Here is a 60948-nt window from a genome sequence, read left to right as displayed (position 1 = left end):
AAAAAAATTGTCAAAAGTGTGAGGTGGGTCTATTTCTTTGCATGCAAGTGTATATCAAATCCATCGATTACAGCCACACAGTTGAAGAAGAAGCATGCAGATCTGCTAAGTGATGTATCCATCCGCACCATACAACATCAACTACAGAAAGACCTTCACTTACCAGCTCGTCGTGCTTCCAAGAAACTGCTTGTAACCTAAATTTCTGCAGAAAATATCGACACTGGACAGAAGAGTGGTGAAAGGTAATGTTTACACTTGTTAGATCAGTATCAAAAATTGTGAAAAGACCGAAAAATGTGTCGCGGTATGATCCAAGGTACACTGTTAAAACTGTTAAACATCCGGCTAGTGTGATGGTATGCGGTGCATTCAGTGGTACTTATGGTAGAGGGGACTATATTTTCTCCCCAAGAACGTAACCATGACAGGGGGCCAATACATAAAAGTATTGGAAGAGCACATGAAGACATTCTGGCCAATTCATGAATGTCGGTACTTTATGCATGATGGTGCGCCAGCTCACAGGAAGAAATCGGTTACAAAGTGATTGAGTGACAATAACATACCAGTTCTTGAATGGCCTGGTAACTCACCTGACAAACCCAATTGAGAATGCATGGAATCAATTAAAGAGGTTCAAGAAAAACAACCATCGCAGAGTTAAAAGATCTGCTGAAGAAGTTGTGGGTGACAATGGACAAAACTTATTTTGAAAATTTGGCAGATTCAATGCTCAGATTACAAGAAGTTGAAGATGATTTTTGATAGTACAAAATTGTGAAATTTTGAAAGCTATAAAACAAAGAAGAATCAGGCTTTCCTGGTTTTAGTTGCTTTTTTTACTTATCAAAATTGTTCAACAAGAAGTTATGTAAAGATTTCCATTGCGGTCATTGTAGTTTCAATACTGACCTGCAACTAGAATTTAAATTCCTGCATCTTGACATAAACTCAAAAGACAAGTCTTGCATCGTGTGGCTGATACGCTTAATTTCAGCATAGGACTAATATCCAAGGTTGATCAGAAAGAACTAGAAACACTGTAGCACAGAAATTACAATAATTACAGTACAGTCCTGTTTAACCGAATCACTAAAAAAAAAAAGCAGTTACTCTTGCGCGACCGTGTTTTATGTGGTTTTTAGTTATTAATGACGAAAAATTAAGCCCTGCTCAGATATACAACGCAGATGAAACTGGGCTAAACTACAAAATGTTGCCTACAAAAACATTGTAAGCTTTTTGTTTATGCCTACATGCTGAAATACATATGTATTGTATCTCAAAATACTATACGTAATAAAATGTACATACTGTATATCAAAAACCCTTATTCCGGATTAACCGAATTTTGGTTCAACCGAAGAGAAAGGGTTGGTGGAATGGCTTTCCTGCCTCTTTCTCCCCCCCCCCTTCGTTTCCTCTCACCTCTTTTCCTTTCTGTAGTTTCTCTTTCCTTCCATCTCTCTCTATCTCACCACTCTTCTTTCTCCGGAAGGGCAAACTCCCCATTTTTCCTCAAGTTCGGACCCACTACCGACTATACCACCACTTTCTCTCCCCTTTTCTTCTCCCTTCCTCATTGGTTCCATCAAATTCGGTTAAACGGGAGTGTAGTGTAACACCTTTTGACAACGGGATATCATACTTTATTTATTGTTGACGATGTATCATTTGTGACCCATACTTTAATAAATAATAATACATTAATAATTTTATAATTAGGCCTAAACGATTTTTCCAGAGGAGGTAAACTGACCACCTTCTGATGTCCCCATTTTTGGGTCAGAATATTATGGTCACCCTATGAAAATACATTTAATTTTTAATCACATGTGCGAACAAGAAGTCTGCTTTCATATCATCCACTCTTACTGACAAATGAACTGATAAATTTCATGGATAAAGATCAGTTATTTGTGGAAAATTTGTGTTTTGAGTCCTGGCGTGGATATTACATTGCCAATGTAGATTTCATCTAGTCATTCATAGTTGCAATTAAAGAACTTAAAAAGAATGAATGAATTAAAATTAATGTGTGTATCAGCACACATGGCCCTTTTGTACCCTTCACACTATAGGGCGAGAGAGATTCTTATCTAAAATCCTTAGCTGAAACTTAAAAAGTTAGAAAAACACACGTACTCGTGTACACTTGTATTTTGAACACCAAACTAAAGACATCACAGTCATGAGAGAACATGTATGCTCATATCAGGTTAATTGAAATGAATGAAAACCAGATGTTATTTCAAAACTATTATTATTTCCGCCTTTTGAGACATTATACATCAGCAACAGCTACAAATGTAACAGCAAATTGACCACCCCTATGTTCATTCTTTTTCCTTTAGTTTTAGGGAATGGAATTATTCTTGTACTGGGACAGTACTAAGTTGTGCTTTTTGTTTCAATTCTCAAACCCCATGTTGTGAAAAATAGAATACATGAACATGATGGACAATTTGTCTACAATTTTATTTGCCATTTGCAGTCACAAAAATATATATTGCCCATCCTTAATATTAATTTTGGGTAAAATTCTTCTGGAGCATCAATTGACATGAGAGACTTGTTCAAATGGGCGAAAGGAAAAAAAAAATCATTGAATTATTGTTTTAAGTCCACTTTATGCAGATAGGCTAATCATGACTAGGCCTACAGTTTAAAGTGGGATCCGAACCAATGTGCCTCCACCAGGTACTGAACCTGGGACATGCCCAAGCAGAAACTTCAAGCTAGAACCTTCTCAATAGTGTAGTAGCTAACATTGTTTCAAATCTATTCCCAATCAGCCTTTCTGATCATAAAATTTTGACCAAACCTCCCAAAGTGGGTCACAGTGTGAATCAACAAGTTGGAAACACTACTATTGGCAGTCATAACTACACAAGCTTGAATTCAACGTTGCACAACATTAAAGGTGGACAACATATTTTTTTGTGGCTGTACGACCCGTCAATCACTTTCTCATCATTGAGCAAAGACAATTATGTTGATGCTGTATTATTATTTCATGTGTAAGTGCAAATATCGTTAACTTTGCAAGTTTAAACTTATACGATGTCCATATACTTCCATTTTCTACGATGTAAACAAAACCCTAGGTAACTTGGAGATCCAAATAATGACAACATAATAAATGTTCCAGTTACATTGGAAGGTGAAACTTGCTACGAGATTAAACTGAAGTGGATGGCCAACAGTGGAAATGGTGAAATTTATCACTAGACTCACTAAACCTAAAAGATATGGGCTAAAATTACAAAGCATGTCTTTTATTAATTACTTTTGGAGTAATGTGTTTCACAATATTGTTTTAATTCTGCTGGTAAGATATTGTAACATTCCTAAGTGGGGGGGGGGGCAAACTATAGTCCTTTGTGTTACTGGCAGAAAAAAAAATTCCAAGCTGAATTTATCCCCAACATGGGGAAGGTCCACAAACATTTTCACCAAGTGCAATTATATCCAGGGAGATCTTACAGCACGACTATTGTAGACTGGTATAATTTGCAAGAAAATATATCTGACCTGAGAAAATGTGTACATATTAATGCAGTGAAACACATGACATTTTGTAATCTTCACTGGCCAATCTGCAATTATATAATTATTGCAACATTTAAAAAATACTACAACTGAATACAATATATTATCTCCAAAGTGACAGTGCAAACAGCTGTATTTATATACATTCTAAAAACTTAACAAGAGATCCTAATAACAAATAAGTACAGTGTCTTTAAGCAAGGCATCATGGGAATAAGGTATTTTCTGGTACAACATCAACTTCAATCCTGTTAACCTGGAAAGGAAATAAGAAATTGTATCGTTACTTGATTGAAGATTCAGTGTTCAAGTGCTGATCAGGGTATGGCTCAGCTCTTTCACTTATTTCACCTAATCATTTATTGCAATTAACATAAAGGGACAGAAAAGCAGGATGAATTCGTATCAGCCAATACCAATGGTAACAGAAAATATCAGTTGGGATTTTATTAACCATTACCAACCAATATTTCTCAGTCATTTTGGTCTCTTGCAGGGCAAGGTCTGCAAAAATTCCATGCGACAACTTTCATGGAGCTTATTTACGCAAAATTTAAACTCTTTATTTAATTTGCACCAATGTTGTGCAAGAAAACTGTATTTTGTGATTTCATAAGAAATTTTTTAATATTCTGATGTCATTCTTGAATATTTTGAAGCAAACCTCTGGTAAAATTAATTTATGCTTGTACAGTGTTACCATTTCGTCCTCCGTAGTCGTGCGGGTTAAGGCGTTCACTCGTCTTGAGATCGTTCGCTGCGGGACGGCGTAGGTTCGAATCCGGCTCTGGTCGGAATTTATTCGGCCTATGTATAGGGCCGGTGGCAACCCACCATCGTGAGGAAATTGGGAAGCTCCGAGTGAGTGAGCGTAACCCGATCGAGAAGACCTGCAACGGCTGGGAGCTCGTCGGGCTGATCCCCCGACACTCCAATACTGGTCTAAGATCTCCACGCTACAACAGGTGACGGAGGAACAGTGTGGGAGGGAGACCAGCAGTCGGTAGGTAAGCCAAGGCCCTCACGGGCTGTAGAGCTATGGGTTATTATTATTACAGTGTTACCATTAGGACCATGATAAAAATTAAGTACAAGGGTAATTCGGAAAGTAATCGCCATTGGGGCATGCTGCTAGTAGTAGTGGGCAGAGTGCAACCGTTGTTACGTCACACAATCTGTGATTCAATAAGCTTCCAGCTGTGCTAGTGAGAGCATCGTAGTGCCGTGCATGTGCTGGTTATAACATCACAAAATGTGTGCTTCCATCGAAAATCTCGACAAATGGAAGATACGCGGAGTAATAAGATTTCTTTGGGTAAAAATTCCGACAATCACTTCTGAAGTTTACTGTAACACTTTGCAGAAATTGAGAAGAGCCATACTGAAGAATCGTCGTGGTCTGCTGACATCTGGGGTTGTGTTCGTGCATGACAATGCTCGCCCTCACACTGCTTGGCGAACACAAGACTTTTTGCGCCAATTCAAATGGGACATTTTTGATCATCCCCCATACATCCTGGACTTGGCTCCTGATTTTCATGTGTTCACTCGCATGAAGAAGGGGCTTGGGCTTGGGGCACAGCACTTCAAAATGCTGTGACAGGTTGGTTGAATTCCCAGGCGGCTGAGTTTTATTCAGAAGGGATTGGTAAGTTAGTGAAACGCTATGACAAGTGCTTGAATTTACTATGTTGAAAAATAGAGGACAGCTGTACCTTTCAGATGTAAAGTAAAAATTTGTTGTATCTATGCAGGTTTTATATTTATACCCAAACGGCGATTACTTTCCGAATGAGCCTCGTATAATTCCTGGTTTTCAAGGCAAACTTTCCAAAAATTCAAAAGTATAAGCACATGCTTTCTCTATTTCAACTTAACGTATCACCACCCACACACATATATTAACAATATAAAGGGTCTGTGTGATGCCAACATTTTAAAAAATGTTTAATTCAATTCAATTAAACGGTGTATATATTTAAAATATTTAATTTACATTTGCCACATATACTCAGACTAACAATACATCTACAAACAAGTCACAAATGTTACGGGATATACTAATCCACGAAAAATTACAGCTTTCTTTTCCTTCCTTGATAAAAATTAAAGCTAAATTTTGATGAAAAAACTTACCAATGGGTTTTGGATTAATAAAGTTGCAAATTTTTCATATATACAGAGAAAAATTCATGCATAATTACCGGAGCCAATAATTTACCCGGAATTTCAAGGAATTTCTGGTGAGTAGCCACCCTGTTATAATAATATTTGAAGGGTGTGTAAGGGGTGACCTTCTGGTAAGGCACTCAAAAGTCAACCTCACTTCCACTAATTACCCGGTAACTGTTTCTTCTAGGCCAATGAGGGTCTGGTGTCTGGATCTACAGCCAGTAGAATCCTCTGTGTCATTATATGTGGTGAATGCCACTTAGCAGCCTCAGCTTTTAAGGCTCGGCTGGACCTTTGGCTGCCACCAGGGCACATTTTTAAAAATTTTCCTCCCCTTCCAAAAAAACTGCTGCGATATTCCAAAATCTGGAAAATTACATCAGCTTAGAATTCCTTCTAGAGCACCGACGTGAATTTTGTGTGGTTTGCTTTCGCTGTTATCTACAGGGTTTATCAGAAGTCCCTTACCACCCCTTGTAAAATCTGCAGTGATGTATTTTCATGGAATTTGAAATGGGCGATACAAAATAGGCCTAGGGGGACACCTTTTGGAGTATGTCACGGGGACGGCCGCCATCTTGAATTCAACTTTTTTATGAGTATGTCACGGGGATGGCCGCCATCTTGAATTCAACATTTTTATTTAAAATGACAGGTTGGTCATGTGATACATGACCATAGGCTAGAATTTCGTCAGGATGTCAAATCTGAAATCAGATTTTATGTAACTTTATTTGGTGAAATGTTATTGGCAACATGAAAGTGATGTTTACCTTTTACAGAATGTGCTCCACATGTTGTCTGTGCTGGGCAATGTACGTGTGCAGATGCTTCTCCCAATGTCTGTGGACACCGAGCAAGGTATCTGGTGAAATTTGCTCAAAGGCCGTCATGATACGTTGTTCCAGATGAAGATCACAAATGTTCACACCATACACCATAGCATTAACGTGTCCCCAAAGGTGAAGTCCATTGGAGTTAGGTCTGGTGATCGGGCAGGCCATTCAACTGGCCCACGTTGACCAATCCATGCCCCAGGAAATTGTTCATCCAGGTACTGATGCACCTGGATGCCATAATGGGCAACTTGTTGAAAAAACCAGGGAAATGTACCATCTTCTGACATCAGAGCTGGCAGTATTTGTTCCTGTAGCATCTCCAGGTATCGTTCCACATTTAATTACCTTGAATGAAAAAAGGACCGATTTTGGAGGGATCTGTTCATGCGGGGTTGTCATGCGACCAATAGCGCATGTTTTGCCTATTCACCTCCCCATTTACGTAGAAGTTCGCTTCATCGGAATGGAGTATCTGCATAGCGACATTTGGATTTAGCTGTAATTGCGCGATAGCTCACCCGCAAAACTGCACGTGGTGATCTGGATCGTCCTCGGAGAGGTGTTGCTGCATTTGCCCTTTATACGGAAGGCACTTGTGCCTCTGTAGCACCCTGTACACTGAGCTGTGACTCACAGCACATTGCATTGCTATACGACCTGTGCTTCGCTGTGGTGGCATCGAGAAGGAGGCCAGCACTGCCGTAGCTGTTGCTTCATCCGTGACGTTCCACGGTCGTCCACTACGTGATCTGTCCAAGACCGTGCCCGTCTCCTTGAATTTGGTTAATAACTGTGCTACTGCAACATGTGACACAGGGTGACCTTCTGGAGGACGTTCAGCTACCAATAACTTTTCACCAAATAAAGTTACATTAAATCTGATTTCAGATTTGACATCCTGATGAAATTCTAGCCTATGGCCATGTATCACATGACCCACCTATCATTTTAAATAAAAAAGTTGAATTCAAGATGGCGGCCGTCCCTATGACATACTCCAAAAGGTGTCCCCCTAGGCCTATTTTGTATCGCCCATATCAAATTCCATGAATATACATCACTGCGGATTTTACAAGGTGTGGTAAGGGACTTCTGATACACCCTGTAGATATTATCAATACTTTCGCAGTAACGTATTAAAATGTGCTCTGGCAGTGGCTAAAGGTACGGCCGAGCCTTAACCAGGCAAGGAGATTTTAGTCCTCGGAGACAGATGTTGATTTTAGTTACAGTAAGGGATGAGGGCAAATGACCAAAGTGCGAAACGTACAGGGTGGTGCAAAAGTCAGTTACCTATACACAAATTCAAGTATACATACAAAATACAAGTAGATCGTAATACTATTATCAATGTGCTTTTTGGGTAAACACTTTTGCACCACCCTGTATCTAAATCAACATTTCAACAACTTCCAATTGTTAGAATTTTCAACCATTCATGGAACCAGTAAGAGTTTGGTATTGGGTCACTCCTAATTTTAAGCAATATAAATGGATTTGGCATAGGAAAAACTGAATTTCATGCTATTTACATACAACATACTAATGAATATACCTTTGTTTAGCTGACGAATATGAGCCAAGCAATGTGACATAACTTCTTCTTCTATGGATGAGCTAGTGTCAATTTCAACAAGAGATGGATTCTCCATCCTTCTGTAGGTTTCAAGAATCCTGAAACGTAAATAAACACTTAACTCATCACTAATATAGAATTCCCCCCAGTATTTGAAACTTAGATGCTATTTCACTTCTAGTGCATTAAATGTGATCATCCAAGTCAAAAATACATTATGCCTCAATTAAAAAAGATACCAATGTAAATGAGACAAACAAGTTTCAAGAGCTGTTTCAAATTCTCCTCTTGATGTTCATAAAAGTGGCCAATACAATGTAATTTCATTTTTAAAAAACTGTGAATGTTTGTCAAATATTTTAATTGCTACTTAATTGGATTCATTTAGTGTTTGGAAAGTATAATTTTTTGTTGTATTATGAAAAGTGCAATACGAGTAAGAACTTGCAAAAACTTTTTCAAAGTTACACGTTTGAACCATTTTACCATACTGTACTACATATTTCGAAACTTAAATTTAAAAAAAAAATCAAGTCTCTGTAGATAGTATTTACATACTTGAAATAGTTTTGTGTATATCACGACAACAGTGAATGTAATTCACATGGACATTCACGAGACTACTCTAATTTTAAACACTCTAAATATTTGCGAATATTTTATTTTTCTTTCTTTCATTACCAGGCCAGCACAAGTAATTTAACTATTATGAAAATAAAAAATAAAAATAATTGCAATGTCAATTTAGGTGTTTCACATTATGCATGTATACTCTGATCAGATTACAGCTGATACTGTATCTGTACGACAACACTTAGAATTATGGTAAAATTCACCAACACAGGGTTCAGTCAAGTGACCAAAGGGCGTTCAGTAAATATATGTGCACAATGTGTTTTTAATGTCGTGCTGGATTCTAAAAACCTATAACTTTTAAAGTAATAGGTTTAGTACAACAAAATATTATAGGACGTAAACGAGTTACTAAAGATATATCCGCGAAACTTACTTGTAAATGTTCTATTAATTTCGGTGGCCTCTGCCACCATCCACTTGGGAAACTCAATGCTTCACTGCTAGGTTGACTTCCAGTTGTTGTTTCCTCGACTACCGCTGGGGCGCTGGTGTAGCCATTTCGTCTGCTGTGTGTGATGGGTTTGAGCTGTTGTAATAGCGGGAGCAAAACATGATGAGCCTGACCGCTGTCGATATTCAGCTCGTGCGGAAAGTGCATGCGTCTCTTTGATTTTGGTGTCGATTACGGTGTGTGATGCGTGCCTAACTGAAACTTTTTGGATCCTGTGTTTATTGAACTGGAGGTGCCTTGCTAGCCTGGTAGTGTGTTGGGATTTTTTGGCATCCACTAAATGCTATTGTATATGCTTATTGACAGATCTAATGGATCTGCCAATGTAGTGGGGCATCATATACACCTGGGTTGTCTAGTGGGGAAAGGAATTATCTCTTCTGTTTGCTTAGGGCACCGGCTATTTTGTTTGTTGGTTTGAGTGTGAGTTTTATGTCACATTGTTTCAGGCGGTTGGATGTAGTCTGGTGGTAAGAGAAGGCAATCCATTTAGATTCATCATTGGTGGCTGGGTGGAGTACGTTAGGTTGTCGTACTTGCATTTTTGCTTTGCTGTACCATGTAGAGAGTTGATGTACTGTGTATCCATTTTGAAGTCCTATGTCCGTCACTATGGTAACTTCTTCCTTCAAATCTTTTTCACTTGAACAGTGCGAGAAAGCTCTTCTGTAGAAGTTAAGACATACATTGGCTTTATGCTGGGGTGGGTGGTTGGAAAGGGAGTGGATATACTGATTCCCTGCCCCTGGTTTTCTATAGACGGTGGTGATGCATTTGTTGTTCCTCCTTTTGATGATTAGATCTAGGAAGTTAAGGATGCCTTGGTTCTCCCGTTCTATTGTAAATTTCAACCTGGGGTGAATGTTGCTAAGTTTTTCCATGAGTAGATCCATTTCCTCTTCCCTTTCGTAAACGACCAAGGTGTCATCTGCATATCTGCCATATCGTATGTATCGGAGTTCTGGTGAGTGAAGAATATCTTTTTCAGCTAGAAAATTTTTTGCCTATTTTTATTCCTTTGTAGTAAAATATAGGCTTCGATGTTTAAAGTTCATTTCACTGTGTTTCTAGTCTGAAAACGCATTTTTATAGTGCCAATGGTAAGCACCTATTTTGCATAACAATGCCTATTCTGCAATATTTGCTTACTTCACCTTTTTTGCATGCCTTTGGCTTTCTCTACATTGAAGCCTTTCGTTTTCCTTGAACTGACTGAAATCTGGAATTCGTCAATTTGATGGTCCCAATGGCTATTTTAGTGCCTTTTCTTTTTTTATATAGGGCCTTTTAAGTGCCTATTTGAGAAGCTATTAGTGCCTATAAATCTGCACCCTACATATCATGTATTTTGAACTTCAGGTCATCAAGATCTGTCGGTTTCTGTGCATACACCCGAGTCTTGACGTTGTTTGGAACCTTCTCTGCACCAAAACACAAGATTATTAACTCGGCAAGCCATAACATGCACCAAGCTATTTCGTGCATTGGCATCATGTGATTGCGTGATCACCTGCACACATGTCATTCAGCAGTGTGTGCAGAACAAAATTTTTATTTTTGATCTTTGTAAAAAGAACACCAAAAACACAAACAATATTTTGTTGTAATACACCTATTACTTTTAAGTTATAGCTTTTTAGAATCCCGCAGGACTGTATATAAATGTTATGGGTAGGGGCATGCATATTTAGTTTTGGATGAAAACAAGAAATGTGATGTAATGTTAATTTTTAATGTTTCTGAAAGGTGTGAGGTGCATTTTATGCTTATGCTTATTCCTACTCGTACACAATGGACCTGAAGTTCTACTCACTGCATGTTGTACCCTCACAGAGGCATGTACTACTACGAAACCGCAAACCTCTCACCTGGACGTTCAGTACACTGACGTTACATGTGACGGGTGGCATGGTCTGACAATGGTAGCGAACCAGTAACAATTTAGAAACCTTGTCACGAATAAACAGCTGTTCCGCTGGCATTCTTTGTACAGGATCTTATGTACTCTGTCCAGTGTTTGTGTTTTGCTATTTACGTACGTAATTCCTCACTTTGGAACACCAACTTCAGGGGTCAGAATTGTTTTGGTCGCTATTTTGAAACCGGTCAATGGATTACAAAATCATGTTCGCATCCTTTTCACGTTTTCTGTGACCTTTACAATGAGGTATTACTTGACCCCCCTTGCCATTTGAAATTTTCAAGTTCTTCCCTAACTTTACACCCCCTTTTTGGGGTCATGCAGTTTCATCCTCTTTAGTCCCACAGTCATCATGTGGCATATCGTTGGAAAGCTTGTGTCCTGCACTTTCCAAAACTGTTATTTATGGTGCTGCACTTATCTTAATTGTTAAGCTCGATATACTCGATTTGGCTCATCTTCCTCTTTTTGCAAAACCATTTTCTACACGGAAAACGGTAGGTGGTACAGACAAATGTTTCATATGACAATCGTATTTTTTTCCCGCCATTCCGAATCTGCATTCCAAACATACCCTTCCCATTTGAAAATCGCACGAACGGGGCATGTGCCCCCCACTAAAACCACAAAGGGTGGCTTTCGGGCTGTTGCAAATACTTTCTACGGATTCTTTGGGCCCAACTCAGTGGCACATTTTTTTGTTTCAGCTTGATACGATCTCCCATTCTCGAGAAAAAGGTAGTGTCTGGATTGCTCTGAAAGACCCTGAATATTTTCCAGTACATTATCTAGCACCACAAAAATAAATGCTTGGTATTCAATAACTGTACTCACAGGTTTCTAAAATTTGCTGCATCTTTTAACTGTTTCTCCTCTGAGGTTTCTCCAAGATTCCTTATCTTTTGTCTGTGAAGCCTCGTGGTTTCATCCACAACGAGAAACAACACAAGATCTGGCTTCAAGAGATCACTTGGCCACTCGTATATGGAGTCTGCACGCTGGGGCAGAAAGTCAATGCCTTTCCCGTCGCTGTGGATTTCTGTGGCGATGGCATAAGCTGTTGTACTGTGCCAGAACCTGAAAATATTAGATACAAGTGTAACTGCATGAAATTGCCGCAGCAAAACAAATTCCAAGAGTACTTTAACTCGGGAGAACGTGCATGGTGGGGAATTGACCGCAATTTTTTTTTCTTTGCTTGCCTTTTTTGGCATACGTGTTGGTTTGGTTCTTTGTCCCCACCTTATCTATGCTGGACATGTAGGGGACGTGCTGAACGGTCAACAGTTTTAACAATGGCCTTCTACCATTTAAAAGGCACAATTAAGTTTCATCTGCGGTGGTTTCTCGTCTTATAGATTTAACAATAAACATTTATTGGATTTTGCTGTATTTTATGAACCCTGAAGAAGATCAAATTCATAGACTTCTTGAAAGCGTCAAGAAGGAGGAGAATGTGATAGAGAGCTTGGAAGGCAATTTGAAAGGGTAAGATGACACCTTTTTGGCTATGAATAATGTGAATCAGAAAAAGAAAGAAAATGCATCCACTGTTCACTCTACGTCTGCCGTGAGCACATATGTCTTTAATGTATATGCAAATGGAAATCTTGATGGCGACGAAGTGGATGTCGAGTAAAGAGATGAAATAATGAAATAGATAAATTAAAAAAAAAAAAAAAACTGTAGTATAGGCGTAGTAAAAATACTGCAATTGTAAAAACCTTATAGTATCATAATTTTGTTCTCTCTATAACCTTTGCATCAAAACTATGTAAAATTATGTTTGTTTCATAATTACATTTTATTCTTACAATTATAAAAATGAACAAGAACAAGAATAATTACTTATTAAACTTTTGTAAAATCATGTTTTTTGCCTATTATATTCTTACAAAACAAAACATTTTCTTTAAAAAGTGCATTAAACTTTTGGAAACTCTTATTTATTGTATTAAAAATAAAAAAAATATATACAAAAGAAAGAATATTGTATTAATTAATAAATTACAAGTTTTAAGATCATGTTTCAAAATCTGTAGTCTTAGTTGGATTCTTGGTTTTCTTAGCACACATTTGAAAAAAAAAGAGCTGGCTCCCAAATTATTTTTAGTTTTGTCTTCCGAGACTATTAGTATTATTATTTCAGTAAAAATTACCTATCCATGATGACCGTCTTCTGTTGCAAGAGTTCCTCCACCTCCTTGGCAGCTATGTAGTTCCCGAGTGCATAATACGCCCTCCTCAAATGGACCGACGTTTCATCAAAGTTCTTTCTCAGGGGCAGCAGGCAGTCGGGTGGAGTTGTACGTCTCTCGGCATTTAGAACTTCTGCCAGTTTCTTTGAAACCAGAGTTTTCCCTACAATAAGACCAGAATGTAAATATTCAGAGTACAGGGGGCATTACATAGAGTGTGTACGCCCAACAACAAAAGAAACAGTAGACGAATTGTCCATCACAGTTTGATTTCCAGAACGTGATGATAAGGAATTGAAACAAGAACGTGAATAAGTAAAGGCCAACACCTCCTTCGAAACAACCTAATTCCATTCCTTTAACCAACAAAGAGGGGTGTATTTAAAAAATAATGAAAATAGCGATGGACAATTTGCCTACTATTATCTTTGCCGTTGGCTGTACAATCACAATCATTATATTTTGTCAGAGCTGAAAGACTGGATTTTCAAGTTTAAATAAATAAGTTTTAAAAATCTCTAAAGTTTCCAGACCATTCTGTTGTTGCATCAACATGCCAATAACCAAGTTTCTTCAAAACTTTTCAAAAAAAGTAAATAAAAAAAAACATTTTCCCATCAAAAAACTGGTTCTAGAGAAAAATGGGATTTATTTTCATTCCCCAAATCCAGACATTTGGTTCTCTCTGAATCAGATTCACTACAAAAACAAATGCATTTTGTGTTCATTCCTGAATGAGTATTCTTACCTGAAGCATCCAACCCTTCCAATACAATGAGTGGGTGGGCTCTACTCTGTGCACTGTGCCTAGGTGCACTGTCTAGTCCATAATTCTTGGCAACCGCAAACAGCTGCTGAATTTCAGGTTTGCTACCAAACTGGAATCAACAAATTATGATTTTTATGTAATAACACAAAACAATTACATATACAGTGGAACCCCGATTTTATTTTCCCGCATTAATCAAGGGCTGTTTGGTAAGTTTATGGCCTGACAGGGAAAGTATTGGAATGGCTGAAAATCTTTTAGTATGTTGTGAGTCAATGTTTCAGACCATGCTGTGCAAAATTTCAAACAGATACTGCTAGTAATACTGTTGTGTTACACGATTGAAGTGCCCATGGCAGCGCATTACGAGAGCTGACATCAAGTACCTCTTTTTGAAGAACGTGGGAGCCAAGGAAATATACGGCGAATTGACATAAACAATGTCCAATGACTGTCCTTCATACAACACAGTGAAATCGTGGGTGGTGGATTTCAGGAGGGAAAGAACAAGAACAGAAGATGAGGAAAGGCCAGGAAGACCCAGAACAGAAGTGTTTGAGGAAACTGTTGATAGTGTCCACGGCCTGATCCTTGCAGACAGGAGGATTGGTCTGCAATGTATAACAGACACCCTAAGCATGAGTTTAGAGTGGGTGCATTACATTGTGCATGAAGATGAAGAATTGGTGATGAAAAAACTTTCTGCCAGGTGGGTGCCCAAACTCTTGACAGCTGATCACATGTGGAAAAGAAGGGACAGTGTTGAACCGTTTTTTCACGTAGTGCAGCCAGTGTTATTGAACGAATAGTGACATTGGATGAAACTCCATTGCATGTGTATAATCCTGAGACAAAATTTACAATCCATGCAGCAGTGCCATAGTGGATCACCATGGCCCAAAACACGTCGCTGACAGAAATCTACAGGGTGTGATATAATACTCAGCGAATATCTGGAAAACGGCATCATCTTGAATGCTGAACGTTATGTGGTCCTGTTGAATAAATTGCATTCAGCTTTGAAGGAAAAGAGGTGGAGGAAACTGTCAAAAGGCATCCTCTTCCTCCAAGACAATGCTCCTTGTCACAAGGCAGGCATCACAATGCAGAAACTTCATGATTTAAAGCATGAGCTCTTTCAATCTAGATGCTCCCAACAAAGTAAAACATGAATAAACTTTTCCCGATTTTACATTTTACTCTATTTTAAGTTTGTCTGCTTGGTCTCCTGAAAAACGTAAAATCGATGTTCCACTGTAATTGTAAAACCATTGGTAAATTTTGAGGTGAGGCATGATCTCTAAAAAATTTATATAAACTGTAAATGAACTGTTTACAGTTGTGATGTGTTTGTGTGTGTCTTGTGTAGTAGTTCCTCCATTCATATTGGGGGTTAGGCGTAGAGCTGACAACTCTGCACTGTAAAAAGCCATGTCAAGAATCAGCAATATAAGGCCATGGATGTTCCCAAGGTAAAATATTCCGGAGGTAAAATAGTCCCCCGTTCGGATCTCCGGGTGGGGACTACTTTGGGAGGTCCCTGGACTAAGGATAAGATCTACGTTAGGAATAAGGATATTAAATTAGGCACCTGGAATGTTCTGAGCCTTTACCGGGCTGGGGCATTTCAGTGTACAGTTAATGAGATAGTTAAGTATAAATTAGATGTAGTAGCTGTCCAGGAAGTTAGGTGGCCAGGAGAAGGGAATTGTAAAACTAAAAATTATACTTTTTTCTATGGTGGTACTGAAAATCATAATTTTGGAACAGGCTTTTTCATAAATAATAGAATTATCTCGGCTCTTAAAACAGTAGAATTTATTAATGATAGGATATCATATGCAGTTTTACAGGCTACGTGGTGTAAAATTATTTTAATAAACATACATGCACCAACGGAAGATAAAGATGATAATACTAAAGATGATTTTTATACAGAGTTAGAACAGGTCTTTGATAAATTTTCTCAGTATGATATGAAAATTCTGTTAGGTGACTGTAATGCACAGATTGGCAAAGAAGAGACATTTAAACCCACGATTGGTAAAGAAAGTCTTCATGAATTAAGTAATGATAATGGTATAAGATTGATTACTTTTGCAACCTCAAAGAATTTAATTGTGAAAAGTACCACTTTTAAACATAAAGATATCCATAAATATACCTGGTCTTCTCCAGATGGTAAAACTCGTAATCAGATAGATCATATTCTCATTGATAAGAGAAGGCATACTAGTATAATTGACGTTCGTACACATAGAGGTGCTGACTGTGCCAGTGACCATTATTTAGTAATTGCTAAATTAAGAGAAAGACTCTCAGTGATAAATCATAAGCAACAAAATCTAAAAGTTATAAAATTTGATACAGGAAAGTTTACTGATGAAAGAATTAATAAAGATTACCAAATTAAACTGTCAAATAGATTTGATATTTTGCAGGATTTAAATGATGATGAAAATATAAATGAAACAGACGTAAATAAGAATTGGGAGCACATACGTAATGCAATAGAATCAGCAGCTAAAGAAAGTATAGGATACCATAAACCAAGGAAAAGTAAGCCATGGTTTGATTATGAATGTCATAATCTAATAGAAATAAGAAATCAGGCTAGACTTAGGTGGTTAAATAACTCTGATGATACAAACCTAAACAATTATAATAGAATAAAGCGAGAAGTTAACCTCACATTTAGAAGTAAAAAAAGAGATTACTTGAAAAGCAAAATTAACGAAATTGAAACAAACAGCAAAAATAAAAATATCAGAGATTTATATAAAGGTGTAAATGAGTTTAGAAAGGGGTGGCAACCTAAAGTAAACTTGATAAAAGATAGAGACGGTGATTTTCTAGCTGACCCAAGCGATATTCTAAATAGATGGAAGAACTACTTTAATGACCTTTTAAATGTCCATGTAGCAGATAAATCAGAAGTAAATGAAGTCCACACAGCAGAACCTTTATTTCCAGAACCTAACTTGACTGAAGTTAAAGATGCTATTAAAAGGCTAAAGAATAACAAAGCACCTGGCATTGATTTAATACCAGCTGAGTTAATTAAATATGGTGGAAATTCATTAATATGTCAAATTCATAAATTAATTTGTTTAATATGGAATAAAGAACAAATCCCTCAACACTGGAAAGAATCCATAATTGTTCCTGTGTTTAAAAAAGGTGATAAAATGAACTGCAGTAATTACCGTGGAATTTCTCTACTCTCAACAACATATAAAATATTATCTAACATTATTTTAACAAGACTAACCCCATATGCTAATGAAATTAACGTGATTATCAATGTGGATTTAAACGTAACAGATCAACTACAGATCAAATTTTTCACATCAGACAGACACTTGAGAAAAAGTGGGAATATAATCAAAATGTCCATCAGCTATTCATTGATTTCAAAAAAGCATATGATTCGTTCAAAAGAGATAAATTATATAATATATTAGTAGAGTTTGGAATACCTAAGAAGCTTGTTAGTATGATAAAAGTATGCACCTGTGAAACAGAAAGTAAAATTCGTGTGGGTATTAATATGTCTGACAAATTTACAATTCATGATGGGTTAAAACAAGGAGATGCATTATCTCCATTGCTCTTTAATTTTGCCTTAGAATATGCTGTTAGGAAGGTTAAAGGAACTAAAGAAGGACTAAAATTAAATGGTGTGACTCAGTTGTTAGCATATGCAGATGATGTAAACTTACTGGGGGATGATGTGAATACAATTAAGAATAATGCTAAAATATTTTTCAAAACTGCTAAAGAGATAGGTTTGGAAGTTAACAAAGAGAAAACTAAATATATGCTTACAGGCAGAAACCAAGTGTTAGGTAATAATCAAAATCTAATTATTGATAACAACTAGTTTGAACCAGTTTCCAAATTCAAATACTTAGGAGTAATATTAACAAATGAAAATTATATTAAAGAGGAAATAAAAAGTAGGCTTAATTCAGGAAATGCATGTTACTTCTCTCTTCATAAACTTTTGTCTTCTCCTTTAATATCTAAGAAACTAAAAGTTAAAATATACAAAACAGTAATTTTGCCTGTACTATTATATGGGTGTGAAACTTGGTCCCTTACATTGAAAGAGGAACATAAATTGAGAGTATTCGAAAATAAGATCCTTAGGAAAATCTTTGGACCTAAAAGGGATGAGGAGACAGGTGAGTGGAGAAGGTTACATAATTTAGAACTACATAATTTGTATTCATGTCCAGATATTATTAGAATAATTAAATCAAGAAGACTTAGGTGGGCAGGCCATGTGGCACGAATGGGAGAGGAAAGAGGAGTTTACAGGATTCTTGTTGGGAAACCTGATGGTAAGAGACCTATAGGGGCTATCCACGAGTAAACAAAAACATATCGAACGGCACAATCGATTGTGGAACTGTAGCACAACAACTTCCGGTTCACGGCGGGCGGGTAATTCAAGCGCGTACTTGTGGTCTTTCTTCTTGTTTTGTATACCGGATGAAATGGATCGTATAAAAGCACTTGACGACGAGGTGAATAAGAGATATCAGGGCAAAGTAGAGACCTTTGCATATCAATTGGATGAGCATATAGGAAGTAATACGGCATTATTCCAGGATGAGATCCATTTGCTAATCGTCGTTGCAATGGCGATATTTATAGCCTACATATTTAATAGAAAGTAATTTTTCCTACAGAGCGAGAGCGCTTAAAGCATGTAAATCTTTTGATGTATACATTTATGTTTTAAGTGAAAAAGTGTGAGATGTACGGTCATATAAAAAACAGGAAAAGGAGCTTTTTTTCTTCTTTCTTTAGTCAGGGCGAATCAGAGGGATGCGGTTTCGTTCCCGTTTGAACGCAGAAATACAAAACGCTCATTGTTATTTTAAGTCAATTTTCTGCTATTTGTGTTAAACATGACGATGAAGGTGAATAATAAACTGGAAAAATTACTGATGGGACAAACACAATGACACACCATTGCCTGACCATGGTGTTCAAACCTAGGACCTCTTCTGTATCAACGTTGAAAATATTTCCATTGCAAAAGACGAAAATTAATAATAGTACCGGCACTTAATTTTCTGGTTACAAAAAAAAAATATTTCCTCTGGTTACACAAAAATTTAGTACAGTTCGTGTGTACTTCAAGAACGTAACGTGTAACCTATCTGACCATGACCGAGCATTTTTTGAAAGGAAAAGTAATATTTTTGCTCATATCACTAGAGAGAAAATCGAGATTGTAATGATTTCTCTTCTACCTTTAATGAAGTGCAAGGAGTGCGGGACGCAAAATTTTTGGTTGGGAAGGGAACAAAACTGGAAAAATAATGTTATTTCTCGACTAAATTGGGAGATTATAGGAGCGGAAAATATTCAACATTACCAGATTCTAAAAAAATATTAATTATACACACAATTTCACTCTCGGGTGATGATTTATTTTGCATTTCTGGAATAAAAAAACTGCTAATTTCAATATATTTCGGACATTTAGTACAAAAAAAAATATGTAGGGAATAAACTACTTTTAAACTCTTATCATTTTTTTCGAAATCGTGATCGGACCGGGATTTTTTTTTTTCAGGTTCCGACTTTTTGGTTTCCTGCACATCCGTTGTTATTATTGGGGAGTCTACTCCTTGCTAATGGGCTTCCAATTTTCACGCCTGACAGCTTGAATGCAATAATTTTGGCACTTAGATCTCGAGGATATTGATGAAGGAAGATCCGTGAAAGATTATTTAGCCCTGATCGTAGTTTACATCCTCCTTGTACACACCCATTCGTTCCTTTCATGCATGACACAATCTCAGCTCCCTTTAGCGGCATGTTGTGAGCCTACGAACCGGAAGTTGTTGTGCTACAAGTATGGCATCTGCGCAAAGACACTTCCTTCCGGTGGATAGCCCCTATAGGAAGGCCAAGACGAAGATGGAGGGACAACGTTGAGATGGACCTAAGGGAAATCGGTAGGGATGGAAAAGAGTATATAGATCTTGCTCAAGATAGGGAAAGATGGAAGGCCTGTGTTGCTGCAGCCATGAACCTTCGGGTTTAAGAAGGCTAGAGAGTTAGTTAGTTAGTTGGTAAATGAACTGCAACAGTACTAACATGTCATGTGCAAACTCTACAAATAATAATAATAATAATAATAAAAATAAATCAGCTTGTAACATTGGTAGATGGACTAAGAAACATCTCTTCTAAAAGAAAAGCAGAATATATGAAATGTACAGAAGATTATAACTTGTACACGACCTCATAGTTAGGTAATATACAACTTGTGATAGGTACAATATACAACGTAATGCCCTTATATACACCTACAATTACAATATATCCATTACCTGTTCATTACGTAATATGCTGCAGACTGACTGAAAAGAGTGGAATACACTCCTGAATTTCATCCCTTCACATGCCGAATCACCCTGAAAGTGTAATATATTTTATCAGTATTTGAAGTTCAAAAATGATTGGTACCCTTGACCCACTTCAACCCTGCTACAAAGAGGAATTTTTTTCACATTTTATGAAGATTGTGCTCTTTATGTTTTCTTTCGCTTGCGGAGATGTGTTAGTGAAGTAATGTGTTATTTTATGTGGTACTATTGTGATCAGAAATTTTGCACTTTTTCTTTTTGACTGTTCATACCATTTTTTTTATTAATAAAAATAATGAAAGCTGTACATAATTCGTGTGCCATTATTAAAACATAATCAATCAGTATGCATTTGCATGTGACTCTTCGCCTTTTGAGAATGCATACAACGGATTCTTACAAATTATAATAATAAAAAAAAGTGAAAGTAGTCGAGAGAGGAAGTTTTTAAATTGGCCACACTTTAGGATCAGATTTCTTAGTTATTCTGATTTACACACCCTGAAACAAATTTTGTGTGGCATACAACATTAAAATGTACTGATAAATAAAAAAAATCATAATAATTATGAGAGCTGCTGTCAGTCACGGGCACCAAATAATTTTCAAAAATTTACCACGAAAGTTCTTAATTTCACACTATCGTTGGATCAATGTGATCAGCACTGGGTATACACTCAAAAGTTCTGTTTATAAAAACATAAGCAGTCAATATACATTTTGAAGAGCTATTTCAGCCCAATGTAAACTCGACAGTAGCTTCGAAATTAACTGGGATAAGAAATTAACTCAAAAGTGAAATCTGCAGTGCAGTTCACACAGCTCTTGTCAAATCATCCCTGACTTTATATTAGAAATTCTTTATTCATGGGCGAAGTTCAGCCTGTGGCTGCTCTACCACTTAACCCGCAAAATCTAGTACAATAAAACAAACAAAATACAATTACTACTAAACATAAGAATTCTATTACATTTTCACTTCTAAATATTTCAGTAATTAACAATCTAAAAATATAAAAACAATTTTACTCATTCACACACAAAAAATGTTGATATTGGGTTCAAATCTGCTCATTTTTTTGTTTCAATTTCAATGTAAGCATGCTGAATTTAGTCATGTGTACTGAGGCTCTGTCCTTGCTCTTGTAGAAGTTGGGATTTTGAAAATCATTTCCAGACTACTTCTGAATATTTTAACTTACTGTAGTTCTTTAAGGCCTCCCCGATGGCGCAGTGGTAGCATCATCAACTTGTAATCAAGGGGTCCCGGGTTCAATTCTCGGTGGAGGCACATAGTGGTTCAGATCCCACTTTAAACTTTAGGCCCAGTCCCGATTAGCCTTACTGTGCATAAAGTGGACTTAAAACAACAAATCAATCCAATGTAGTTCTTTAATTTTTTTTAGAGAGGAACTATGAGAGCACTGGTTACATATGCAAGTGATAATGGAGGAGTATAATTTATACCGTAACTCTAACAGCACAAAATCTGGTAAAACTATCAAAGCCTGGAAATGGATTTCTTCAAATTTACAGGAGAAAGTACTTACGGAATTGAGTTTCTGTGGAATTTCGGAAGGTCGTACAAGTGTTTTATCACATTTTTCAATGTATCTGGTCGCTAATTCATGTATGTTTCTATAATAATGTCCGTCCGATGCACGAAAGCTGTTGCTTGCATTTCCATCCATGTACTTGAACCAGATGTTGTGAGCATCTGATGACGTAATCCCCAGCAAGTGCAACCGAACCTAACCTTACCGTGATGGTGCGTGGGGCTATCGTGAATGGTTTTTGGGGCTATTCATGGATGGTTATAGGAATTTTTCTGTGAAGAAGGTTGAAACACTGCTTTGCCGTTTGAAACACAGCACATCGACAATGCTAGTCAAGATTTGCCCTCCATTTTGCGTGTTCAGGAAGCGATAAAAGAACGAACAATAATTACTCGATGTGTCGACAATAGATACTAATTTCGTTAAGAAAAGCGAAATCCCATCTTCAACAATCTTTCACAATGCAGAATAGGTAAGTACGAATGTTAAAAATAACAGAATAAACGAATTAGAGGCATTTCCCGGCTTTGATAGTTTTACCCAAAATCTTACATAAGCCTATAGATTACAATCACAATTATTTTTTATGTGGTAAAAAAATGGGATGGAAAAATCGAACCACCAATAACGGTAACAGTATGGTATACTGAAACACATTTCTTCAAATTTACAGGAGAAACTAACTACTTACGGAACTGACTTTCTATAGACTTATGGAAGCTCATGGAAGTGTTTTCTCCCTTCGTTCAACTTATTCGGCCGGTAAATCATGTATTTTTCAACATAAATGTATCTCCGATGCACGATAGCTCTTGCCAAATGTTCTGTGCGTTAGATTATGTAATCCCCTGTTAATGTAGCAACCACGTGGTAGTTTTACAAGATGACGTGTGAAGGTTGCATTGTGAAATATATTTTTTTTTCAATTTAATTTTCTGTTTGCCTAACCTAACTGAACCTAACCTAACCTTCCGTGAATGGTTTGTGGATCAATTTTCTCTTAAAAACCTTCTGTGAATAGTTTGTGCAGCATTTTTCGGTTAATAAGTTTGGAAACACTGCATATCAGCTGATGATAGACAAGGTGAGTCAAGATTTGCCCGCCATATTGTGTGTAACAAAAGCGAATTAGCAACGAACAATAAATACTTGTAATGTGAAAAATTACGCTGGTAAATATATGCGATATCGCCCGAACGGATTTCTTCAAATTTACAGGAGAAACTACTTACTGAAATCGGTTTTTGTAGCATTGTTGAAGTTCTTCGAGATATTTTCTTTCGCGGAAACTGAAAACTTCACCATAGAATGCTGCAGATCAAGAAATAATCACTTTTTATGTAAGGAACTTGCATTTTCTGTAAAGCGACAATGTTATGCCGTTGTTTCCATTATGTACCTGCAGATGGCGCGAGCGTCAAAAGTCACGCAGTCTCGCCAGTGTTTCCAAACATGGTTTTTTTTTTTACTATGCTTACCTAACTTAACCTTGCCGGAAATGGTCCATAGGGCTATCGTGAATGGTTTTTGGGGCTATGCGTCAATGGTTTGTGGGGCTATCCGTCAATGGTTCATGGGGCTATCCGTGAATAGTTTTTTGGGGCTATCCGTCAATGGTTTGTGATGACATAATGAACACGAAAGTAGGTATTTTTTGGTTAAGAAGGTTGAAACACTGCATACCCACTCCAAATCGACAAAACACAAGCACGACGTTGTCTGTTAACCAAGCGGAACAAGGAAGACAAATAATGACTTGTAATATGAAAAGTTGACACTATTTTATGGAAAAAGGCATAACTTCACCTTAAAGAATCTTCCGCAATGCAGAATAGGTAAGTATCAATGCTAAAATTAACGAAATAAAGGAGTGAGAGGTGTTCGGGCGATGTCGCATAATTACCATTACGCTTTTTTCAGTGAAAATCCCACTTTCAAAAATGTTTCGCTATGCTTAACAGGTAAGTACAAATGTCAATAATTAGGAAATAAACGAGTGAAATGTGTTTTCGCTATACCATACCGTTACCCCAATAACAGCTTATTACATACAATCAATCACTTTTTAGAAATATTTCGTGGCTGGCAGTAATAGGGAATAGTCAACTAATGGTCCCTTGCTTGCAAACTCATATGGAAGAATGAAACATAAAAGATTGAATATAATCCGCACAATAGCCAGTGTAAGCAGGAATATAATCCGCACAATAGACAGTGTAAGCAGGAGAATATGCCTGATTTCATTGTGTGCTTGTATATGTATATGGAATTAGTGTACAAAATTCATGTGCACGTTGATGACGAGATTACACAATTGGAACTTGAGCCCGTCATTTCCTATCATCATATCAACTATCTCTCCACATTCCAAATTTTCAAATAGTTTCTGTTTGAATCATAGTAACAATCACTTCGTTTGTCTGTACACTTTACGAAAAATATGAACCATGAGGACAGAATTTTTATGAACCAAAAAAACACATCTTATTTTGATGTTTGTAATAAAAACTTCGTACACAATATTTATCCTGTGCTCTCGCCATGACAGTTAAAGTAGTCTGGTACGAATTAAAGCTTATCGCTTAACATGTTACCATACTCATTTGTATGTTGTGGGGGAATCCCCGATTCCCTTGTTTTTCCTCACAAATAAACTATGGAACTTTTGGTCATTTATTACTATTTTTTCTTTTTAAGAATGACTGCCTTCAAATGTTTGCATATCACAATTCTGTGCAAAATACTAAATACTAGAAACATGCATGCGCATATCACCTGCTGTTGTATGTTTACGATTACTCCATCGCTCGCCACTCATTAATCTTCCCCTCCCCACACTGTTTTGGTCGCACACCATATCCAACACAAGCCCCGCCCTCCATCTTCCTGACGCCACGGTATATGCATTCATTGTACAATATCCGCATTAACACCGTGAAATTTTTATGACGTCACGAGTCGAAGGGCGGGGTGAAGGTCAATACGGTGTGCTAAAAATTAGATCCCCACCTTGCACAGTTAACTTTGGGGGTCTCCTTATCGCACAACGAAAGAGCAACTTTGCGTTCTGGCGTCACCGAATGGACATTTCCACTTTGACATGAAAAACGTTTTAAATTCATTCATTTTACAGATAATGACACAAACACGAGATGTGCAAAATGGTTGGAATTAGTACCACAACACTTTTTCCTTGTCTTCTTCTAATACGTAGCGTAAAAGGTAGGCATGCGCATGTGCTAGTGCAACGTCATAACAATGACGTCAGGCTTGAACTTAAATGTGGATCTTGAATCTTAAGGGCCAAACAACACGATTCAGGAGCTCTTGTTTTAAATGGCGGCGTAGCAACATCATTACTTAAAAACTTGAACGAAAAAAGAAGTCATTTATTGTGAAAGACTGCCCTCAAAAATAGGCACAATAAAATTGGAAATAATTAATTTAAAATTAAGATTGCCTCACATTCGGTACATTTTAAAACTGTATCAGAATTCTAAGGTGATAGCTTAATCAGCACACTTGAGCAACAAACTGTTGTGGCTGCAATACATTCAAACCTCTCCTGCAACGAAGTGTTGTGGCAGCAATACATTCAAACCTCTCCTGCAACAAAGTGTTGTGGCAGCAATACATTCAAACCTCTCCTGCAACGAAGTGTTGTGGCAGTAATAGACGGTGTTAAAGGCGGAGCTACTGCGGAGCATGCGCACTCGTCTGGTCCCCCTCAAACATCCGGTTATCATTACAGTGCTATGAACGTTAATATGAAATGGCAAAGTGGAGCTTCTTTTACAAGGAAATACGGTGTCAGCTGTGTAGCATATGGTTGTACAGTTCGATCGGGAACAAATTTATTGAGTTAAGTATCACTTCGTAGGTTTCCGAAGGACGTAGAGAGACGAAACCTGTTGATACAAGCAGAACGAAGAAAGGATTGGTACCCAGAAAGGATTTGTACGACTTGCATTTTGTTACAAACATGTTGATCGTTTGTCTGCGTATTGTGTTGTGGTGAAAAGCACGCCTCTTAGTGAGGTTCAAACCGAAGCGACACGCGACAGCAGTGGTTCGTACCGAGGTGACAAGCAACACAGGCCCGTTTAGTCTATAAATAAGCATTTACCGCTCATGGGAGATCAAGTCTCAGGCGGCACAATACATTGGAAATCTGAGCGACACGTGCAACTTGTCGTGTCGCTTCTGTTCGAAAAAAATCATTGATCACTGAGGATCCACTTTTAAGTGGCACGGAGATTACACACCGAAGCGACAAGCAACAGCCCTTTACTCTAAAGGAAACAATTCACCTTGCATACGAATACAACAGACCGAGGCGACACGATGCATGGTACTGAGAAAACAACAGTCCAGTTCAAGCGACACGTCCATTGGTTCGAAAGGAAACTTTCAGACTTTAGCGATGCGTGTATCTTGGAAAACAACATCTTCCGAATTAAAGAGAGACGACAAATTGCAGGTGTCGCTTGTCGCTCGGAATGGGCCGTTTTATCAATATCGTGCATTGTGTTTCCCAGGCCTGTTATTTGCGCAAGCGTGACTGGTGAATGGTTTGCTTTAGATCGAATGCTTCTGTACGAAATTCCGATATCGCTTGTCGCTTCAGTCTGAAAACTCCCTTGTTGTTTGAAGTAAATTCGTGCAAGTGAAAGTGGCATGCCATATCATAGGTTTTCCCTAAATCCCTGAAGCGGAAAGGCGACGTTGAAAGCACATATATTTGCTAGCATTTGTTATGTGTCATTTGGTTACTTCTGCAGATTTGTTGGCATAATTTGTAATATAATAATATCACTAGTTTTATAAAATTATCTTTCCTTCACTTTTCCATTTACAAAATAAATGAATATATATCTAAAATTTCGTACGTTTTGAGTTCGCGTGCGTGTACACGAGATACTTGTATGTAGTATGCTATACAATTGGCGGCCACAAAGACACGTCAAATTTTAATAATCTGCTCTGCAGTTGATCATCCGACGGATTCTAGACGTCCACCCCTTCATAGTAGAACTTTAACAAATACCTTTCTTGACTATCGTCGCACAACTGATGAAAACAAACGCCCATTTCTTACTTCGTATGCCGGTGAAACTGCACTGGCAACAACGGGGACTGGTCCAAACCGGAAGTTCCGGGGGGACCGGGCAAGACCTCGCCAATGTTTATGTTTACCTTTTTAACACGGTCTATACATATCCGTTTCGTATCATTCCCACTAAATGCTTTTCAAATGTGGAGAAATATTTCATTTTAAACTTTATTTCTACATATTTTCAAGGAGTTCTGCCATTATTTTGTGAAATAATGGTTAATTTATAAAGAGCGTCTCCCTTCAACGCAGAGTGTTGTGGCAGCAATTCATACTCGTTTCTTATATTTTCCACAACATACATGCCATATTTGATTTAGTTTATTTTACTTCGCGTTTTGTGCCTCTTGGCTAATTTGCGAAGATGGGGATGAGTGATGAAATGATGAAATTGATGAAAGGACACTCACAAACAACCAAGCCCGACCGGGATTCGAACCCGGGACCCTTGGCGTCGCAGCGCGATGTGCTAACCACTCGGCCACAGGGTCGGGCATACATGCCATATGTTTTGAAATATCTGGTTTAAATTTCATATCTACACTCTTCAATGATTTCCGTCATTTCTTTTTTTTTTGTCAGATAAAATTTAATTTTTAAAACGTCTCCCTTCAACCCGCTCCTACAATGAAGTGTTGTGGCAGCATTACCGTATCCGTTTCGTATCTTTCAAAACTAAATGCACGCCACATGAAGAATATATTTTATTTAAACGTAATTTCTGCTTTTAAATGTATTTTCTCAAGGAATTATGCCATCAATTTGTGGAATTAACGAATATTTACAAAGAGCGGCTTCCTTCAGACCACTTCAGCAACAAACTGTTGTGGCAGCAATACATTCAAACCTCTCCTGCAACGAAGTGTTGTGGCAGCAATACATTCAAACCTCTCCTGCAACAAAGTGTTGTGGCAGCAATACATTCAAACCTCTCCTGCAACGAAGTGTTGTGGCAGTAATACATATCCGTTTCGTATCATTCCCACTAAATGCTTTTCAAATGTGGAGAAATATTTCATTTTAAACTTTATTTCTACATATTTTCAAGGAGTTCTGCCATTATTTTGTGAAATAATGGTTAATTTTTAAAGAGCGTCTCCCTTCAACGCAGAGTGTTGTGGCAGCAATGCATACTCGTTTCTTATATTTTCCACAACATACATGCCATACGTTTTGAAATATCTGGTTTAAATTTCATATCTACACTCTTTAATTTTTTCCGTCATTTCTTTTTTTTTTGTCAGATAAAATTTAATTTTTAAAACGTCTCCCTTCAACCCGCTCCTACAATGAAGTGTTGTGGCAGCATTACCCTATCCGTTTCGTATCTTTCAAAACTAAATGCATGCCACATGAAGAATATATTTTATTTAAACGTAATTTCTGCTTTTAAATGTATTTTCTCAAGGAATTATGCCATCAATTTGTGGAATTAACGAATATTTACAAAGAGCGGCTTCCTTCAGACCACTTCAGCAACAAACTGTTGTGGCAGCAATACATTCAAACCTCTCCTGCAACGAAGTGTTGTGGCAGCAATACATTCAAACCTCTCCTGCAACAAAGTGTTGTGGCAGCAATACATTCAAACCTCTCCTGCAACGAAGTGTTGTGGCAGTAATACATATCCGTTTCGTATCATTCCCACTAAATGCTTTTCAAATGTGGAGAAATATTTCATTTTAAACTATATTTCTACATATATGCAAGGAGTTCTGCCACTATTTTGTGAAATAATGGTTAATTTTTAAAGAGCGTCTCCCTTCAACGCAGAGTGTTGTGGCAGCAATGCATACTCGTTTCTTATATTTTCCACAACATACATGCCATACGTTTTGAAATATCTGGTTTAAATTTCATATCTACACTCTTTAATTTTTTCCGTCATTTCTTTTTTTTTTGTCAGATAAAATTTAATTTTTAAAACGTCTCCCTTCAACCCGCTCCTACAATGAAGTGTTGTGGCAGCATTACCCTATCCGTTTCGTATCTTTCAAAACTAAATGCATGCCACATGAAGAATATATTTTATTTAAACGTAATTTCTGCTTTTAAATGTATTTTCTCAAGGAATTATGCCATCAATTTGTGGAATTAACGAATATTTACAAAGAGCGGCTTCCTTCAGACCACTTCAGCAACAAACTGTTGTGGCAGCAATATATTCAAACCTCTCCTGCAACGAAGTGTTGTGGCAGCAATACATATCCGTTTCATATCTTTCCCACTAAATGTATGCTATGTGTGGACAAATAATTTATTTATACTTTATTTCTACATTTTTTAAGGAATTCTGATATTATTTTGTGAGAGAATCGTATAAATTCTTATAAAGCATCTGCCTTCAACCGGACTGTTGTGGCAGCAATATATATTCGTTTCTTGTCTTTCCCACAACATATGCCATATGGTCTGAAATATCTCGTCTCAACATAATTTCTATTCCTCTTAAGCATTTTCTCAAGTAATTAATCCATCTTGTTGTGGAAAATTACAGTGGCGTCTCGTGGCCTCAAATTTGGCCAGGGCATATTTTTTTTAAAGAATTTAAAATATAATGACAATTCACATGAATTACAAAAAAAATGTATTTTTTTCTTCTAGACTAGAAAACTGGACTTACTCGTTTGAAAGAATGTAAAATGTAATGACAAATTACATGAATTACAAGAAAAACGGGTATTTATCTTCTTTTAAACTACAAACTGGACCTATTTTTTTTTTGAAGAATTTAAAATATAATGACAATTCACATGATTACAAAAGAAACAGGGGTATTGTTGTGAAACATACCTTTCTATGAACGTTGACTTCTGTTCTTCTGCTCAGCAAATTTTGTTATTACTTTGTGACAGTCAGATTTACCGTCATTATTATTATCCTTATTATTCATGTATGTAGCGGTAAAAAGACGTGTTGATTCAAAGTGTTAAGTGTTTTAATTTGTAAGATTACATATTTGATTTTTGCCAAGCCGACGGGAGGAACGAGACATTCGCTTGTGTTAAGGGTGAGCACCTGAAGGGTCACGCTATGCGTGTAAAGCTTAGGAAATTCGACCGTAATGACAAACATTTAAATATCTCGGTTTCCAACGGTCAGATTCATGTGAAACTTATACCAGCGCAGCGGCATGTGTGCAAGGACAGATGTGTGGAGTTTCGTCACGATCAAGCGACAATTACGGACGCCAGATCAAATCGGTTCTAATTGATCAGTTTGTGGACAGCGATTGCAATTGAGCTATGGGCGACAGCCAGGCGGAAGCTTAATCCGTCTGAGTAAACTTCGGACACGGTCCGTCCTAGTTTGGAGACAATAGAGCGTGGTGGAATAACCTCTCCTGAAGCGTCGCTCCAACGTGCGCCTAGCGTCCTTTTTCAAAATCCAAATAAAACGAAGGACATGGTTTTTCGATACACAGTCTTACCGCGATCCTTGTAGTGAGAGCAGCTCCGTGCTAACTCTCCATATACAGTTTTGCCGCGATTCTTGGAACGAGAGCACCTTCGCGCTACCTTTCGTGTACAGTGGACTTTGTTGTGTTGTGCGAACACCAGTGTGTGTGATAGGCAGTAAGTCTACACGAGTGCGCCTACCTCAACCGCTGGGGGAAGTTGAAGCGAAACCGTGTTTCCGTGATTACCTTACGCCATTTATAATTTTTGAGAAACGAGGAACACCGGAAACAATGGCGGGCTAGAGGAAGAAAAGGAGATGAGGGCGTTACGTCGATTCGCCCGACGTCAGAAGAAACTACACCGATGATGCCTATCCGCCGCCATGGAGAGAGAGAGAACGTCGAACGCCGCCCTATTGATACGCCGACGACGCCTACCATCCGCCACGTTGACGCCCCGACGACGCCGACGACGCCTACCAGCCGCGACAGAGAGACGTAGAGAGAGATGTTGACGCCCCGACGACGCCGACGACGCCTACAACGACCGCTCAGATGCGACGTCCGAACCGCGCCATACCACGGAGATCCACCGATCCCGAGAGGAAGAGGAGCCGGGGAACTAGGTGTTTGAATCCTTTTCGCATCTTCATCGTCGCGACCAAAGAAACCTTTCGCGTGGATACTATGTGTTTTCAATCGCCCATAAAGACGCCAGGATGCACCCCGGAAGCTGAGAGATGGTAAAGTATTCATCTGTGTGAACCTTAACACGTGACGGCCCGATTGATTTAGAGAACGCCCTTGAAATTCGTCGACATTTTGAAAACGCCCACTCAACTCGAAATTTTATATCAAACTCCCGTCGCGCTTGTCATTTGTAATCTATTCGTCTCAGGTCAATTTTTCTTATTCCTTGTGATATTTTTTTTATGATCTTAAATTCATTGTTGTTTGTGCTCCTTTGTATTTGTTTAAAGTGCGTACTATTAGAGTAAAGCGCCGCCCGCTTAATTGCATAATCTACTTGAGGTTTGTTCATTTTTATGTGTCAATGCTAGCTATGTCAGGCCGCATGTGTGATCATTTAGTAAAAGTATTTGCCTGGTAATGTGAATTGCTCGTCGCGGCGAAGTGTTTAAGTCCCGCCTGCTAGAGAGTATATGTTTGCGTCGCTCAACGGAGGTTATTTGTTATGTTTGGAACCACGTGAGGTCTTGTAAAAGGAAAGCGTCCGCCCACGTGAATGTAATTGCCGTTGAGACGCCTTTGTTTATACTGGTCAAGTAATGTATTGTCACCGCGCCGACTAGTTTCTTTTTAAAAACTAAAGGTGAACTTAAGTAAGGGCTGGCTAGGATTTAAGTAGCACTGGAGCAAAAAATCACAAATGACCTGATTAGACAAAAAGTAAGATAAAATTAATTGAGAATGCAATAATTAGGGCTTGTCGCCATAAAACCTGTACATGTCATGTATAATTTCTTGTGTCGATGACCCCATGAGGATTGAATCTGAGAGAGAATGTGAGAGTGCAAGTGTGGGGACCTGTAATGATTCCATTTTTGTTGGTTATGAATAGAATATACTTTTTATTTTCATGTTAATTTTGGGCTATATCATTTTCGGATGCATGTCGCTACCCGTGATTTTCAGGTAGGCAGCTAGCCGCTTCCCGGCTACAGGTAAAGAGGTGGTAATCTGAAACTGCATATGTCTTTGTGTTTATTCGATATGGCTTATCACTATGCACTGTCAGTCACCGGTTCCTACACACGAACTTAACCTGGACCGTAACGCTATTTCGCTTGTCCGAGGGAGATTTTGCCGCCTCTATCTAGGTAGTGGTTGCATTTGTTTTCCCGGGCAAGGGAGGGCGTAGCATACAACTTTTTCGTTGAAGCCTTCTTTGTTTGAAATGTATTCTATCTCTATTGTAAGCAAGTGCCAAGGCATTGGGTCTGTCTTGTCCCATTGCATTTCTTAAGCAGGTTTTAATACGCTTCAATGTGCTGAAACATCGTTCAGATTCAGCTGTTGCCACTGGAGTTATTAAAACTATGTTTGCCATTTTTACTGTTTCTGAAAAGGTACCCTCTAAATAATTTTAAATAAAAAAGGAATGCAATCTACTGATAAGAGTTTATGTTTTTCAACTCTTCACTACAATAAAGAACACGAAGTTCCCTCTTTAGTTTTCCCTCTTCTATGAAGGGATAATAAATCTGGGAAGATGCCTCTGTTTAAAGATTGTTCTCTTTCATTATGTCCTCGTAGAGCAAGTTCATGTCGACCACAGAATTTTAAGCAATCGATAATTCTATTTAATATATGCCTATTTTTCCGGACAAATTCATTGTGTCTTGTAATTGACAGCCTATGTCCTTCATCAATTTGTGTTCGAACATCAACCCTGCCAAACTCACTCAAACATAGCGAATGAAAGCCACCAAAACACTACAGAACAACACGCAAGATCGAACGCGACGCAACGGAGCTAGCCCTGAATCAGCACTCAAATCCATTGCACTCTTCCCTCCTCTCTGCTAGCATGTGACCTTCACTGTAGCGTAGATGGGTGTAGGCCACACCTTCCTTTGTGACGTGCCCCGGAAAACGATAATTGACATCAATGCCGCTAGGAGCGCTGTCGTATCCATTGCAACAGACGATGACTTTTTTGGAGTAAAAATCACCTTTTAAAAGACTGTGATAGTTAAGCGTTATGGTGATTGATAATTACGTGAATACGTCCGTTTTTCTTTAGGGGCCAAGCCCCGGAAAATTAGATAATTTTTGAAGAGCATATTTTTTCAAACCACTCCAGCAACAAACTGTTGTGGCAGCAATACATATCCGTTTCTTATCTTTTCTACTAAATGCATGTCACATGGGCAGAAATATTTTATTTAAACTTCATTTCTACATCTCCTAAGGGATTCCTCAAGGAATTCCATAACTATTTTGTGTAATAATGGTAAATTTTATAAAGCTCCTTCCTTCAACCCGAAGTGTTGTGGCAGCAGGTGCATATTTGTCACTTATCTTTCCCACTGCATGCTTGCCGTAAGTGAAGAAACCTCTAATTTAATTGTAATTTCTATGCTTTCTAAGCATTTTCACAAAGAATTCTGTCATTATTCTCATGGAATAATGAATAGATGTTAAGAAGCACCTTTCTTGAAACCACTCCAGCAACAAAGTGTTGTGTCAGCAGTTTATAACTATGTCTTACCATTCCCATTGCTGAAATTCTACAAAGCCTCATCGAAATGTAATTTCTATCATTACAAGAGATTCTGTCATTATTTTATTGAGTAATTAATGTTTTTAAAGAGTGTCTTCTTTCAAATATGGGTAACAACTATTTTAATAGATATTAGAATGAGCAGCCTAAAAAAAAAAATCTAGCATATTTTGTATTGCTTCTTGACACTGTTAGCTAGTCGTGAAACTAAAGTCTATACTCAGGGCAAGATTTGAAGCAAAAAACTGTAACAACCGCCATATTAGCCAATTTCATTCATGAAGTTAATGTAGTGCGCATATTCAGTCATGAAATATTTTACTTATCACTGTCAATTCTTAATCCGTGTGAACAGGTACTAAAATTTTGGACATGTTAATTTAATTTGGACTGATGTGTGCAAGTACTGTCGGATTAAAAATTATAGATACTCAAGTTTCGACTCCAATTAAAAATTATCCAGTAGACCTACATAAAAATGAGTTACATCAAAATTTAGCTTATTCAATTCTGTGTTAATATATGGTAACCACTTTTTTTTTCAAGTATGCCTTACATTCTTAATCGTCGTGAGAACAAATAAAGTGCATTTTTTTGTTTTGCAAACCATTCATTCAATCGTGATGAAATTTTAGTATGGTGTAGGCAGAAAGGTTTTAAACAAAATTCTTAATTATCAGATTTCCAAAGTTTGTAAAAATAATGTTCTTATCAATTTTGCGAAACAACTTTTTCTTAGTATTGGGTGGTTGTACAAAGACAATATTGATCTTGTTTGAAGTTGTTAACATCTGTTTTTAAAATCCATTATCATTGTCAATTCACCCTGCGAAACTGATTTTATACAGTTTTTATTCATTAAATTAGGCACACACAGGAGATGCACTACATAGATTTTTGAGCGAAACATGCATGCTTGACCAGGACTCAAACCTGGGTCTCTGGCATACTGTGCCATTGCTCTACAACTGAGCTACCAAGCCAGCCTGGTATCGCCTGCGTTATCGCTGTTGCTGTTTTGCCTGTGTACAGTGTTTCAAAGGCAACAGATCCCATTGCAGTAGCTCTTGCAAAGACGAATACACACAGGTAAAACAGCAAAAAATCAGGTGATGCCAGGCCGGTAGAGCAATTGCATGGTATGCCGGAGACAGGGTTCTTTGAGTCCTGCCTTTTTCACTGAAAAATCTACGTAATTTTTATTCAAGATGTAGTCACGGACACTGCCGGCTTGTAACGATTCCATTGAAAGTCTATGTATTCATTACAAGCCAGCAGTATCCGTGACTGTACATGTAACATTGTAATACCGCTCACAGTGACCCCCGCAGTTTTAACAACCCAATCTATAATGGCACCAAGGCAGCCAAACACAAACATAGAACTTCTTGTGGACATACCTAGGTAGCACATGAAATGTAAACTCCGTTAAATTATCCAGTTACACCCCCTCTCACTTAATCTTGATGAATGTACAGAACCACTAAGGTTTCTTGGCAATTATATTCTTATATGACAGAAAATTTAATGATGTTTATAATTGAACTTTTGTAAGAGGTGCGCATCATTCTTTTCCCTTTTGCATAAATTATAATCTACTGTGCTGTCATTCATTGTTAATAATGTGCAGTAAACTTGTGCATGAAACAGTATGTAATTGAGATATTTGTTGAAAATATGTGCATTTGTCACTATTTAAAAAAATATTAATTAAGTACTTACATACATGACTGAAGTGTGCCACTTGTCAAGTTACACAAACAAGCTCCTGTGACCGAGTATTTCCCTCCAGAGACCTTCACAAAGATTAGCCTTTGTCAGAAAAGTAACAGGAGTGATTTTTTTTTCAAACTATGATACTGAAAGATGCACAATGGATGTTATTTAGTCACCTTATAGGTGTTGTGAATATAAATGAGCTTGGAAGTGGCTCTGCATTTACAATGCCTTTGATGAGTTTGGCTTTAATGACTTCAAATTCCATATTTGTATATAAGAATTGGTGTTGCTTGTATAAAAATATCAACACAATGTCTCTGTAAAATTCATGATATTACATTTTGATTTGATCAAGTTAAGAGAGTTTCTCTGCTGACAAGTATAACTTTTTAAAAATAAAAGCTGATTAGTATTCATCAAGATATTCCATCAATCCAAAAGATGGCTGTGTCATCATACATGCTGAGAAGCACGTATTGCTTCTGAAACCTCCAGAAATGCTCGTAGTTGAGTATAGATATCAGAAGGGATTACTTTGACAGGACCAAAGGATCATTAGTTGGAGAGTTCATTATATGTATAATTACTTTATAAAATCAGTCCTGGAACTTTTATGGAAAGGGTATATGTTCCATAAGAAATCACTGCTTGTCAAATGAATGGAATTATTGCACACCTTACTGAGCAGCTTTATTTTAACATACATTTTAGAAATGGTGACAAAAAATTACTATTATCCCATCATATAGTATATCAAGGATAAATTGTGATAGTGTGTGAATTAATGTGAACAATTTGCAAAACAAGCATTGCAATTGTAGCTCAATTTTAATTATATCATAATTGGTTTCAGCTGGTACATATGCAGCATGCAGCTTACAAACTCCATAACAACCATGCTTTCATGTGACACTTGTTGCACACTTTCGCCGCTCAGTCACTAATATTCAATCAAGTTACTGCACAAATATAACAATAAGCAGAGTTACCCTTGCACCTTGTGTGTCATGAACACACATAGTTGGATGCAGAAGAGTTATATGCGGGTCACATTTAGACCCCAAGATACACATTTATTTGAATTTGGATGAATCACAGAGTTACTTCATGCAGCAACAAGGCTGGAAAAATACAGACTTTAGATCACTGTTCCTTGGACTCCTGTTTGGCAGCCAGACACCCTAACTGGACCACTATGGCTCGATTTGAGAATAAATGCATGGGAAATACTGAGGCAACACATTTGTTGCAGAATAGACACTTGATAAAGATTTTCATAGCATCTTACTATGTCCTGCACTTTTTGAATTTCATTTGTGAAAAAAAATTGTGGAATTTCAATTTTACATTTTTCCACATTTTGTCTCCTTTCACTTTTGTCCCCTGAAAAATGTAAAATCTAGATTCCACCGTACATACAAAATGTTTGAAGAGCCACAGTGATGAATAACTTAAGAAGAAACATTTGAATGATAAGAAATCCAATGTTCATTACCAAAATTCAAAGTCGTGTATTACAATGACAGCATTGAAAATGCTAAAAATTCTAGTCGTGTAAAAATGAAGTAGTTTTCAAACTCATAAAAGGTATTACAGAAGTTCTGAGGTATCTCCAAAGAACAGTCTTTCCAAGCAATACATCTAACATTTTTCTATTTCTAATAAGAGAAATTCATAATTTATGGGCATTGCAACCATATTTTGGACTATTGGTAATACCAATGCCCTACGATTTGTTTCACATTGAATGAGAAAGAATTGATGATGTCAGTCTTTCTCTCGCGTTCCTCACCCTGGCATCAATTACAAAGGGATCTAAGTGGTTCATTAGATCCAGTAGTTGACAACTAATTTAAAATTCCATGTCATTCACATGAAAAATCAGCTTCAATTCTTCGCCCAATACATAGCCCTTGTATTCAGAAATCTGATTAGTCCAGAAACATGTATATTGCAACACACTGTAGATTACAACACCACTTATATCTTAACCACAAAATGATTCCCCGAGCTCTGATAACCACTTTTAGATTAAATATTTATTTACTCATTCATTTGTGAGAAACTGTAATGGCAAGCAAATGAGACGATACAATATTGAATGGAATTATTTCAACAACTTACTTTCATGCTGTATGACAGTATTTTCTTCTTAAAAACAAGTTTGTTTCAAATATACAGTAGGTGCTATAGGTTTCATCTCTCAAAGTATGTGAATATGAATATCAATTGAATAAGGTTTATAAATAAACAATATTAATAAGATTAACACTACCACCAAGTTTGTTTGGAACACAAAGGTGTCTCTTAGGAGAAGATACCCAAGTACCTCATGTGTACATTTCCTTAGGGATTCCAGGTCTGCACTTATACATGTCATTCTGCTCTTAAGAACAATCAAACAAATCCTTCAAATCAAGAAATATTAACATTTATTACAATTTTTTCAAAAAATACTACACGCAATTTTAAAACATGATAAAAATGTATTCCTCTTCCAAAGATATCTTTGTCGAGTTGTACCAGGAGTATGGTTAGGTGTGAGTGCAATTCTTCATGAATCCAATACTGAAATAAAAAGTTAAAAAACTTTAAAATACAAACCACATAAATACATTACATGTAATTTTTCTTAGAACACGTCAACTTATGGCATATACAGTCACTGACACTTCTGGGTTATAACAATTCCATTAACTTTCAATGGAATCGTTACAACCCAGAAGTGTCCATGACTGTACAAACACTTGAAGGTTCTATACAGTATATTGACCTTAGATTCAGAGCTTGAGTTACTTGTCTTTAGAGTGAAATATACAGCAGAGGGAAAGAAACAATACAGGAGGTATGGTGAAATCAAGAACAGCATATGTTTGCGATTGCCGTAACTGCTTCATCATACTGATACTGTACGAATGCAGTAGACGTTATTTCTTCTGAATCCTTATATTTGACGAATACACATGATTGTATACACACAATAACAAATACAACTAAATTGTGTTCGCGCAACAAACATGCACGTCTTAGTTGAATGTTTGAGTGCAGCCGAATGAGTGTCTTGACGCAGTGTTGCCAATTGTACATGCTGCTTCACTGGCATGCTGCTAGTCCCACTAAAACCTGAACATAAAAACGCAATATCATCATCATGGCAAGAAATACACTAAAATGAAAGTAATACTTTTGGTTGATTGATTGATTTAGTTTATTTTACTTCGTGTTTTGTGCCTCTTGGCTAATTTGCGAAGAGGTGGATGAGTGATGAAATAGATATTCACAAACAACCAAGCCCGAGCGGGATTCGAACCCGGGACCCTTGGCATCGCAGCTAACCACTCGGCCACAGGGTCCAGCAGTAATACTTTTGGTAATACTTATGCACAATAATAAAAACATATCTAGTAGAGCAGGCATGTTTCCTTGTCTGGGTGATTATTACAATGCAAAAATGTAATATAACAATATACATTGATTAAATGTAAGCTTAATGGATATGGATTGAATATAAAAATATAAATTCCATTTAAATCTTTGTCTACAACAACAGAAAGGGATTAGCTTCTACAAATGTTGAGAAAGCCCTCTTCAACACAAACTGAGTCTCATTTAATTTTATACAAAAAAAGAATCTAAATGGCCTGCAATTGCTTTGCCCATCCTCACATAAAACTGCATATTACTTGATAAGTGCCATCAACAAATGAAATATCAGAGCACTTTTGACATATTTTTCACACATCAAAGGTGGATGACATTGGTTGGAAATTGCCATCACACCATGCTTTGAGATCTTTTACAAATTCTTCAAAAGACCCAAATTCGGCTTGTAGATCTTTACTTTAAACTGCCTGCTACAAAGAAACATGTCAGAGAGTTCTTTCATTATTTTTAATATCCTTGCAGGTAGCTTTAACAGAGAATTTAGAGCCATGTAGAAATACAGCTTGCAGCAAATATGGAAGGAAGACATCAATTTCATTAAACATAAAGACTTCCAGAAATAACAGAAGGAAGCAAGAAATGTTACACAGAAAAGGAAGACAGGATAAAGAAACACAAGAAAAACCAAATGCTGCATATAGCCACAGGAATAATTGACCAAACAACACTGCTAATAACAGATCTTCACCTTTGTTAATCCTATATATGGGATACATATATGAAGAGATGAAATCCAATTCTTGAGATACGCGGAGGCAGCTGAGGCTTTGAAACACTAACTTAGTCATAAAATTTATTGTGTGAGGGTTAACTGGGGAGTAATAGAATTCAGTATAATTTGTATCGAATGAATCATTGGAATAGTTCAAACAGGTAATGAGGGCACCTAGGGAAGCTATATTCATCTGCTTTGCACTAGAAAATATGAGAACAAATTAGGTACATCATTTTATCTCAGGGCTCAAGGATTTCAATGAACAGCAAATTATTTACAATGAAAATGATTCATACGAGTTTCTCAGTATTGCTGTCTTTGTCGTGCAATGCATTTATTCTAGTTGTAGCAACATTTGCACACGAACTTTGTTTTGTTAGAAGTGACCACAAATCGTTTCATGATAGCCAGAGGAACATTTAACTCCAAAAATGAATTTTTAGGTTTTGTTTAATTGATCTCCTCTGAAAAGATCTATTTGGAGTGAGATCAACACCTCCATCTCTTCCACTTATCAGTAGTCATGTATCTACAATTTACTAATTTGACATTGAGTACCAATGCGACACAAACTTCTCATGTCTCATGATTGCTATGTAATCTATGGAATGTATGCATACTACACAATCTGTCAAAAGCTATCTTAAGTAATTTTTCACATGAGTATGACTAATAGAGCTGAGCCAATACCACTTTGAACAGATATCCGCATCCAAACAAAAGTTCTCGGGTTACCAGCTAGGTTAAGCTGATGTTGGCTTCCAATGTTTCAAGCGTATACATTGCTCTCATCATCAGGGAATATAGAAATGGAGGCCAGTGTAGGGTAATCCAAGAACACTTGTTTGAATCACGTCACCAGGAAAGCTACAATTCCTAGATATCCACACCGATGCCAAAGCTCTTACTGATTCCCAAGATACCAATGCTTTAAAATTGTAGCAATTAAAGGCTGTTCAAAATGTTGATCAATATTAGTGGGTTAGTTCTCCACTTCAATTACAAGCACCAGTTTATCGGAGTTTTGTCTAAAATTATTGAAGAATTACATCAGGCTTTCAAGTAATCACAGTTTTCACACAGATTATTGGTGCAGATTAAAGTTCATAATTTAAATAATTTTCAAGATAATTAGATAATGCCATAAGTGTTACATGGCATTCTTGCAGAAAACCATGCAAGACCAAATGTTGGAAAAGTATCGGCCAGTATTAGTGAATAAAATACTTTATGATACCGATACATTAGCATTGGGATTGGCTCAGCCCTACTTATTACTTAGCTATAGTTGTTTAGATTGGTGACACTGCTAAAAATGTAGGCTCCATCCGGAAATCCTCCACCCTCGAATTCTACCACATTTCAAATCTTTTTGTCCAAAATGTAGTTTCTTAAGAAAGGGTGTTTTTAACTAGCGCGGAAGGAAATTTTTCGAGATCTACGTGCTATGAAACTTGCATTTTTTTAATATTAAAATTCCTTACATACATAACGTCATTATGGTTTTTCAGGGCTTCCATCATGGATTCAGTCACATTTCTTTTTCTTCCTATGACTGACTTGTGGAATGGTATAATTTGCGATATTTAATTTTTTGGTACCTTGAGTGAATTGTCGAAAAATAGTGTTGGGCAGGTTCTAACATGCCTTTAAAGGGATGCTATAGAAAAAGGTGGGGCTGCGGAAGTAGTAGGGGGTGGTAGGTTGATTAGCCCAGGGACGGAGCCTGGAATCTGTGGCCAATTTTTATGGTTTAGGCCTGAAAAAGCGACTGTTATATATCTATCGGTACGGGTGCGGGTGGCTGCTACGAAACTGACATGGCCGCAAGTAGACTTCCAGCTTGCAACTTTAAACGGCTGTATCTCCACTTTAAACGGCTTTATACTCGTAAATATTTGTTTCCACGCTACAGAATTTTCTTTTCAACAATATGCAACACACAATCTTGCTAAAAATATTTCACTACCGAAATCGAGGGTGCAGGATTTCCGGATGGACCCAAAAGGTATATATGGAGTAAAATATGGAATACTGTTGACTTTTGGTCACACATGCAACTAGTATGGAAGTTGTGCAAAGTGATCTGAATACGAAGAGCAGAAAATTCAATAAAATATATAAAATTCAAACTATGAATGTTGAGACTTACCATATGAGTTTATTCTTGACACACGGTAATGTTCTGTGAAGATGGAAATACCATATTCCAACTTAAAGTTGTCTACTGCATGTGGGAGAACACCTGTAAATTATGAAATTTGCATAAGCATTGTTGACATAGATTTATTCGAGTGGTAAGACAAACAGATTTGTATGACAATTTTCATCCATCTTGGCAAGCTTTGTGTGTAATAAACAAAAGATGAAAATTTAACAATCATGGCAAAAATTATTCCTACATACAAATTATATGCTGGATTACACCGTAACAGCATTTTATGAAGAAAAACTCATAATGCAGAAAATTGTAAAATTCTGGAAAATATTAAGTAATTTATTGTTTTATTGGGATTTAGAAAAATTTCTTCACATGACATAATTTGCAATAGCAACTACATACATCTCATTGCACAATAAAAAAAAAATCCTCATTTCTATAAAGTAGAACCTTGTACTTACAGCCATTGTATATTCACAAACTGACAATGGTTCATACAGTGTCTAGAAGAATAAATACTCAAAGCAAATTCTACACACAGTAGAGCGTCAATTATCCGAACGTCGGTCAACCGAACGACCGCTTAACCGAACTGTGTACTCGCTCGCACCTGTTACTCTCCCACCCTACCGTCCATCATCCCCCTCACTCCGAAACCAAGTTTCCCACAGTAGTCGCCGCACTGAGCCACCGCTGGCGGAACATTGCTTCTAATGGGGCCTTCATAAGGCGCTGCTGACCGGCCAAGCCGCCAGTCGCTGTGTTTCAACAATCAGCACACTTCTGTCGGTGTATGTATTGTTCATGCAAAATGCGTATGTAATATGTACATATTTTTGTTTAATAAACTGTACCACATACTATATATTCCTACTAAAGTTGCCTTTGTACATTACTTTGTAATACTTAAAGACATGCCTGTTTTTATGAATAAATTTACTGTACAGTACTTCTTTTTGGCAAATAAACATGTACATTTCTATTATCCGAACAAACCAGTTTTCCGAACACCCATGTCCCCCAATTACTTCGGATAATTGACGCTCTACTGTAATTGAAAAAGATAAGTACATTAGTTTATACAAAATTTATTTTCCGAACTGCATGGCACAGTGGTAGCATCGTCGCTTTGTAATCAAAGGGTTCGATACCTGGTGGAGGCACATAGTGGTTCGGATCCCACTTTAAACTGTAGGTCAAGTCCCGATTAGCCTTACTGTACTTAAAGTGGACTTAAAACACCAAATCAATCAATCAAACTGTCATATAAGGCAACAGATCACTATTTCAAAGCATTTACCTGAATCAGTTAATTGTTATACCATTGCTTCTTACAAGTAGACTAGATATGGGACAAAATAAAATTTGAAGGAACATAGAAACAAGCAATCAAAGCTTTAACTAATTTTTCTCTCAACAATAACAACCAAGACAAACTCCCCTTCAGTGAGACTGACAAATCCCCCATGAGACAGTTTTGAATTATATTAACGATTAATTAAAAGTTTAGTAGAAATTATTGAAGTTGCACACACAATTAACAGAAAATAATGCTGAACATTTCTATATTGAGCACCCAGCTGTGTTTAAATTCACTTATTTCCTCCTCCCAGAAATTTTACTCATGGGCGAGTCGAGGCCTACACTTTCTGTATAGCTAGTTTAGTCTTGCAGTTGTTATCATAGCTACAGAATTGAGCGAAGCAAATTGTCTGTTAGGCAGATAAAAACTCAAGTGTACAATACTGTACAGAAAAAAAACTTTCATTATGAAGCTGTGGGAAAACTGTGCTAACGGAAAATTAAAAATAAAACCTAAGACAAAAAAGACAAACATAATGAAATAGTGTGAGAGTGGTTTGTCTCTGCCAGAGGAAAAAAAATCACCACATACTGGGTCCCATGTTACAGTAATATGCTAAAAATGCCACTCAAAAAATGGGTAAGACTGAATTCAAAGCATGTAATGGATGGTTGGACATGTTTTGCAAAAATAGACCATTATTGAACAGCATTAATTTGCCTTACAGCAGAATGATTCGGATATGCTTAGTGTGGTTTCTCAGGCTAAAAGCATTTGCGGAAAGTCAAGCAGCCAAGAATCTAAAATGTGTGCAGAAAATCCTGTTTCGCTACTGGTAAAAAAAAATGTTGTGTGCTATTCAGTGCAATGTTAGCATTTGCGAATAAATACTGTATGGGAATATAGCACTTATTTAAGGTAAGACTGCAGAATATGGGCTGCTTAGGAGGAACGTGGTTCATAATTTTTTGGTAACGTTTTGTAGTTAGTAATCGGGAAAAGGAAGTTTTAAGGTGCGGAAAATTTTTTTTCTTTAAAAAAAAACAACAGAAAAACGTGTCCAGGTTGGATGGTATTGAAATCGTAGCAACGAAGGAAAAGGCATATTCCTGCACAAATCTAGTGAAAGCAAAAAATGCCTATGTTGTTAGGTAGCTAGGTTTAGTTCTCTTAGCCTAAATAATAATTAGTCATTGTATTTATGCTAATGAAACCTAACCTAACCTTGTAAGCATTCCTCGTCTGAAATAATGAAAGAAACTGTGCGTCTGTGGGTGGAATCCGGAGCGACAAATCAACTCGAATGCCGTGAAACGAAGTGTCTCACTTATCGCACAACACTTGAGCGTGTAAACAATATAGACGTGAACAAATGGAGAAATTCATTGATTTCAGTAGCAGGAAAAACATTTTTTATGTGCAATAATATAATAGCAATCGTAAAAGGAACACCGGAAAATGGAAGTAGAAGGTACGTACTTTCAGGGGATATAAATTTTGTTCGTCTATTTAGAGGAAAAAAGCAGCCCATGTTCTGCAGTGAGACCCTTATTTAATGTAATCTCAGTTTTTATATATAAGTATACTGGTCCCTTCTGATTCAATTTAAGGTGTGTTCCACTGTATTTTCAATAAGTAAGGCTTAAGGTAGGCAAACACAAAGAATAGTTTCACCACTATATTTTCATGAAACATCAACACATACGAAGTCCAAATATGCATGGAATTGTAACTGTCATCAAGCTGAACCCACAATATGAAATAAACAAGTTAAAAATTACAAACCCCATGAAATCAAATTAATTGGCTAACATAAAATATCTAATAACATAAAACTATTATATCTCATGGTAAAAATCATGCCTAAAAATAAAATCTGATAGTGTTTCAGGGTCTTGAGAGGTTCATTAGGTCCAGTTGATTTGCTATATTTTACTTCACTTCTTGTGTCACTTGTGAAGATGGGGATGACTGATGATTTGATGAATGGACACTGATAAACATCCATGCCCAGGTCAGGATTCGAACCCCGGACCCCTGGCATCGTAGTGTGATGTGCTAATCACTCAGCCATGGGAGCCGGCCCTTTAGATCCAGTGGTTGACAACTAGTTTAAATTGTTCTATTTGTCAACAATCCTAGACATAATCGAACTATTACCACAGAGAAATTAAATTTATAAATTTAATTTCTCTGTGCCATTACTCTTCATTATTATACCAAGATTTGAAAAGTGCATATCAATTACAGCAAAATAAATATATTTTTCAGGTGTTTTTGGTATTTTCACCAGGTGGTAAAAGCTAGCTTTTGACCTATTTTCACCAGACTTTAAGCTGCATGTGTATGATCTGCAACCTGGCCTAGCCTAATGCACATATGTGTGTATTCTTTAGTTGTTGATATGTGTGAAGTTTACGGCAGTGTGTATTTACTTTTCGTGCACGAGACAAGTACTTTTTTCTGCATGCCATGGAGTTGGAAAACTACCGAAAAGGTGTTCGCATGTGGACTGGTGCTGCTACTATGTCACATGACATAAGTATGAAAGGGTATGATGTTCTTAATGCTTTCATTGCTAGGTTAGGAAGGTTAGGTTTATGGCTATTAGCATTAAAATTATTTCAGTAAATACTTCCGGTAACACTTTACTATACCGGAGACGGATTTCTTCAAATTTACAGGAGAAAGTACTTACGCAAATCATTTTCTGTAGTGTTGTTGATGTTCGGGAATGTAGTTTTGATCCATTTTAATGCGAATGCATGTGGTTTTCTACGAAAATCTATTTCCGATGCGCTATTGCTGCTGCCGTCATTTGCTTTCTGCACGAGAGCACAATACGCGATATTGCTGCTGCTACAAGCCGATGTTGTCCATATATGCTAAATTGAACGAAAGGAGTGCTAATGGAACCTAACCTAACAGGCCTAACCTAACCTAGTAGGCATACCTCGTCCCCGTGATGGTTCGTGGGGCTATCGTGAATTTTTGGGCCAACGTCAATGGTTTTTGGGGCTCCCCGTGGATGGTTTGTGGGAAATAAGGAACAACAGTAAGTACGGTACTACTTTACTATACCTGAGACACCTGGGAATGATTTCTTTTGCACTTTTTTACATTGCTAACGTACTATTCTGCATTCCGGAACACTTATTTAGGTGAAATAATGTAATTTGTAACGAAAATAATGTATATTTCTTACATTTACGAGTACTTACTGTTCTTGTTTATTTCCACACACATTATGGCGATAGCTTACCCTTGATTGTTCGTTGTGCCAGTGTTTTGTCGATTCGGGTACCCTATTCTACACCCTCGAATTTTGAAATTTCTTTTTTTTCATTATGAACATTATTTGATCCTATTTGTGAATAAAAAAAAATTGGAGCGCGGAAACGTCCGTGAAGTTAGCACCGAATTGAAACGCATTGAAATGAGAAGTAAGAGACCTGAACGCAGCTGAAGCAAAGGATATACACGGTAGCTCAGGGTTGCCAGGAGTGTAAAAAAAAGCCATCCAATTCAAGAGAGCCGGAAAATTTTGCATATAGCAGTTTATGAATTTCTATATGTTTTCGGGAGGGGGGGGGGGAATACACGAAAGTCACTGATATTACAAAAATGTATGCACGTACGGATACAAATGCAATTGTAATGGGTAAATTGTAAAAAAAAAAAACACCGCAAAAAAACCCCTAGGATTTCATAACTACAACATTTTTCTATCAGCCTGCATACTCCACATCATTCTTCCTACTATATTCTAGCATCTAGAGTACTCCCACCGAATTGAAATGTCACAAAATAACGTATACGAGGGAATAATGAAAAACTTAATGTCCCGCGGTGCCCAACCTGTGGCCCGCGAGGATTTGGTTTCACCATGAAATCAAAGCAGGTTCCTTCGGCAATCACCCTGCATGCTCCATATATTTCTTCGAATGGGATTCTAGGTTCTAGGGCATTTTCAATGGAATCCTACGTACCGAGTATAAGGGGGAAATTTTAAAATTCCCTCATGTCCAAACTGTGGCCCGCGAAGACCTGATAATCTAGGGTGTCGTAAGCACATCCTTTGTTTATCACCCTGTATAGTCAAAATATTTCTTGGAACGATATTCTTGCTTCTAGGGAACCAGCACCGAATTGAAATGTCACAAAATAACGTATACGAGGGAATAATGAAAAACTTAATGTCCCGCGGTGCCCAACCTGTGGCCCGCGAGGATTTGGTTTCACCATGAAATCAAAGCAGGTTCCTTCGGCAATCACCCTGTATGCTCCATATATTTCTTCGAATGGGATTCTAGGTTCTAGGGCATTTTAAATGGAATCCTACGTACCGAGTATAAGGGGGAAATTTTAAAATTCCCTCATGTCCAAACTGTGGCCCGCGAAGATCTGATAATCTAGGGTGTCGTAAGCACATCCTTTGTTTATCACCCTGTATAGTCAAAATATTTCTTCGAACGATATTCTTGCTTCTAGGGAACCAGCACCGAATTGAAATGTCACAAAATAACGTATACGAGGGAATAATGAAAAACTTAATGTCCCGCGGTGCCCAACCTGTGGCCCGCGAGGATTTGGTTTCACCATGAAATCAAAGCAGGTTCCTTCGGCAATCACCCTGTATGCTCCATATATTTCTTCGAATGGGATTCTAGGTTCTAGGGCATTTTCAATGGAATCCTACGTACCGAGTATAAGGGGGAAATTTTAAAATTCCCTCATGTCCAAACTGTGGCCCGCGAAGATCTGATAATCTAGGGTGTCGTAAGCACATCCTTTGTTTATCACCCTGTATAGTCAAAATATTTCTTCGAACGATATTCTTGCTTCTAGGGAACTAGCACCGAATTGAAATGTCACAAAATAACGTATACGAGAGAATAATGAAAAACTTAATGTCCCGCGGTGCCCAACCTGTGGCCCGCGAGGATTTGGTTTCACCATGAAATCAAAGCAGGTTCCTTCGGCAATCACCCTGTATGCTCCATATATTTCTTCGAATGGGATTCTAGGTTCTAGGGCATTTTAAATGGAATCCTACGTACCGAGTATAAGGGGGAAATTTTAAAATTCCCTCATGTCCAAACTGTGGCCCGCGAAGATCTGATAATCTAGGGTGTCGTAAGCACATCCTTTGTTTATCACACTGTATAGTCAAAATATTTCTTCGAACGATATTCTTGCTTCTAGGGAACCAGCACCGAATTGAAATGTCACAAAATAACGTATACGAGGGAATAATGAAAAACTTAATGTCCCGCGGTGCCCAACCTGTGGCCCGCGAGGATTTGGTTTCACCATGAAATCAAAGCAGGTTCCTTCGGCAATCACCCTGTATGCTCCATATATTTCTTCGAATGGGATTCTAGGTTCTAGGGCATTTTAAATGGAATCCTACGTACCGAGTATAAGGGGGAAATTTTAAAATTCCATGTCCAAACTGTGGCCCGCGAAGATCTGATAATCTAGGGTGTCGTAAGCACATCCTTTGTTTATCACCCTGTATAGTCAAAATATTTCTTCGAACGATATTCTTGCTTCTAGGGAACTAGCACCGAATTGAAATGTCACAAAATAACGTATACGAGAGAATAATGAAAAACTTAATGTCCCGCGGTGCCCAACCTGTGGCCCGCGAGGATTTGGTTTCACCATGAAATCAAAGCAGGTTCCTTCGGCAATCACCCTGTATGCTCCATATATTTCTTCGAATGGGATTCTAGGTTCTAGGGCATTTCAAATGGAATCCTACGTACCGAGTATAAGGGGGAAATTTTAAAATTCCCTCATGTCCAAACTGTGGCCCGCGAAGATCTGATAATCTAGGGTGTCGTAAGCACATCCTTTGTTTATCACCCTGTATAGTCAAAATATTTCTTCGAACGATATTCTTGCTTCTAGGGAACCAGCACCGAATTGAAATGTCACAAAATAACGTATACGAGGGAATAATGAAAAACTTAATGTCCCGCTGTGCACAACCTGTGGCCCGCGAGGATTTGGTTTCACCATGAAATCAAAGCAGGTTCCTTCGGCAATCACCCTGTATGCTCCATATATTTCTTCGAATGGGATTCTAGGTTCTAGGGCATTTTCAATGGAATCCTACGTACCGAGTATAAGGGGGAAATTTTAAAATTCCCTCATGTCCAAACTGTGGCCCGCGAAGATCTGATAATCTAGGGTGTCGTAAGCACATCCTTTGTTTATCACCCTGTATAGTCAAAATATTTCTTCGAACGATATTCTTGCTTCTAGGGAACCAGCACCGAATTGAAATGTCACAAAATAACGTATACGATGGAGTAATGAAAAACTTAATGTCCCGCGGTGCCCAACCTGTGGCCCGCGAGGATTTGGTTTCACCATGAAATCAAAGCAGGTTCCTTCGGCAATCACCCTGTATGCTCCATATATTTCTTCGAATGGGATTCTAGGTTCTAGGGCATTTCAAATGGAATCCTACGTACCGAGTATAAGGGGGAAATTTTAAAATTCCCTCATGTCCAAACTGTGGCCCGCGAAGATCTGACAATCTAGGGTGTCGTAAGCACATCCTTTGTTTATCACCCTGTATAGTCAAAATATTTCTTGGAACGATATTCTTGCTTCAAGGGAACTAGCACCGAATTGAAATGTCACAAAATAACGTACACGAGAGAATAATGAAAAACTTAATGTCCCGCGGTGCCCAACCTGTGGCCCGCGAGGATTTGGTTTCACCATGAAATCAAAGCAGGTTCCTTCGGCAATCACCCTGTATGCTCCATATATTTCTTCGAATCGTATTCTAGGTTCTAGGGCATTTTTAATGGAATCCTACGTACCGAGTATAAGGGGGAAATGTTAAAATTCCCTCATGTCCAAAGTGTGGCCCGCGAAGATCTGATAATCTAGGGTGTCGTAAGCACATCCTTTGTTTATCACCCTGTATAGTCAAAATATTTCTTCGAACGATATTCTTGCTTCTAGGGAACCAGCACCGAATTGAAATGTCACAAAATAACGTATACGAGAGAATAATGAAAAACTTAATGTCCCGCGGTGCCCAACCTGTGGCCCGCGAGGATTTGGTTTCACCATGAAATCAAAGCAGGTTCCTTCGGCAATCACCCTGTATGCTCCATATATTTCTTCGAATCGTATTCTAGGTTCTAGGGCATTTTCAATGGAATCCTACGTACCGAGTATAAGGGGGAAATTTTAAAATTCCCTCATGTCCAAACTGTGGCCCGCGAGGATCTGATAATCTAGGGTGTCGTAAGCACATTTTTTGTTTATCACCCTGTATAGTCAAAATATTTCTTCGAACGATATTCTTGCTTCTAGGGAACCAGCACCGAATTGAAATGTCACAAAATAACGTATACGAGGGAATAATGAAAAACTTAATGTCCCGCGGTGCCCAACCTGTGGCCCGCGAGGATTTGGTTTCACCATGAAATCAAAGCAGGTTCCTTCGGCAATCACCCTGTATGCTCCATATATTTCTTCGAATGGGATTCTAGGTTCTAGGGCATTTTCAATGGAATCCTACGTACCGAGTATAAGGGGGAAATTTTAAAATTCCCTCATGTCCAAACTGTGGCCCGCGAAGATCTGATAATCTAGGGTGTCGTAAGCACATCCTTTGTTTATCACCCTGTATAGTCAAAATATTTCTTCGAACGATATTCTTGCTTCTAGGGAACCAGCACCGAATTGAAATGTCACAAAATAACGTATACGATGGAATAATGAAAAACTTAATGTCCCGCGGTGCCCAACCTGTGGCCCGCGAGGATTTGGTTTCACCATGAAATCAAAGCAGGTTCCTTCGGCAATCACCCTGTATGCTCCATATATTTCTTCGAATGGGATTCTAGGTTCTAGGGCATTTTCAATGGAATCCTACGTACCGAGTATAAGGGGGAAATTTTAAAATTCCCTCATGTCCAAACTGTGGCCCGCGAAGATCTGATAATCTAGGGTGTCGTAAGCACATCCTTTGTTTATCACCCTGTATAGTCAAAATATTTCTTCGAACGATATTCTTGCTTCTAGGGAACCAGCACCGAATTGAAATGTCACAAAATAACGTATACGAGGGAATAATGAAAAACTTAATGTCCCGCGGTGCCCAACCTGTGGCCCGCGAGGATTTGGTTAGTAGTGTAAGTGTATTGTTTCAAAATAATACTTAGTAGGTATCGTCTTTCAGCCTCTGTTTTTTACCAATCGAATATCACTTTTTGACAGATTTTGACAATTTTTTGTCGATGTTTTAGCGTTTAGCGATGTTTTAGTAAAATTTCCCTTTTTTTCCCACTCATACTTGGTAGGTATGCATTTGTATCCTCTTTTTTTATCAATTGAATATCAGTTTTTGACATATTTTGACAATTTTTTGTCGATGTGTTAGCGTTTAGCGATGTTTTAATAAAATTTCCCTTTTTTCCCCACCTCACACTTGTAGGTATATCACGCAAGATAGTGTAAATTGATTGTTTCAACGCAGCACTTTGTAGGTATCCTCTTTTTTTATCAATTGAATATCAGTTTTTGACATATTTTGACAATTTTTTGTCTGTGTTTTAGTGTTTAGCGATGTTTTAGTAAAATTTCCCTTTTTTTTCCCACCTCACACTTGGTAGGTATATCACGATCTTACGTGATATAACGTAACCTATGCTTTTTTTTATTACGTGCTAAACTACACGAGAGCCTCTACATGCCTTGACCTACTTTAGAGTAGACCCAAATAGAGAGTTCACAAACCGAAAATGGGGCTCGGTGGGGCTCGAAAAAACTTCAAAAACTCACTTTCTCTCCACGTTCCGCGCCTCATTTATTGTGCTGACGATGTTTCACAGCGAAGAAAACAGCACCAAAACATCAAAAACTTACTTTCTCTCCACGTTCCGCGCCTTCATTTATTGCGCTGACACAGCGTGATGAGTAAATAATGCACTTTCTCATCCTTGAAGGATGAATGCATCTTATCGTAATTTTCCAAGTCCCGGTCAAATGTTTATATATCGTGACATTTGTAAACCTCTCTCGGAACGATGTGCCACACACACACGCGCGCGCGCGTTCCTCTCATTATTTCTGTATTGTGACGCAAGCAAACAAACAAATAATAATTGTTTTTTTTTTTTAGGATTCCTGGCCCCTATAACCCCGCCAGGGTGCGTGCAAATTCTGATTGTCTCGTGCTATAGTGCAAAAAACTGATGAAAAAAAAAGACATTGTAACTGATAACTGATGAAATTGACATTGTAACTGATCTGAACTAGTGAAATTCGTATTGTGCCATTGTAACTGATTGTGCTAGTACAAAAATTCCTTATTGTAACTGATTGTGCAAGAAAAGATGTTAAACATGCTAAAACTGCTCCGTGACCCTCTCGTTCTTCACGTCGTGGACGAAGGACTTCTCTGCGACCAGGATGACGCTGCACACGGTATCGGCAGGCAGCGGGTCGTGGAACTCGCAGACGATCTTGATGTTGGTTCGATCGTTGACCACCACCTGCTTTCTTTTCGTCGTGTTGATGACGAACATCGGCCTGCGGATTTTGAATTCGCTGGGCGTGTAGTACATGTCCACGCTTCCCTCCGTTACGAGCTCGATACGCTCCCGAACGAACGCGGAATCCTTTTTGGGAAAGTAGCGTTCTTTGCTCGCGTCCAGGTTGAGAGAATCGATGTACGTGGCCCAAGACCACACGTTGTGCTGGTGCTGCTGTTGCTCGCCGCTCCCCTCTACGATCTGGTGGAAACGAAAATTATCGGGCAGGATAGTCCGTTCGAAGGTTTTGTACTGGGTCGATATTCTCTTCTCCGTCCTCAGGAGGCGTAGAAATTGAGTTTTGAATGCGTCAGTTTCGGTCACGTCCTGGTACAAATCTTTCAGGACGTTCAACTTGTTTTCCAGAACCGTATAATGCAGCACCAGGTAATTGATGTTGCAGTGTATGATAAAAAAAGTCGGGATGATGCAGCAGAATCGATAGATCAGACCCCAGCCGAGAAAGTAATGCGTGTGGAAACGATGCTGGGTCGTCCACGTGAATTCGTTCAGAACGTGGCCGTCGCAGACGGTGTTCGGAAAAATCGTTCGCAAGTACATGGCCGGATCCTTTCCGAAAACCTTCTCGAAAAAACGTGACGCCAAGCCAGAGCGTTGATGCAGTCGCTCTTGAAACTGGCCAGCTGTGGGGGCTGACAGATCGAGCTTCCTCCCCAGATCGAATTGGGTCGCGTGCCTTTCCACGAACTCCAAGTAAGCCTTCGCCGTGGGCCACACGATGCTCGTAACGATCTGTTCCACCGAGTCAGTGGTTCGATATCCCGTGTTGAAGTATTCGCCCCATGCTTTCTTCAAGATTGTGAGTAAAAAATTTCTCTCTCGCACGTCTATGGCAGTCCTCAACCCTTTGAATTGCACCTCGTCGCTATCGGCCAGCTGCACGACGTACTTTTTCTTGGTCAGCGCGAGAAAAGTTTTTCAATACGAATTCGACCTTCACCCGCAGTTCGGGAACCAACCGCTCGTGTAAATAATCAATCAGGTTAGCCTTATGACGTTTATCCATGAGAATGAAAAGCGAATCCGTGTCCAGGTACATCATGCGCGGACGCTGGGGTTCGATGGGAAATTTTCAACCACGTCGCGCGATTTCAATAAGATGGTTCGTGAGAGAAAAGTAACGAGAGAAGCGCAAGCGGGATTCTTCGAAACGAACGAGCCCCACGTTTTCCCGTACGGCCTTCGAACGTAAAATTGGTTCACGTGAGCGCGAATTTCTTCCGTCCGGAATATCTTTCAGCTCGTACATCTGACCGTACATGCTATTCATCATCAACTTCGCCGTGTTCTGTTTCGCGTCCATTTCGAGCAGTTTGCCCGGCGGCAAGGTCTTCTTCTCGCAGTTCTTGACTTCCTTGATTTTTTTACGCAAGGCCATGATCTTGCGGATGCACGTGGCGCGTTGAGCGTATCGGGCGAGAAATACACGTGGAGATCCGCTTCCGTGCAGCCGGTTTGGGGATTCGTACTGCCGCGATAAACATCGACTTCCGTGCCCGGCGGAACGGACGTTCCGGTGTGGAATTCGCGCTCTTCAACGTGAACTTGGAGTGACGAAAGCCCCGCTGCGACCATGACGCTCGGATAGAGCGAGGTATGTGAACCCCGAGAAAATTCTATATAAAATAACATACCTGGAAATTATATTCACAGTATAGATTGAATTTTTGATTTTTGTATCACCCCGAGAAATTCTATATAAAATAACATACCTGAAATTCTATTCGCAGTAGATTAAAATTTTTTGAGTTTTGTAATCACCCCCAAGAAATTTTATATAAAATAACATACCTGAAAATTGTATTCACAGTGTAGATTGAATTCTTGAGTTTTTGTATTTGCACCCAAGAAAATTCTATATAAAATAACATACCTGAAATTCTATTCACAGTATAGATTGAATTCTTGAGTTTTTTTTGTAATCATCCCCAAGAAATTCTATATAAAATAACATACCTGAAAATTGTATCGCTATATATACTAGACCTTTTTTTTATTTCTGTGATTTTGGAGAAATCATAATGGCATCCACCACCAGTTTCAATCGAAAAAATGATAAAACTGAATGTGTTACTTGTGGGAAGCTAATCTCAAGGAACAATTTATCGGTACACAGGGCAAGATGTAGCGAAACAGCTTCGAGTTTAAATCGTTCGTTACCTTCTAAGTCTTGTGCTCGATGCGGAAAGATGATCAGCATTCCAAATTTAAGTAAACACCTGAAAATTTGCAAACCATCGACCGAACAAGGAACATTGAAAAGAAAAATCGATGATCCAGAAACGGAAGCTTCCACTTCCAAGCAAGTTAAATTATCGGATGAACGTAAACCAATTAGATCTGCATTTAACCGTCATATTCAGGATTTCTTTTTTACTTCGGAACCAGGCTGCGACATTCTTAGTTTCTTGCGTGAAACGAAAACATCCGTGATAAATATTCTAAAAAATAAATTGGAAAATAATTCCATAAAAGTATACGTTGATCTATTTTCCGAATACGAAAAAGTCGATGGTACAACAAGTATTTTTTATCATCGAACAAAAAACCAGGCTCTTCATTTGGCGGACGTCGATAATTTGGACGAATTTTATTCTGATCTTTCAAATGAACTGGTTAAGAAACACGACGATTTCGAGGCTAAAGGTCGGGATGGTCTCTGTGTGGTAGTCCTCACACGTTAACCGTTTACGTGAACCGATTCTCGCCTCTTCGCGCTTCCAGCTACGTTCCTCTTCCACCGAACATTCAACACAAGAGGGCTGTGTTAAATATACAGAACAGCGATAACAAGTGTTTCCTTTGGTGTGTGTTGGCTGCACTGCATCCTGTTTATTGCAAAAATAATCCACAGTGGGTTGGACATTACAAACAAAACGAGTCCGAGTTTGAAAGTGTAATGTCTGGCATCGAATACCCGGTGACCATTTCTGATATATCAAAATTCGAAACACGAGCACGAGATGCAGAAGGAAAACGCTTAATCATCAACGTGTATTCCTATACGTTGGATAAACATGTCGTGCATCCCGTCAGGATAAGCGATGTCGACGATGACGATGCTCGTGTGATTAATCTTCTTATTTCAAACGACAGTGTTCACCATTACTGTCTCATTCGTTCACTATCACGCTTGGTCAGAAGTCAATCAACCAAGTATGCAAACAACATCGAAGTTTGCCCGAGATGTCTAACCACGTTCAACGATCGACAACAATCCGATTATCGAAAATACACCGGACGTCAGATTGCTATCGATAAACTTGTTCAACATAAAATATATTGCGGCAACAACAGACCGGTTCGAATGTTGATGCCCGAAAAGAACGAAGTGGAAGAATTTAGGATGCACAAGGCGTTGTTGGAACATCCGGCCATCATCGTTGCTGATTTCGAGGCGTTTCTCAAACCACTCTCGTACTGCGATCCGGATCCCGAAGTTTCTTCCACCACACCTTACCAGCTTCACGAACCAAACAGTTTCGGTTACGTTGTCGTGCGACGGGATAAAATAGATGAACCGTACGTATACCGAGGACCCGATGCAATCGAACGCTTCTTCGAAAAGATGATCGAGGAGATTGGGAAAATTGGATGCATGCTGCAAACATCGAAACCGATGCTTCCGTTATCTGCTACCGAACTTCAAAATTACTATGACACTGTCAAGTGTCCTGTGTGCGATAACCACTTCACAGACGACAATCGTAAAGTGTTTCACCATTCGCATACGGACGGTCGCTTCATAAGCGGAATCTGTAATGCATGCAACCTCAAAATCCAAAAACCAAAATTCGTCCCCATATTCTTTCACAATGGCTCTAATTACGATTTTCATCCCTTAATTAGGAAACTCGGATACGACGCTCAAAAAATAGATATTCTTGCTCAAAACGAAGAACGATACATCTCTATAAGTAAGAAAGTTATGATTCCCGAGACTAAAAATACCATCGAGATGAGGTTTCTGGATTCATACAGATTTCTCTCTGCCAGCCTGGACGCTCTTGCCAGCAAACTTTTAGACGAACAATTCAAAATTACAAAAGCTAGTTTTCCCAACGTAGACATAGAACTCGTTAGACGTAAAGGGATTTATCCTTACGAATACGTTAGTGATAATTCTAAATTTAATGACGACGCTCTCCCACTTCCAAGAGAATTTTACAGCAGACTTAGAGAGAAAGGAATTACGGACGAAGAATACCAACACGCGCAACTCATGTGGGAGAAATTAGAATGTAGGACACTCGGAGACTACCACGACGCATACTTAAAATTAGACGTGACGATACTCGCGGATGTTTTTCAAGCGTTCAGGAAAACGGCAACGAATATTTATAAATTAGATCCAGCGTATTTCTACAGCCTACCGGGATTAGCGTGGTCGGCAATGTTATTCCAGACAAAGGTCAAGCTAGAATTGATATCGGACGTGGACATGTTACTTTTCATCGAGAGGGGGATTCGGGGCGGGATGGTACAATGCGTGCAGAGATATGCAAAAGCCAACAACGTGCACATGAAAGAAGATTATGATTCGAATCGAGCATCGAATTACATCTTCTACGCCGACGTTAATAATCTCTACGGGCATGCCATGGTACACAAACTTCCTTACGGGGGATTCGAATGGGCATCAATAGACATAGAAAATTTCGACGATAGTGAGCATGGCTTCTTCGCAGAGGTGGATATCGAATTCCCCGACCATTTACACGATCTGTTCAGCGATTTACCACCGGCATCCGAGTTCAAATCTTCGCCTCATTCTAATCAATGCAAGCTTTTATTGACTCTGGAGGGCAAAAAGAGATATGTTGTTCATTACTCGAATCTCCGATTCTTGATCGGGAAGGGTGTTAAGGTAGCGAATATTAGAAGAGTCCTCAGGTTTAAACATTCCGAGTGGCTCAAACCGTACATTGAAACAAACACGCAACATAGGACGGTTGCCACTTCCGATTTAGACAAAGATTTTTTTAAATTGATGAATAACGCGGTGTATGGCAAGACGATGGAAAACGTGCGGAATCACGTAGACGTGAAATTGGTTTCGGATAAAAATAAATGCATGAAGTGGGTGGCCGATCCTAGATTCAAGTCGAGAAAAATTTACAACGAGAATTTGGCACTTTTCAATCTTGATATAAAATTGATGAAATTCAGAAAACCAATTTACGTTGGCGCAACGGTTCTCGACTTGTCGAAACTTTACATGTTCGAATTTCATTACGACGTGATGAAACCCTTCTTCAATGATAAGATATCACTTTTGTACACGGACACCGACAGCTTCATTTACAGCATACAAACACCTAACCTCTACGAAGACATAAAAAATCCTTCCATGCTCGAGTATTTCGATACTTCCGCATATCCCCAACCCAACAGATTTGGGATTCCTTCCCTCAACAAAAAAGTCCTAGGTAAACTGAAAGATGAATGTAATGGTGATATTATTGTCGAGTTCGCGGGTTTGCGTTCGAAGATGTATGCCATGAGAACAGAGAGTAGCGTCACGAAGAAAGCAAAAGGTGTGGGCAAGAATACGGTGGAGAACAAACTCACCTTCCACGATTACATCGATTGCCTTTACTCACAATCGACGATACTAAGTATAGAACAAAGAATCCAGAGCGTCGACCATGTGATTACAACAAACAAAGTTAGGAAAGTAGCATTAGATCCGCATGACGATAAAAGATGTATTTTGTCTTGTGGAATCCACACGTTGCCTTGGGGACACTATCGTTTAGAAATTAGTAAAAATTGTAGGCAATGCAAATGACAAAAAAAAAAAACCTAACTGTCTCACATACACAATAAATAGCAAGGACAATGAATCTCTTTGGTTTCCGAAAGCAAACAAACATGGAAACTGTACACCGCACGACAGATCTACCTTCCGTGTTAACTAAACTCAACGGTCTGTTGATCATTCACCTCAACAGCATTTGGACAAAATTGGACGAGGATGTGGGCAAAAACTTTTACGTCTTCAATAACAATTTACATTTCTACGTAATTCCGATCGACGGGAAACTCCGGATCACCGTGAATCCGGAGAACGAAGGACGAAAAATCAAAATTTCCAGCGGCAAGAATATTTTTCGAATCAAGCACGACAAGATGCTTTCTAACATTACGTACGATGTTTCAGCAGGAGATTGTCTTTACGTGGAACTCCTCGGAGATTACGACAAACTCGTTCCTCTCTTCGTAGAATTACGAATCGTCTATCCTATTATAAATAACCGTTAACCAAAATGCCTAACGACATTTTCGGCAACACCAACGACATTTTCGGCAACACCAAGCGTGTAGATCATGCAGAAGAGATTCTCATGTTGGATGTTCGTGTTAAGAAGTTGAGGAGCGATTTGATCGCTTTGCAGGAGACCTTAAACAAAAGTTTAGAGTCGGAGATCGCTACGCTCCAAACGCAATGTCTCGATCCCATTCTGAAAATCGATTCCGAACTGAAAACGCTCATAAAAAATTATGTCGACGTGCCTTCTTACGACAACGTTCAAAATATACAGTTGAGCGTGGATTCGCTTCAAAATGATTTGGCCAAATTACAGCAATTTCAATCGAAAAATGAAGATTTGGAAAAATTGAAACTCGAAATCGAAGAACGAACTTCCGCAATCGAAAAGAATTTCTCTGAACTTCAAACCGTCGTGAACGATATCGATGTGGAACGCTTGCATGTCGTCGTTTCCAAATTACAAGAAGAATTCACCGGCACGTTGGAAGAAATTAAATCCAAGTTACAGACTTTGGAAGATACCATGACGAACCTACCATCGTCGGACGAACTGCAGGTCATCGGTAAAAGCGTCGCGAACATAAAAATTCAATTGGAGGCTTATCGAGATTTCGAACACATTCAAACCACCATCGCTACGCTTCAGGCGTCTCTGGAGTTGATCAACGAAGAAATTAAAAATATTCACGCTGAAGCGAGCGCGTTGACGAGCATTCAAGATACGTTAAGCACGGTTCAGCAGAAGATGGAATATTTAGAAAATTTGAACGTGGAATCCAATCTTGCTCATTTTCATCACGTACTCGACAACATACAGGCTGACTTGGAATCGTTACGGACGAGCGTGCCTTCGAGCGAAGATTTGGAAAAATTGAAAACGGCGGTGACGGCATTATCCGAATCGAGCGACATCAAAAGTTCATTGAGCGATCTCGAGAGTAGGGTGGCCAATCTCCCCACCTCCAAAGAATTACACGCTTTGAAAAGGAACATATCTCGAATGCTGAAACGACTGGAAACGGAAACGGCGAACGTGGAACAGATTCGAGACGAAATTAATTCGCTGGTGTCGACGCTGCCCACTTCGCAGAGCGTCGCCGACCTTCACACGCAGTTTACCGAGATGCGAAGCATCGTGAACGATCTTACAGAGAAGAGCTCGAAATTGAATCAAGTCGAGAACCTTCAGAACATTGTCGTCAACATCAGAGATCAAGTTGGAGTGCTGGAATCCACGCAGGAATCGACGCTGGCCTCTTTCCGTGCCAAGTTGCAAGAACTCAACGAAAGCTACAAGCAGTTGAACGTGGAAGTAAAAATCAAACCGTCATTTTCTGCCGTAACGGATACCATAGTCGAGCATTTGTTGCCCATCGAAAATAAACTCGGACACGTTCACAGTAATCTGCTCGGCGTCGACACTAAATTCGCCAAATTGTTCACCTTGCAAGCCATCGAAATCAACAGCGTACCCAATCAACAGAGAATCTCCACGTTCGTCGAAGGTAACAAACTGTACATGTTACATCCTTATCATCCGTACTACAAGTTTCTCCTCGATGGCACGATTCAGATAAACGAATTTTCGTACTGGTCTCACGGCAGAAAAGCTAGCGTCCCCACCATGACCTTAATATCGAATCGTGGTGTCCAGAAAGCAGGAAACATTCCTCTGGCACGTTGGAACGAAACGCGCAACATATATGAAATACACGAAGACGAAGATCTTACCGTTTTCGACGTGAGTGCCGGCGATAAGCTGATCATTCAAAACACAGGTGAGGTGCCACCCTCTTTGAATCCCATCACGCTGGTGCTTCTCTTCAAACGTAATCTATAAAAAAAGAAAAATGTCTAGGCAAGCCATCGTCCAAGAATTGCATAAACCTGCACGCCGCAACTACGAACGTTTGGCGG

The 60948-nt window shown here is 38.5% G+C and overlaps 1 protein-coding gene across 3 annotated transcripts; it reads right to left on the bottom strand.

The window, feature by feature from the left end:
* Window positions 1-2259: 2259 nt before the first annotated feature.
* LOC145981366 (UMP-CMP kinase 2, mitochondrial-like) lies at window positions 2260-24917 on the bottom strand. 3 transcript variants are annotated; one of them, XM_083114604.1, is made up of 7 exons: window positions 24841-24917; window positions 20474-20557; window positions 14097-14226; window positions 13310-13511; window positions 11985-12227; window positions 8122-8240; window positions 2260-3811 (listed from the first exon to the last, which is right to left on the bottom strand). In XM_083114604.1, exons 2-7 carry the CDS (start codon window positions 20534-20536, stop codon window positions 3807-3809), a joined length of 762 nt encoding a protein of 253 aa, XP_082970730.1. In that variant the 5' UTR covers window positions 20537-20557; window positions 24841-24917; the 3' UTR covers window positions 2260-3806. The 3 variants fall into 3 exon arrangements, with proteins under 3 accessions (XP_082970730.1, XP_082970729.1, XP_082970731.1); XM_083114603.1 differs by lacking the exon at window positions 24841-24917 and adding an exon at window positions 24582-24735; XM_083114605.1 differs by lacking the exon at window positions 24841-24917 and adding an exon at window positions 22757-22775.
* Window positions 24918-60948: the final 36031 nt, after the last annotated feature.

This window comes from Lepisma saccharinum, chromosome 29, assembly GCF_977018435.1.
Source record: "Lepisma saccharinum chromosome 29, izLepSacc3.1, whole genome shotgun sequence".
NCBI classification, from domain to species: Eukaryota; Metazoa; Arthropoda; class Insecta; order Zygentoma; family Lepismatidae; genus Lepisma; species Lepisma saccharinum.
This window is presented reverse-complemented; position numbering and strand designations above follow the sequence as displayed.

Bases quoted from the DNA above. Each gene is read 5' to 3' on its own strand.
- LOC145981366 (XM_083114603.1), bottom strand. From the start codon at position 24,608: ATGGCGAGAGCACAGGATAAATATTGT. The intron at 12,228-13,309 runs GTAATTTTTACT...TAATATTTTCAG, and splicing joins AAGACGGTCATCATGGATAG to GTTCTGGCACAGTACAACAG. The intron at 8,241-11,984 runs GTGAGTACAGTT...TTTACGTTTCAG, and splicing joins GCAGCAAATTTTAGAAACCT to GATTCTTGAAACCTACAGAA.